The sequence below is a fragment of the Mixophyes fleayi genome, chromosome 4 (assembly GCF_038048845.1).
Source record: "Mixophyes fleayi isolate aMixFle1 chromosome 4, aMixFle1.hap1, whole genome shotgun sequence".
In the NCBI taxonomy this organism is placed as follows: Eukaryota; Metazoa; Chordata; class Amphibia; order Anura; family Limnodynastidae; genus Mixophyes; species Mixophyes fleayi.
This window is the reverse complement of record NC_134405.1, coordinates 84,996,261-85,068,349: the sequence shown is the minus strand read 5'-3', so window position 1 is coordinate 85,068,349 and position 72,089 is coordinate 84,996,261. Positions and strand designations below refer to the sequence as shown.

Below are 72,089 nucleotides of genomic sequence, written 5' to 3'. Positions count from 1 at the left end.
GCAGCACACTGTCCCTGCCTGTCACGGCTGGACGGACCTGCACATACTGTGCAGCAGTCGGCAGCCCAAGATGTTACAAAGGGGCAGGGCCTAAATCGCCCCCCCCCCCCTATTTCCGCCCCTGGTACTGTAGATTTCTAGATCCGCCCCTTATTGTAGCCCCGGTACCAAATTGTGTACCGGGCCCACTCCACTACGCAGTCCAGAAAGCTAACTCCGTGCAACGTTTTGGACTAAAAAGAATATTGTGAGGTGTGAGGTGTTCAGAATAGACTGAAAATTAGTGGAAATGATTGTTATTTAATGTTATTGAGGTTAATAATAGCGTAGGAGTGGAAAACAACCAAAAAACAGGATTTTAGTGCTTTTTATGCTTTTTAAAAAATAAATCAGAACCCAAAACCTGAAATCAGAACCAAAACCTTTCGTCAGGTGTTTTGGCAAAACAAAATCGGAACCCAAAACCTCAAGCTGATCAGAACCCAAAACCCAAAACCCTAAAAGTGCCCGGTGCACACCCCTAATATATGTATATGGATGTATATTTGCATATGGATGTATATATGTGGATGTATATATGTGTGTGTATGTATATATGTATGTGTATATGTGTGTGTGTGTATATATATATATATATATATATATATATATATGTATGTGTGTATGTATATATTAGTGTGTGTGTGTGTGTGTATGTGTATATGTGTGTGTATAAGTGTGTGTGTGTATATGTGTGTGTATAAGTGTGTGTGTATATATGTATGTATATGTGTATGTATACATGTGTGTATGTACGCATGTGTGTAAAATATATATACACACAAACACAAACAGCAATCAGCCACAACATTAAAACCACTAACAAGTAAAGTGAATCATATACTTTATCTCGTTACAATGGCACCTGTCAGGGGGGGGGGATATTTTAGGCAGAAAGTGAACAGTCAGTACTTGAAGTTGCTCTGCTGGAAGCAGGTAAAATGGGCACGCGTAAGGATCTGAGCGACTTTGACAAGGGACAATTTGTGGTAGCTAGATGAATGGGTCAAAGCAACCCCAAAATGACAGCTCTTGTGGGGTGTTCTCAGTATGCAGTGGTTAGTACCTACCAAAAGTGGTCCAAAGATGGACAACCGGTGAACTAGCGACAGGGTCATGAGTGTTCAAGGCTCATTGATATGGGGAGCGAAGGCTAGCCCATTGTTAGGAACTCCCAAGCCAGTACAGTGAAACTCGGGGACTACTCTGAAGGCTCGGTGTTCGCTGGAGCCCCTATTGGTGGGGACAGACTTGGCTGCGGGCCGACCGAGGGTCGAGTAACGTATACTGACTTAAAGGAGTACCAAGGAGTGGAGTGATTGGCGGGCTGTAGTGAAGAGGTATCCAAGGTCAAAGGTCACAAGCACAGATACAAAATCCAGGGACAAGCAAAGGGTCAGACACACAGGCAAAGAAGCAAAATCCGGAATCCAGGCAAAAAGGTCAAGGTCAGAAGAGAAGGTTCTCAGGTCCAGGAACAAGCAGGGGTCAAAACACGGGTAGTCAATCCAAGGTAGCAATAACCAAACAGATAGAACAAGCAGGCAACAGGACTGAGGGCAGAACGCTATAACCGGCAGTGAGGCTGCAGACCTCACTGCCCTAAATACCACAAGCCACCAATCAGAGGCTAGCTCTGAGCCTCACACAGCCCCCATATTAATTACATTAATCAGCCCACAGGCTGTGTTAAATTGCGCACATGCGCCCGGCCAGTATTACCGCCGGGACGCAGCGCCAGATTAGAAGCGTCGGACCGTTGCCTTGGCAACGGCCGACCAGGAACTGGAAATGACGTCCCGGTCGTCAAGGTGACGGCCGGGACGCTAGAGGACCCAGGAAGCGAGCCGCGGCGGCTCGTAACACCCATCTGGTCCAACCCCACATAAGTGCTACTGTATCACAAATTGTTGAAAAAGTTAATGCTGGCTATGAGAGAAAGGGGTCAGAACACATAGTGCATCACATGTTGTGCTGGGAAACCTTTGTTCCGGGCATTCATGTGTATGTTACTTAGACATTTATCACCTACCTAAACATTTTAGTTCCCCATCCTTCCCTTCAGTTCTGCAGCTAGAATATACAACAAAGTTACATAAAAAGGGCCAAAATTAAATAAATCTAAATAATACATTTACATAAATAAATTAAAACCCTACAAATTACGTAATTATGCAAAAAAAACAGTAGGAGTGTTTATATTCAGTGTAACATATTACAAGATGTTATACTGATTGAGCGCACACAAAATCTATTCTTTTATTTTTTTCCCTAGTTATATAAATAGCAGTTCCATACATAAGTGACCTCTCAGCATCACCGATACAGTGAAGGCCATTTTTCTACCCATGATGTCTCAACTTTCATATTTCGAGGACAATGTTTTATTTATGACAAGCTCGACAAACTCTGAAGACATTGGTTAGATTTACGTTCTCCTTTGGTTTAAAGCTCGTTATTCTCTATACCACAAACGACTCCTGCAGACTGAGGGAACTGCCGGGAGGTGTAATGGGACTCAGGCTCTTTATTTGTCATGTCTAAGTGTTTCACTGAATATTGCCCATCTATCTGCTGCAGTAATATGACCATCGGGTCTATTGTGTCCTCAGAAACATCTTCCTCGTATATTCAGTAACTTTATAGGGTTATTATTTTGTTTCAAGATTTAGTAGAGAAATAAGGATCATCAAAATGAACTGGAATAGACAAATGTGACACATCTCAATGAATCCTGTTTTGCAGGGTGCAATTCTGTAATTGAATGTAAGTGTGTGTGTGTGTGTGTGTGTGTGTGTGTGTGTGTGTGTGTGTGTCGTTGCGTGCTCTAAAGGCTGTAATTGTATCATACAGAAAATACTGGTCTCTTTACTTTGCCAGAGTTTAAGAAAGTTTTTTTAACTCAACACGTACTTATGTTCTACCAGACTGCCTAATTGGTTCAAATGATGTATTCTTGACAAAGCACTATTCAAATCTACATGTTGCCCTGAGGAATGAGATAAAATCTTCTAGCTAGCATACCTTCTATTGCATTATGCAAATGCTAGGCTGTGTAAACAACACTTTGTTTTTAACTCTTTATTTTCTATCATCTGAGCTTATAGAATAAATGTCTAAAAACATATGTTTCAAATATTATCATGAGGCGTCCCTGACTCATTAAAAGACTAATTCCATGTTTTAGAGATGTTTGCAAATATTGACATACCATGCCCTTACTATAACTGTGGGGTCACATATCTTTCTACGACTGTATATATGCATGTATGCTCCCCCAGAAAAAAAAAATCTTTATCTTATCTTACTGGTATTGTGATATACATTGCTCTAGAATGTTAGGAGCTGGGTGGCTCACTGCCCCTCTCATCAGAACATATCCTGGCTGTCATGGCAACAGCTGGGACGTCACTTCCGCTCTCTTAGTCCTGGCTGACAACAAGGCAATGGGCGGGCTGCTCACCTAATCAGAGCCGAGTCCTGGCAAGTATGGGCAGCCTGCCGTGTGTGTGTAATTATTGTAAATTAATTAAACATCCTCCTTTAGCTACTTACATCCCCTTGACTATCTCCTTCCTGATTGGGCAATACCAGTATATAGCCTCCTGCCTGTTATAGCGTCCAGTTTATTGTTGCTGACTTGCTCTGTCCTGTGGACACTCTGCTATCTTTGACCTGATTCCTGTTATGACCCTTGGTTTGCTTATGGACCTTGCTTGAACTCTCTCTGTCCCTGACATCTGCCTGTCTTTTGGATTACACATGTGTGACAGGATGGACCTCCTATGCCACCCTGTCCATGCTTGCTGGTGACCGGTTCGGCTTGCCTTGCCAGCATCCCCTTTCTATATCCCAAATTGCACCCCTCTACACACAGTAGGCTCGGGCTTCTGTTGCCACCTCTAAACTCTTTTTCGGCACCTAGAACCGCTTCCTTCTGGGTAATTCTCGCTGCTAGTGTATCTTTTTGCTGGGCACCTGGGCTGGTTCACCTCACCTCTTTTTCCTTTAGATGTAAGTTGCTATGGATGGTTCCCCTGGCCTATCACACTGACCAGAGCTGCAGGTAGCGGACAGAGCCTTAGTACTGGATGCAGTGTCCCAACCTCAGAACAGCCGGATAATGGATTTGATTGGTCTAATCTGTAGGTCAAAGGAATTACAGCAGGTAAGAAGGCTTCAATGCAGGATCCTTAATCAGTGATGTTTATTAGTTCAGGAAGTCCTAAAAAAGAAAGTTACACACCATTTTGTGGTATTAGCAATCCTTAAAAAAGTGTACAGATGGAATAATACATTACATGGTGTCAGGGATAAGCCCCTCTAGCTAGTCCCTGATTAGATATCTTATCATATACTCCAACATTCATACAATATATCACCTCTTTTTCTCTCAGGAAACCGCTCCTGCACCCCTTGCTTTCAATGCTTACAGAGAATAAAAAAAACAGTTAGATAATGATTTGACATGCAAGGAAAAAATTGCAAACAGTGATAAAAACAAATGGGATATTACTATAGTTTTTTCACAAATATTCCCAAAGTTTTGACCTTTGGGTAATTTCTTCACAGATATATCACAGAGACATAACTCCCCCTTCAACAAACCTGTCAATCTCCCGCACATTTAAATACCAAACATGATGGAATTATGACACTGTGACATACCTTTTCCAAAGATATGTGATTATAGCTGTTCCCGTATACCGCCAGTACCTGTCATTCACAATCCTGGTGTGATTTCTGCCTCTCAGTGGGGAGTGGCACGCAGATATCCCAAAATATGAACTATGAAGACCTTTTTCTTTGAAGTTCATATTTCTATATACCTGTATAGGCACCCTTCAAATGCTGCCTTTGTCTGCAAGGATGTCAAGCTGTGAACGGCCACACAAAGTCTATTCAGTTGTCCAAAAAACTAACTTGTGTCAGGATATATCTCACCGCAGGGGCCTTTGAAGCTGCTACAGGTGACACTGCTATCTTCTAACACTGGAATGTGCAGAGTCACCAAATACACACACAACAGACTTTCTGACTTCACATTTTACAGTTTAGTAGCTCGATTTATCAATGGATTAATTTGATATACCATATTTACACTGCAGTTATGATTTAGACTTCATTCCCCACAATTATGTGATGGGTTAACCCTTATAAAAAACTAAGTTCTCTATGTTCACGACAGTAACATTATATAATGTATACACATAAAAGATTCAAAAGTAAGCTTATCTGGACCAAACAAGGTTCTTGGACAAATAGATGGAGTCCTATTGTCCCATATAGCAGACAATATCCAAAGATAAACACAGAGGGCCTGACTCATGTTTGGACATACATGTGCTTGCGTAAACCTCCTAAGGTAAATATGCTTATTTAATTGCAAATGTACTGAGTCATTCAGAATGCATAATCCTCCATTTGTTTGCAAATGGAGAATTGCAAATGCTGAATCCAAAAACTCTCACATATAATGGAATAAATATAGAAAGAGGCATATAGTGCATTACCTATAAAAACAATATTTAATATGTATAAAAAACAACTAAACCCCCCCAAAAAATAACATCAACCTACATCTTATTCACATATAACAGTTTCTCTATAGAGCCAAAAAATAGCAAAGGTGATGCAGGATAGATCCTACGGAGATCCTTAAGATGATGAGGAGACGACTTATCCAACACGTTTCAACCTGTAGAGGTCTTTTTCAAGACATCAAGGTGTGACTGGTTCATGTTTCATGTCTTGTGGTAGCTGCACAGAATCTCTAATGGCGGCTTTATTTTCAATGGCTGATAAAGCTGCTGCATAACAATAACCAAGCGTACTTTCCCCACCACTAAAACAATTATTATCCTGCTACATTATGTATTATGTGTTCCCCACACCTCTTAGATTATAAGCTCATTTGGGCAAACTGCAGAACCTCTCCTAATCAATGGTTAAAAACCCTGTTAATAAATAGGCCACAAAGTCAAACATATCAATACATCTCATTCATGGTATGAGACTGGTTCACTGGATGAGATTGCAAAGACCAAATACACAACAGATCATTATTAATTATAAATATAATGTTTCATTTCTGCATGTTCCTTACATTATAATCCATATCCCAAGTTTTCAATTTGTGGTCCACATAGGCAAACCGAGGGGGGGTTTCCTAGAGCCTGTAAAATCCCCCTCAAGCCTGGGGCACTGTATAATGGAGGTGGCTGAACCCTGCCCTCGCTTCACATGGCTCTGCTTGAAAAGGGAGAGCTGCGTGCACCTAACAGTAGTCCACGCAGCATTGCCCATGTATATTATGGGGATAGGAAGAGTCGAAGAGCAGCCAAGCACTGTCTAAAAATATAGCCACTCCCCCCACGCATGCTGGTCATGCCAACTGGCGGCATGGTGCACAAATCCTGGTCCATGTACCCAAAGGTACATGAGATTCATTGGTACTTCTTCTGTTAAATATAATGCAAAAAAACATTACATTCATTAATAAATAATAAAACATATACAAATTAATGGGTATTTTATAAAACCTTTAAAAATACTTAATAGCTTATTTGTACACTGAAATTTAAAGTTGATATTTGTGTGCTATATGAAAAAACAGGCAGTATTTAACTTATGTGCAAAACAGAACACTAGTTTGCACCCCTTGGAATGTAACATGGTTTTGTCCAGGAGACTGAAATAAGATACTTCTTCATTTAAGATCCTTAATGAATCAGGCCCCAGGAGAGGACTGCGGATGAGGGTGGAGTTAACAAGGCCCTGAGCCCTGAGTCCAGAGATAGAGGAGAACTGGAGAGAGAAAGAGAGTTAGAACGGTGCTGAGAGTGTCCTGAGTGAGGGACACATTTTACAAGGGCCCTGTTCCAGTGAACCACAGGATGAGCCCAGTGAAGATCTATTACTGTGGATATTCAAAGCTAGTCCCTAAACAGAGAGGGAGTCTCTAGGCCTGGGTGAATTGTGGGTGAATAGAAAGGACAGCAAGCAAGGGCATTCTGGTCCCTACTTATTACTGCAGAATCCTGCCCAGCATCTTGCCTCCACTGTAAAAGTTGATACACACATATATATCTATACAACATATAGAATGAGACATAGACACAGATCCATTCTGTTTCTAAGTTGCGCAATTACTATATTGTATTTCTTTATCATGCAAGGACACAGTCAACTTCAGCCTGTCAGTGTTTTTGTGGTGGTCGAGTACTGATGGGAAAGCCTTCCCTTACCTTGTCTCCCAGACACGAGTCAGGTTCTTTTCTCTTTTGGATATCCGGTGGTCAGGAGATAAATACTTCAATGAAAGGGACAAAGATTGGTCAAACAACTTGATTTTTATTGAGAATGCGGTAAGGATAGTTTTGGTAAGCCACCACGCCACTGACCCCTTCAGCTCAATAGTAATGACAAAATAATGCGTCTGATCAGCATAGAGCACAATAGCATTTAACATATAATATACACCTGGTGAGTATAAGGCAGAATAACGATATCATCTTCAATACACATTGTCTAATAAGGCACACTGGTAATCACAGTTACTACTTTCACGTTAACAATATCTGACTGGTGATGATGCAATAACTAGAGATGAGCACACTCGGATTTCTGAAATCCGAGCCCACCCGAACGTTGCGGATCCGAGCCCGCCAATTGCCAAACTGAAACCGAAGCTCTGAGTCATAATCCCGCGATACTCGGATCCTATAAACTCCCAGCTAGTCGCCGCCATCTTCACTCGGGCATTGATCAGGGTAGAGAGAGGGTGTGTTAGGTGGTCCTCTGTCCTGCTATATCTCGTGCTGTTCAGTTCTGTGCTGTGCTGTGCTCTGTGTTCTGCTCAGTCCAGTGGTGCTGTGTCCTGTGCTCTGTCCTTCTGAGTTCAGTGGTGCTGCTGGGTCCTGTGCTGTGTCCTGTTCAGTCCAGTGGTGCTGTGTCCTGTGCTCTGTCCTTCTGAGTTCAGTGGTGCTGCTGGGTCCTGTGCTGTGTCCTGTTCAGTCCAGTGGTGCTGTGTCCTGTGCTCTGTCCTTCTGAGTTCAGTGGTGCTGCTGGGTCCTGTGCTGTGTCCTGTTCAGTCCAGTGGTGCTGTGTCCTGTGCTCTGTCCTTCTAAGGGCATTGTTATTTTCCCATTATTCCCAAATTATAAAAAATTTCAAAAAAAGTTATAAAAAAAACCCCAAAAAAAGTAATTATAAAAAAAATAAAAATATCCCAAAACAATCCTGCAGTATAAGTCCAGTGGTACTGCAATATTAAAGTTCACTCATTCTGCAGTATAAGTCCATTGTTGTTACTGCCATATTACAAATTTTACTGATTCTGCAGTATAAGTCCAGTGGTACTGCTCTATTACAAAGTTCACTCATTCTGCAGTATAAGTCCAGTGGTACTGCTATATTACAAAGTTCACTCATTCTGCAGTATAAGTCCAGTGGTACTGCTATATTACAAAGTTCACTCATTCTGCAGTATAAGTCCAGTGGTACTGCTATATTACAAAGTTCACTCATTCTGCAGTATAAGTCCATTGGTACTGCAATATTACAAAGTTCACTCATTCTGCAGTATAAGTCCATTGGTACTGCAATATTACAAAGTTCACTCATTCTGCAGTATAAGTCCAGTGGTACTGCAATATTACAAAGTTCACTCATTCTGCAGTATAAGTCCAGTGGTACTGCAATATTACAAAGTTCACTCATTCTGCAGTATAAGTCCATTGGTACTGCAATATTACAAAGTTCACTCATTCTGCAGTATAAGTCCAGTGGTACTGCAATATTACAAAGTTCACTCATTCTGCAGTATAAGTCCATTGGTACTGCAATATTACAAAGTTCACTCATTCTGCAGTATAAGTCCATTGTTGTTACTGCCATATTACAAAGTTCATGAGATTCTGCAGTATTAGTCCATTGGTACTGCAATATTACAAAGTTCACTCATTCTGCAGTATAAGTCCATTGTTGTTACTGCCATATTACAAATTTCACTGATTCTGCAGTATAAGTCCAGTGGTACTCTCCTGTGCCGCGTATAATTTTTAAAGGCTTTGCCGAGTGTGTGTGGCTTCCGGGTACACTCTCTTGTGCTACATATAATGCAGAACAAAAATTTGGAGGATAAAGTAGGGAAAGATCAAGACCCACTTCCTCCTAATGCTGAAGCTGCTGCCACTAGTCATGACATAGACGATGAAATGCCATCAACGTCGTCTGGCAAGGCCGATGCCCAATCTCCTAGTACAGGGCATGTAAAATCCAAAAAGCCCAAGTTCAGTAAAAGTAGCAAAAAGAGAAACTTAAAATCATCTGAGGAAAAATGTAAAGTTGCCAATATGTAATTTACGACACGCAGTGGCAAGGAACGGATTAGGCCCTGGCCCGTGTTCATGACTAGTGGTTCAGCTTCACCCAAGGAACTAAGCCCTCCTCCCCCCCCTACAAAAAATTTAAGAGAGTTATGCTGTCAGCAACAACACAGCAAACAACTCTGCCTTCTAAAGAGAAATTATCACAAATCCCCAAGGCGAGTCCAAGGGTGTTGGTGGTTGCGAAGCCTGACCTTCCCATCACTGTACGGGAAGAGGTGGCTCCTTCCACCATTTGCAGCACGCCCTCTGCATATGCTGGAAGGATCACCCACAGTCCAGTTACAGATTTGGCTAATAAAGGTGTGAATGTTGTACACCGGGAGGAGGATATTGATGTAGCTGGCGCTGAGGAGGATGTTGATGATTATGATGCAGACAGATACCAAATTGCCTTTCTCAATTTCTATTTATATTCTATTTTATATAACGGCTGAATAGTTTTCTATTTTACTCCTAGTGGAGAGGGGATCTGATGCAGACAGATACCAAACTGCCTTTGTCCATTTCTTTGTATATTTGAATTTCTAGTGTAGGGCGGGGGGGTGGGGGGGGGGGCAAAGATAGCCACCAAAGTAACGTGGTCCATTTAATTTCACTTTCTAGCTCCACAGTCTGTGCAGCCTGCTTTTTTTTATCTTCAAAGTATTTACAAGCCTTGCAATCTAAATTAACAAGAGGTAGTGACGTGCTAGAACTCCACCCTCTATATGCTGCAGAGGATGGAGGAGCATCAAAAGGCCATTCAAGCCTACACAGCCACCTATGACATAGGAAAAGGAGTGGGGATGCGCCTAAGTCACGCGCACTGGAGAATGATTTCCGTGTTGTGCAAGGTTCTGCAGCCATTTGAACTTGCCACACGAGAAGTCAGTTCCGACACTGCCAGCTTGAGTCAGGTGATTCCCCTGATTAGGCTTTTGCAGAAGCAGCTGGAGAAAGTAAGGGAGGAGCTGGTACACCATTGCGATTCCACCAAGCATGTAGCTCTTGTGGATGAAGCCCTTCGTACGCTTTGCCAGGATCTGAGGGTGGTCAGTCTTTTAAAGTCAGAGGAATACATTCTGGCCACCGTTCTCGATCCTCGGTTTAAAGCGTATGTTGTGTCTCTGTTTCCGGCGGACACAAGTCTACAGCGGTGCAAAGACCTGCTGGTCAGGAGATTGTCCTCTGAAGAGGACCGTGACATGCCACCAGCTCCACCTTCATTTTCATCACTGTTTGTGCAGTTCCAAAAAAGAGGAACTGCCATTTCTATTGCTACCTTCTTTCTTTCTGTATTTCCTGTGTCCTGTGGTCTGTTCTGCTAAGGGCATTGTTATTTCCAAGTTATCCAAAAGTTCAAAAAAAACAAATTTATTTTTATAAAAAAAAATTATAAAAAATTAATTTAAAAAAAAAATAATAAAAAAAATTTCAAAAAATAATTGGAAAAAAATATTACAAAATTGGAAAAAATCTAGCTTGTACTGCTATTTAAAAGTCTAACTACGATCATTCACTGTTGCTGTACCCAAAAATAATAGGTACTGCTATTAAAGTACAGTCCAGTGGTACTCTCCTGTGCCGCAGATAATTTGTAAAAGCTTTGCCGAGTGTGTGTAGTTATGTATCACAGGTTTTAAGAAGAGGCACAACACTGACAACCTGTTAGAGAAACTGAGGGAAATAATCTCTCTGTGGTTCACCCCACTTAGACTCTCCTGGGGATTCGAATAACTGCCATTTCTATTACTACTTTCTTTCTTTCTCTATTTAAAAGAAACTAAATAACTGCCATTTCTAGTACTACCTTCTTTCTTTCTATATTTAAAACAAAAAAAAAAACTGTCATATCTATTACTACGTTAATTGTTTGTGCAGTCACAAAAAAGAGGAACTGCGCCCTTAACTGCTATGTTGGTTTTAGACGTCCATCCAGTGTCCGCCATCTGTTCCCTGGAATTCAGACCAGTTGAGGGTTTTTTTATTATATTGTGGCCCCGGTATCAAATTGGGTACCGGGGCCACTCCACTACGCAGTCGAGATACTTTTTTGGTGGAATTCAGACCAGTTGAGGGTTTTTTTATTATATTGTGGGGACCACTCCACTACGCAGTCCAGATTCTTTTTTGGTGGAATTCAGACCAGTTGAGTTTTTTTTTATTATATTGTGGGGACCACTCCACTACGCAGTCCAGATACTTTTTTGGTGGAATTCAGACCAGTTGAGGGTTTTTTTATTATATTGTGGGGACCACTCCACTACGCAGTCCAGATACTTTTTTGGTGGAATTCAGACCAGTTGAGGGTTTTTTTATTATATTGTGGGGACCATTCCACTACGCAGTCCAGATACTTTTTTGGTGGAATTCAGACCAGTTGAGGGATTTTTTATTATATTGTGGGGACCACTGCACTACGCAGTCCAGATACTTTTTTGGTGGAATTGAGACCAGTTGAGGGTGATATATTGTGGCCCCGGTACCAAATTGGGTACCGGGACCACTCAACTATGCAGTCCAGAAAGCTACCTCGGTGAAACGTTTTGGACTAAAAACAATATTGTGAGGTGTGAGGGTGTTCAGAATAGACTGGAAATTAGTGGAAATGATTGTTATTGAATGTTATTGAGGTTAATAATAGCGTAGGAGTGAAAATAAGCCCAAAAACTTGATTTTGGAACTTTTTATGCTTTTTTGAAAATAAATCCGAATCCAAAACCTTAAATCCGAACCAAAACCTTTCGACAGGTGTTTTGCAAAACAAATCTGAACCCAAAACATCAAGCAAATCCGAACCCAAAACACGAGACACCAAAAGTGGCTGGTGCACATCCCTAGCAATAACCATCAATAATAACCCATCAAGACTCTTACGGTCACTACCGCGCCCACTAGAGGGCTGCTTCTTATTCAGGTGTTTGGGGTACCGTGCTATTCTCTATGGGTCAGGCGCCCCACTTTTAGCATCTACTGCTGAGTTAACTTGAATTGCAGGGGTACCACTAACACTGAATGTCACACCTTCAATATTAATAAATCAATTCTTAGGTAAATCACATAACATTAACATCATCTAAAACATTTGGTGCACCAATATTATCTCCGGTAACGTTACCATATTTTCCACTCAGTCCTGGGCTGACCTGTGCACAGGAATTTGGGTAGTGTTCCAATGTCCTGCAGAGGTTTCCATCAAGGGTTAAGTATTATAGTAGAAAGCAGAGCTGTTGCTCATTTCAGCCACAAGAAGGCGCTGTTCTCTCAACAGTCAATGAATCTCTATCAGCACATGTACTCTGCAGCAGGGTATAATGTCCAGATATCAGCACACACACACACACACACACACACAGGATATAGCTGAAACGACCGTCTTAATTATTCCCTGCAGCCTGTGTATAGGTATGATCTGGGGGAAAAGCTCTCACAATCCTTCCTTATACAAGAATGCAATGTCAGTTTTGGATAGATTCTCTCATCACTCTTGCCTCTGACACTGGGGTGTGTGCAGTACACTGCAGGCTGAGAGTTCTGTAGTTAGTGAATACTGTCTTTGGCGCCCCGCTGCGTGTCCCCAGCTGTGCTCCGTTCGCTTTGCTGGCAATGTCACAGTTCTGGCAGCAGCTTATCTTCTCTCTGCTCGGCTGCACATCCTCCCCCTTGTTCCTTCTACCATGCTCTCTCTCCCTCTCCCTTTATGCACAACCTCTTCCTGTTACTCTCCCAGCCAATCAGGGCCTTCATCCTCCTCCTGTCAATCACTCCTGGGCACAAGTTTTCAGGAGCACAATTAACCCCTTGTAGCCCTGCATTTTAAAAGCGTTTATGCACTCCTCTGTGCTGTTCAACAGGGCTTTGGGGTACCACATTTTCCCTTCTGGAGTACTGTTAAAGATATTCATTAAAGTTAGATATTGCCAAGTTCATGTAACCCTGGATATCAACCAAGTGCATCAGTGGCACCCAATGTTCTTTATTATTACTACATTGCTTGCATTAAATAGCCAGTGTGAATGGAATGAGTGTAAACGTGATGCAAACTGTAATTCCTTACTCTAATAACATCGTGGGCCTGATTCCTGTTCAGACGCAACCTGTACGCAACTTGCATTGAAAAAACTAGCATGGAACTTGAGCATAGTTCTGACAGTATTCAAATCAAAGTGGATTTCAAGATAAGTTTCAGTTTGATTCTGGGTGTAAGTAGGCTCTGCCTAACCGTTTACTTGTTGAATTTTAACTACAGAACAATGTAGAATAAGCACATGCATATGTGCAATATAAAGTCCCAAAAAAAATATAAAAGAAAACATTCTATAAAATAAATTAAAAACTTCTGCTACTATAATTATTAATAAAAATGTGTTTTAAAAAAATATTTTTTACATTAAATACAGAAAACAGAATGTTCTTAATGCGTACTGTACATACAATGCATTATTAGATAGAAAGATAGAAGATAGACAATACATGAAACATATTTAAATTTTATGATAATAATTATGTTGCTTATGAATCGCATCACAACTGATTGTAGTGTACAAAAGTTATTCATCACCACCTTCGTCCAATTATTAAACTTTAAAACAGTCGTAAATGTCATTTGTGTTCGCACATGAATTGCATGCAATTGTTGCAAGTTGCATTTCTGAGCATGCGCAGAGCTATTTAATGAAAGATACAACTCGTAAAGGGACTTGTATGCGAACATGAATCAGGCCCTGTATGTGTAGAGGAGTTTTACGTCCCAGCGTTTAATGACTGAGTAATCTCAGGGGTGTATTAATGAAATTCTATTTAATGCAATCTCACTCAATTCTATTACAGTCAAGTGTACTGTACTTTTTTGGCTGATTGATCTTTTATCTAACACTGTTCTACCACAATGAATTGTAATTATTGGCAGCTTAGTTTAGTTGGGTGGTCAGTTATGACTGACAGAGTGGTATTACTGTAGGGACATACAACCTGAATATTGACAGGTGTCCATAGTTAGCAAGGGTAACGTGATTGATACGTTGCTGGTTTGAGAGTTGCATTGCTATAGTAATTGATTGCTGTACTAGAGATTGTGATGGTCAATGAGGAGTGGAGCACTGTCTGTTTCATTTCTACGGTACCCTGCGATTTCTGATGGTAGCCCTGGCTGTTTAATATACAGTAAATGCAATACAATAGCAGTTTAATTATTGTCAATTTATTATTGCCAATTTGTATTTCTTTTAGTAGACCGGAGCTGTCATTTCGTGTAGGACCTTCCCTCAACCGACTGCATGCAGTGTAGATCTTTGTATGTTAAGCCCAATAATATGGCATTGCAACAAATCCCTCCTGCCTGGCCACTGCAGGTATGTCACAGTAAAGATATTTTAGCAGTGTATATAGTGTGGAAAGAAATGGGCAACAGATGTTTTTGAATTATTTTTAGTCTTCACTAATCACTTAATTGTGGTATGTGTAGGGACAGAGATACTGTATCTCCAGATTATGTCAGGTCTTGAAGGAATTTAAAGGAAAACAGAAATAACACACAATTCTCGTGCTACCGACTTCAGTATATAGGAAAACCTTGCTCTGATAGTTCTAAATAGTAGCAGTCTCAGTTATATACCACTCACGTCCTGCCAGCTAAACAAACCCCTATCATAACTCTACGTTGCAGGATTTGTCAGCAGGGAATACATTACAGCCTATTGGTTCAAATGACGTCAGTCAGCATGGCAAGACTCTTCCCTGTGGCTACATCACAGAACTTCAATCATACACGATCAGCCACAACATAAAAACCATCTGCTTAATATTGGGTAGGTACCCTTATGCCACCAAAACACCTCTGACCCTTCAAGGCATGACCTACACAAGTATAAATAATTTTGGATAACAAAAAATGACTGTATATGCTTCAACCTTATGGAACCTCTTTAAAATATTAAAACAAACAGTATATCTCCTAATTGTCGCAACACCTATAGAAGGTTGCCAATCTCTTCAATATGCAAATTCATCAAGTTAATAGGGTTCGCCAGAAGGAGTAATGATTAAATCATCATAATTATGGTGGTATATAAAATGTATCTATTAGGCTGGCAGATCGTATAAATATAACACATTTATTGATAAATAAAATACATATGATTCATACCATTCGTATATACAATACAGCTCTTATAGAGATGAGGTGTAGTGCACCTCTTAGATGTCTTATATGAAGTGTCTGGCCAGTACACAATAAAATTATAAAAATTAAAAATATAAAGTTGATGTAACACTTATGCTATAATGAAAGCTTGGAATCCAGTATAGGAGAGTTGAAAAATACTGAAATGGTCTCACCCGCTCAGTGTTTTTCCACATAGATGATTATGCTGTGGTGTGAAAATATCCCAGAAGAAGCAAAGTCTTTAACTCTACGTTACCCAAATATGGGATGATGTGTGTGGATCTTTCCAAAAGTTCCTCTGTATTAAATGCGGGTGTTTATTAATTAATTAAGAACCTTTATAATTATTATCTTTTATTTATAAAGGGCCAACACAGTACTCAGCACTGTACATTGAGGGGATTGTGATAAATCAAATATCATGAAACATAAGGTAAAGATTCTTGGCTTTAGGCACTGACGGAACCAGAGACAGAGAGAGTATCCTGCCCAAATTATTTTAAACACATCCACAGGTATACAGTGTGCGGCCGCAGGCTAGGTGTGAAAGAGGGCAGGGCACTTAATCGCCCACGTAAAAAGAAATCTACATCTGCCCCTGGCTCCAGAACAGTTGAAAACTACAAGCTCAGCACTTTCCAGTCCCTAGGTAGTTGTTATTACATTCATTATACTAACTCCTGGCTCCAGGCAGTTGATGATCATAGATAAAGTGTTACTTTTTGGCTCCAGGTAGTTGGTAATTGCAGGTACACCGTTTGTTCACAGTTCTGGGCAATTGGTGATTACAGGCAATGTTCTGACTCCAAGCAGTTGGTAATTGCTGGTACAGCACTAATTATTTTCTCTGGGTATTTGGAAATTATAGGCACTGTGCTTGTTTTTTGCTCCAAGCAAGGTAGAATGCTAATCCCTGGCCATGAGCAGTTAGTAATTACAGGTACAGTGCTAGTTTGTGGCTCAAGTATTTATTGTTTATTTATAGAACACTAAACAGTACATAATTTACACAAAGAGTTTGCAATCATGCATGTACACACAAGCCACTCCCAAACACACATGCGCACATCCTAAGTCAAAGGTAGACAAATTGATGTAGAATTCAGGAGCCAGCCACCACTCTTTATGGGGCAGGAAATCCCCGGAAGTATTGCAATATTCACAGTAACAGTGCCAGGGAACTCAGCAAACAATGGGACGTACTTGGCTGAAGAGGTGCTCCCAAGGCAGGATGTGAACAACATGTAATTAGCTCACATCCTACACTAGGTGGCGCTCTTCTATATGTGTAACCTACAGCTCTTGAGTCCCTCACCCCAGCACAGTAAATATCATGATTTGATTGGAGGCTTAGTACTTTTTATAAAGTGCTAGGGGAGAGGCATGAATTCACCATTGTAGAAATGATTCCCAAAGGTTAGGCACCAGCAGTCATCTTTTATTCTCTAGGCACATTGGCTAAATGACTCCTGTGTAGCCCTGCCCTAAGTCACTTGAACCCCCTACCCTTCATCCTTGTTATCAGATGTACACGCAAAGCCAAGCCCCTCTGCACTGCTTCTCTATTAAACCCACACAGCCTCCCTCAATGCACATGATGGTCCCCATTCTTCTCAATTGAACACTTAGATTGTAAGCACATTCCAGCTCGCTTGCCAAGTGGACCAGTAGTAGATTAATAGATGCATGAAGATCAAGAACCCATTCCTACGTCCAATGTGTACCAAAATATATACATTTATAAATTGCATAAATATCAGTGTGCTCTCTTGCTGAATGGGTTGATTGTCTTAAAGAATAAAGTCACTTTTGGTCAATCATTACCTAAATCTTCTTTTCTTACCAAGGGTCTGGCACTCTCAATGTGTGGCAAGACCGCCAGGTCTTTTGCCCACCTACCACTGTTCTATTGGCTCATGCATGCTCTGACATGCATCATGTTGTTGGTGCATAACACACTGCCCTTCTGAAAGAAAGCTAGGTTGGCAGGAATGAGCTGAGCATTGGTGGGTGCACACAGGGTGGTGGAAAACTTGTGTTATTCCACCCAAAATCAAATTTTCACTTTTAGGCAATATTATCGTTTAATACCTCCACAGAATGCAGAGACAGCTTTAAAATGAAATGCTGTAGAGGCAAAAATGTCTTGTGTGCTTTTCTCTCAGTGGATATTTCTATTAAGGCTCCTATTTTTCTGTTTCCCATGTAAAACAGGAGGATAATTGCAGAGCCATAATTGATGCGTGCAGTGACAGAATATGGAAAATTGTTCCATTAGGAAGGTCAGCTCATTAGCATACATTACATTCAACAAGATTGCTCTTTGACCTGCAATTTATTAACGGGTTAGCCCGGCCTCACTACTTGCCGGTTGAGCACATCACTACGCCAAGACTTCTGTGGAAAGATTACAACTTTTCATGAGTGCAGTGGGAGGCATGCCAGGGCCGCAGAAACCACTTGACCACATGTATTGGAAAGTAATTTGCTACCTTATTTATCTAATGGAAACAGACATTTGAAAAGAAAGCACCATTAATTGACATACTCATTCATGACTCCGCTCACTGAACTTATTTTAACCGTTTCTCTGTCTATTCAACAATTTTTTTTCTAAGTTAATACTAAATTGATGCTGTTAATGGCAAACTAAAAAAATAGAAAGAAAGACAATGCAATTGATGCGGTTACTATTTATTAATTATTTATTAATTTGTACTTTTGGGGCTGATACTGAATTGGACGCATCTGTGTCCAGAAAATAGCTCTAAACATATGCACAACAATAGCGTATGCTATCCAGCATTCATCCAGCACTGCACCAGCTGCATATGGTTTATGTCAGGTGCACACCAGATATACCTACTTTCCAACCGGGTCATAAGCACAAATATATATATATATATATATATATATATATATATATATATATGTATAGTATAATATGTTCAATTCCCAACCATGGCCTTATTTGTGGGGAGTTTGTATGTTCTCCTGTGTTTGCTTGGGTTTCCTCCGGGTGCTCTGGTTTCCTCCCATACTCCAAAAACTTGCTGGTAGGTTAATTGGCTGCTATCAAATAGACCTTAGTCTCTCTCTATGTGTCACAAACTTACTTGCTTTCGTGCTGCTCATTGTCCTGTCTCTGTGTACAGCAGCACTTCCTAGTTTGGGTGGTCACATGATCATGTCTGAGAGGCGGCTTTTACTATCTACAGACTATATTAAGCTCACCTGGACACTGCAGCTTAGTCAGAGCAACAAGTTACCACTTAGCATCTGGCTCTCCCTGTGTATCCTGTGCTGCATTCTGGTGTTTTCCTGTGTATCCGACCCGGCTTGTCTTTGACTACTCTGCTGCCTGTGAACCTGTGTATCTGACCCGGCTATCCTTACCGACTACGCTTCTGCCTGCTCACCTGTGTATCCGACCCGAAGTTCCACTGCATACGGCTAGGATTCTTCTACATGTGCTGTGTTCCTTCAGCTAACAGATGCTGCTCCTCTGTGCATTGCTACACTACCTCTACAGAGTCTACTCCCCTTTATTCTGCTGGACCTCTTACCAAACGTCTGTCTTCTATCACATCAGTGGGCTAACCTAGGGGCCGCGACCTGCAGACTTCCGGCAGCAGAGTCCATCCTGCCGCGGCGGTTCTTGGTGAAGACTGGGGGTATGTTAGACTCCGCGCCTTAGGAAAGCCAGCGCTAATACTGACTGATAGAAAACTCCTGTGAACCGTAACACTATGTCTGTCTGTGTGTTAGGAAATTTAGACTGTAAGCTCCAATGGGGCAGGGATTGATGTGAGTGAGTTCTCTGTACAGTGCTGCTGAATTAGTGGCGCTATATAAATAAATGGTGATGATGATGATGATATTTTATGTTTGTTTTTATAGTGAAAAACACATTCGCAAATAGGTTTGATTTACCTGAAAAAAACCTTGTGTAATACAGCAAGTAGAATTTTCCTTCTTTGAACAAATTATTCAATTATTTATTTATTCTAACATATGCACAAAAAATCATATAATATAGATATGAACAATGAAGAAAGCAGCTTCACAGATCAGAGATCAGACAGCTTCAGAGATCAATCCGCAATCAGCCAATCAAAAGCAGCTAGCTAGTACCGGCAACCGTTATCATGAGTGTGTATTTGCACCAGTCCTCGGGCTCAGTGATACAGCTACTGACGAGTGTATATGCGTTTCTGGTTGGCATCAGTCCCAATAATACGAAAAACCTCTTACTGCACTCGGGCTGCGTTTCATTGCCACTTCCTTCTCCCGTTCCACCTCTTCAAGTGTAAGTAAGTGCAAGTTTTAGATCTTCACACGAACAAAGGTGCCCTTATTTGCTGGCATGTGAAATACAAATTTGTGTATTTTATACTAAACAAACGGGCGTACGCCTTAGCATCAGCCCCTATGTCTCCATAATGACTATGGGCCTGTACATCATTGGTAACTATGCAACAAAATAAATCCATATTATTTTGAAACACAAAGTGCTCCAAATATACAAAACCAATCTTCTGTAATTATAAAATAGATTTGTTTTCTGTAACAAAATACATTTCTTATACGTCTTTAATAATTTTATAAAGCAGACAAAATAACTGTTTTGCTGTATTTGAGGCTTTGCACCAGTAATAAATATACCCTAATATACCCCTATATATCAAATCACATTTGAAACGAGGTGAGTAACCAGGGCTTACTACACCTGCAGTCAGTGGAGGACACTTCATTTACTGACTTGCGTCTACTTCAGTGAACTTGAGTAAATTGAGCATTCAGTGTCTGAAAAACGCCGCTGTCTCACTGCTGCTCCCATCAACAGATGCAAGTGGAAGTGAGTATGGGGTCATTGGCACCAATAGGTTAAATCTCCATACCCATTAGCATGCTTTTACTTGTGTTGAAAAATGCCAGTGAGCATGCATTTTGACACCAGTCGGTAACAGGCCTAAGTGACTTTTATCAAATATCTAATGCACTTATAATGATCACTCTGCTTGTTCTAGCTAAATAATATAAGGAGGGTGTCACAATGTTTTGCAATGCAGACAATAATCTTTGCACAGTATCTTAATAATAATATGATGTGTACAGTCCACAGAACATCTGATGATGTGTACAGTCCACAGAACATCTGGAGACTGTACACATCACCAGATGTTCTGTGCACTGTACACATAATAAGATGTTCTGTGGAATGTACACATCACCAGATGTTCTATGGACTGTACACATCACCAGATGTTCTGTGGACTGTACACATCAGATGTTCTGTGGACTGTACACATCTCCAGATGTTCTGTGGACTGTACACATCAGATGTTCTGTGGACTGTACACATCTCCAGATGTTCTGTGGACTGTACACATCATCAGATGTTCTGTGGGCTGTACACATCTCCAGATGTTCTGTGGACTGTACACATCATCAGATGTTCTGTGGGCTGTACACATCTCCAGATGTTCTATGGACTGTATACATCACCAGATGTTCTGTGGACTGTACACATTACCAGATGTTCTGTGGACTGTACACATCATCAGATGTTCTGTGGACTGTACACATCACCAGATGTTCTGTGGACTGTACACATCACCAGATGTTCTGTGGACTGTACACATCACCAGATGTTCTGTGGACTGTACACATCATCAGATGTTCTGCTCTCTGTACACATCACCAGATGTTCTAGGCCGGCGATACCATTAGCTAAGCCGAGGATGACAACCAGGGGCAGGGAGGCATCTGACCCCCGGGCCGGTCCCATAGTGGGCTACCTTGGGCTGGGTTACTGGGCCACCTGCATTTTTCTTTTAAAATGTTCCTAATAGGTTGCTGAGTCAAGCCCTGCCCTCTGGATAGAATTTCCCAGCCCTCCCCTGATGTCGACTATAAAGCCAACTGTTCTGAGGACACCTAAAAAACTGAATGAGTGACATCACATCACTTCTTTAGTGTTTTTTCTTTTTCACAAAGCCCCCCCGAGCGTTGGCTGCACCCAGGATTTAAATTAAACACACAACTCTTTCTCAATTGCTGTCAACGAGGAAGAGGGGGTAATCTTCATCATTTATATTGTCTTCAATATCTCTACATGCTTCTCACCTTCCTAATGGTGCTGCCAGTTGCTATTCCTTTGTGTTAGTGATAAGCTGGCAGCATAGGCAAACTAAGGGGGGTCCTAGTGCCTGGAAACGTCCCCTCTCAGCCTGGGGCACTGTATAATTGAGGTGGCTGGACCGTGCCCCCGCTTGACACGGCTCTGCTTGAAAAGGGAGAGCTGTGTGCACCTAACAGTAGTGCACGCAGCATTGCCCATGTATATTATGGAGATAGGAAGAGTTGGAGAGCAGCCAAGCACTGTCTAAAATTATAGCCACGCCCCCATGCATGCTGGTCACGCCCCCCTGGCAGCAGTGTGCTGCTGGACTGTGATGTCACTCTCAGCCTGTGACTGACATAGAGTGGAACAGCAGCTAGCATCAGCACTGAGACATACTGCCCATCCTCCGCCTGCCTCCTCACTTGTAAAGAGCGGAGGGTGGGGGACCCAGTGCCTGACAGGGGGTGGGCACTCTGAAAAAGGGGGTGTCTGAGTGGGAGAGGCTGCCTACTACCTTTTCAATGTCCCTGGCTGTCTTCAGTGTGTGTAGGTCACTGTTGCCATTAAAGTGTGCTTAAGTTTAGTTAAGTATCTGTTTAATATTAATGACCATATATCGCTTGAGAAGAACTTTAAAATGCACAGGTAGACATAAAAGAACATCTGGCAGAGACACCTTCTGTAAGTGCTGTGAGTTTAATACGGTATAATTTCTCCCTTCACCAGTGCACAGTGAAATGGCCCTCGCAAACATCATTAATATGCATACAGATCTGCATAATTAGTTGCCACAGGTAACCCCTCTCTGACTGCATGAACTGAGTTAATGCACAAATACTGGATTGGAAACGCTGCAAGCGTATATATCTCCAGTTCGTAAAAGGAAATATTTGAATAATATGCAAATAAGCTGAAAGTTATTAACAGAGTGTCACGGTTTGACAGTCTCTGTTATTGTGGAAATAAATGAGTTTTGACACAAATAATTTAAGTATGCATTGATTCTTAAGCAAACGTTCTAATGAGATGTTATGTGGAAGAACTAAAAAGGGTTTGATGACTATTAGTAAAAAAAACACAAAAAAAACACTGAATAAATTATTAATTTATTCATTAATGTGGTTTGAGGTGTAAAAAAAACTGTGTGTGTTTTTCTTTTTATTTAAGAGCAGTCATGATGATACTCCTACACAGCTCATATTGCCCACTGAGTGAAAATATAGCACAAATTAACATCTTCATTAGCCAAGTATGTCTGAGGGGTGCTTTATTCAAAAGGCTCTATTTGTTCATTTCAAAGCTTATCAACCCACAGGTAGTGTTTACTTTTTTTTTCTTATGGCTTAATGAATACTCCAGTATTACAATGAAATTGAGCATTTGAGCACCTATCACATGTTTCATTGATTGGGATGTTCACGTCAGGAGTGGGGGTGGGATTAGTTCAGCACAATCTGTCTTGCCCTCCGTGCTTTGGGGGTCAGAGGATTACACTGAAGACCAAACTAAATGTACTACATCTGTATGTTGGAACTTTAAAAATAAAATCTTATTATAATCAATAATTTTATTTGGTCACCCGGTAAACTTTTCCGAGGGAGTATATGCCTTATAATTAAAGTAGACCTCTTCCGTATATAGTGTGGAAACCATTGGTTCCTAGTTAACAGATCTGCTGTGTTATCACTAATGTCATTGAGTCTTTGTTAATTGACTATGCATTCTGCTGTATATTAGTTCAGGTCAGAAAACATATGTGCAGGATACAGACACATTATAATGCATTGCTCAACTTCAGAAAAATAAACTACATTTATTGCTTTAAATTTCTGGCTTACTTTGGTCATGTGTTGTTTATCAGGGCAGGAAGGCATTTAGCAGCAGGCCAGTATCATTTTGGCATTTTAGAGTCCCATTTGGAAGATAAGATGCAGATAAAATTTTACAGATAAACTCTGGGACAGATAGTGAAAAGGATGGTAGAAATCAACGAGAAGAAGGCCAAAGCTTAAGAAAACAGGGCTAGCGAAGCAGGCCAAGAAGTACAGAGGGTGAAGAAACAGTAGAAGGAGCACACAAGGAAAGAGGGCCCTGCTCATGAGAGCTTACATCCTAAAGGGAAAGGGGAGACACAAATAGGGTGGTACTAACTAGGGGAGAGAGCCAGGACAAGGAAGTTAGGAGGAGGACTGATAGACTTGAATAAAGAAATGAGTCTTAAGAGCACGCTTGAAGCCTTTGAGAGTAGATGCTAATCTGATGGAACTTGGAAGATCGTTCCACAGCAGGGGAGCAGCCCGGGAAAGTCCTGAAGACAAGAGTGAGAGGAGGATATCAGTGAAGTAGTGAGGCGGCGGTCACAGGCAGAGCGAAGGGGGCGGGTAGGAGTGTAGGTAGAGATGAGATTGGAGATGTAGGGAGGGGAAGCTTGACTAAGAGCTTTAAAGGTGACGGTGAGGAGTTTAAATTTAATTCTTTAGGGTATGGGGAGCCAATGTAGTGACTGTTGGAGGGAGACTGCAGATACAGAGCGGCGGGAGAGAAAAATGAGGCGGGCAGCAGCATTGATGATAGACTTAAGAGGGTCAAGGCGAAAATCAGGTAGGCCAGAGAGAAGGAGGTTGCAGTAGTCAAGGCGAGAGATAACAAGCGAGTGAACAAGAGTTTTCGTGGCTTCCGTGGTGAGAAAGGGACGTATCTTAGATATATTCCGAAGGTGGAAGTAGCAGGATTTTGAGAGGGAGAGAATGTGAGGCTTGAATGAGAGAGAGGAATCAAGGATGACCCATAATGCAACGGACTTGGGGGACAGAAACGATGGTAGTGTTATTAACAGAAATAGAGAGGGGGGAGGTGGGAGAGTCCTGGTAAGGGGGAAGACTATAAGCTCTGTCTTGGAAATATTGAGTTTAAGGAAGCGTTGGAACATCCAAGATGAGTTGGCCAAGAGACAGGAGGAGACACAAGACAGAAGGGAAGGGGAGAGGTCAGGGGATGAAAGATAAATTTGGGTATCATCAGCATAGAGGTGGTACTAGAGGACAAAGAAGTGGATGAGGATGCCAAGGGAGGAGGTGTAGAGGGAGAAAAGCAGGGGGCGAAGAACGAAGCCTTGAGGAACGCCAACAGTTAGGGGAAGAGGGGGTGATGTAGAATCATGAGTAGAGACTGAGAAGGAGCGGTTGGTAAGGTAAGAGGAAACATATTGCCAGGCAACATTGTTTATTTTTTTCCTGTAATAAAGGACAGATTTTTGTGCCCCTACTGTCAGGTCACCTTAGGTTGTACCCTTTCTCCACTCGGAGGAGGTGCCCCACCTACTCTTCTTGTTTCTTACCGTGCTGCTCCTCAGATTGGGAGTGTGGAACTGGGCTATGACATCCTAGTACATCAAACTCCCAGAGCATCAGTGACATTGAGGAGCAACAGCCGACAGGTTCACAGGCAAAAAAGTGGCAGCAACTTCTTCACCATGTCAACAGCCAGTGCTCCGTGTAAAGGCACCGTGGGGGCATGAAAACTACTGGATGGGTGTCCGTTTAGATTCACCTAATGTAAGCACCAGCCCTGTCTACAGTGGATACAATAGTCTACAGCTTTGTATCATATCCAAATACAATGAAAATCTACCATCTTTCCTGGTGATATAATGACATTGCTGAAACTCCGGAACAAAAAAAAGCAATATATTTAATAAAAGTTGCAGTAGGGCGTGTCATCATTTCAGGGTAGAACATCACTTTAAATTTTAACCTGGCAAAGCCATCAGTATGGTAAGTAACACTCATATTTAGAAGAAAGAAATTAAAGGGAGAAGGGATATTATCTGTACAGAATAACATACACCATATGTTTTCCATAATATTTGTAAAAAAAAAATATACACTTAATGAGGTATATTTTCCTTTTATGCAAAACATCTCTAATCTTGCGTGCCATAAATATACAAGAATAGCCAAAAGCTACATTTAAATACTGAAATTGTTATCGTGCCCTGAAGGAATCCATTTGCAGCATGCTGTACTGGGACACCGGCTTAATTTACTTTCCGACCATGTGAAGCGCTAGTTTGCATTGGTCCAAAGGCTTTTTTTCTTTTACCAAGCAAGGATGGGAATATTTGTTTCTTTTCACAGCTACAGGACCAAGGATGTGCTTTTCTTCTTATTTTATGGACATGGTGTTGTTGTTTTTTTGGGGGGGAGAGGGGGGGTTTCAAGCTACAAGATCCCAGGGTATCGTTTTATTTTATTTTATTTTATGGACATGGGGCCTGATTCATTAAGGATCTTAACTCAAGAAACTTCTTATTTCAGTCTCCTGGACAAATCCATGTTACAATGCAAGGGGTGCAAATTAGCATTCTGTTTTGCACATAAGTGCTACATGAAAAAACAGTCAGTATTTAACTTACGTGCAAAACTGAATACTAATTTGCACCCCTTGCATTGCAACATGGTTTTGTCCAGGAGACTGAAATAAGTCGTTTCTTGAGTTAAGATCCTTAATGAATCAGGCCCCTGGTGTTTTTTTTAGGGTCCAAGCTGCAAAATATCTTTTAAGTTTACATTTATGGACAAGCATGGATTACAGATGAAGAACCTGGATGTGGTGAGTACTACAGGGTACCAGGGAATGCTGGCTGTGAAGATAATGGGTTTTCTGGCCCAATTCTACCCACTTCACTCTGGCTGGCCACCCACGGGTGCCTTCCTAAGCCAACAAAGCCTAACCAGTACCTTCTAAGGTTCTTATTAGTCACTCAGGCAAATGCAGTTAGAAAAGAACAACAGTACATTTATTGTAATAAAAACAGCACTAGATTATTATATACACACAGTAAATAAATGCCAGGCAGGTTTACCACATTATCTGTCCTTAGCCCACTAGCTAAAGCAGTCAACTGGATGTTCGGGCTTGACTACCCATGGATCTGCCGATGTATTTCACTGGTAGAGAAGGGCAACTCTAAAACCAGTCACCCTGCAGCTTCCAGTCCCAGAATGAATATTCTCAGAATGAATATCCTCTCCCCTGGAGTGGCTCCTTATATCTAGGGTCTAATTTCCACAGTGTTTTCCCCACCCTAGGCAAACCCCTGAGTCTATCTTTCTTAACCATTGGTGGGTTAAGGGGGCTGGATGGGGAGTGGAGATGAGCTATACTTCCACAGAAGATCCCCTGCAGGGCTCTAGACAAAATGTCTGAACTAGTCATGTTGAGAACAATGGATACTAATTGGCCTTCCCCCTCACCTGTATCCTGCAATCTGATCCTTACCCATAACCTACCTGGCTTCACTTTAAGGACAATGACTAACAGCTTCCATGCAATATCAACAAGATACAGTAAACAATATACATATTTACAATGAGCTACAATGTCCCCTTATCCACATGTAATTAGACACTGCAGTAGTATTCTGTTGAGCTGGAGAACAAAAGCAAGGGCTATAAAAAGTACATGCTATAATCCACATTTTGTGAGAAATGAGGAACAGGCTGGTTACTGTGTTATCAAACTCGTCTTGTCACATATACCTCCCCCACTTTTTTAGCCCTTGTTCTTGTTCCCCAGTGGCTCCCTTGCCCCAAGTAAACCTTTCTTCCCCAAATCCAAAGTCTGTGGTCTGCTGTGATTTCACCTGGGTCTGATGGTAAGGTAAACAGCAGTACACAGTTCCTCAATCTCCTACCAGGGTCCCATGGGTCCGTACATATCATCCCACCCAGCTGGAGTGGGGCTTTATGCTGCCCTGTGTCATAAGATGAGACAACATTAAAACTTGGCCACTCCTGTGCACACATCAGTGGTAGTAGAGTTGTAGTCCAACATCCCTTGGGTGCCTTGTCCACCCTTAAATGCCCAACTGCAATTAGTCCCTTGATCTGTCCTCTGTTTCTGGAGACCATGCTTCCATCCCCCACATATTCGAGTGAAAACTGCCCAGGGGCAGGAAAACGTTGGGGTTCCTGTTCCAGTTCTTTCTGGCAAAGATCCAATTCCCCCTCCCCAAACACTCAAGAAACAACTGACCAGTGGCAGGCAAACATGGGGGCTGCAATAATTCCTTGCTGCTGAGGAATCCTCTGACCCCCTCCCAAACCACTTGTGGATGCCCCTGTATGTAAGTTGGAGTGCATCTCTCCTCCCCTGCTACCACATCCACGTGTTGCACTACTTCCCTCGCTTCTGGCACATCGGGGTAGTGTGAATCCTCATTGGACCCAGATGTGTCCTCCTGGCAGCAAACCGGAGTGGATGGTCCAGTGCAGGCCTCTGTTATGGGGTCCTGGGTCCTCAGATTTGGAGCTGGAGTGCAATGCTTCAAAGCTTGTGGGGCTGGTGAATCTTGCTGTCCTGGTGCCCTCTCAGACACCCACTCAGTCAACATCTCCTCATCTCCCAATTCTGCATAGGGAAAGGTGTAGGAGTAGTTTTCCTAGGGCCCCATTGTAGTGGCCCCTGATATGACAATTCCTTTATCCTCTCCCATTAATTCTGTCATACAGTCTGTAATCATGATTTCTGCTGAGATCATATGTTGAGCAAGTTTATGTTTCTCTTCTGTCACAATTGGGTACAGCTGTACATAATTTGCACTGGAGAGCACACATGCGGTATCCTGCGTTACTTTATTATATAAAACATTTTCAGATACAACAGGGGTGGATAACTGCCCCTTTCTGCAATTCTGTTCTAACTCAGACACAGTCTCAGGTGCCAATAACACTGGCAAATTATCAGAAGATGCTACTACATGGTATTTACATGTTAGCTGTTTTCATCCAAGTCACCAAATGGGAGGATTTCTCCTAATCCTTTCTGAGTAGTCAGAAGTACAACATCCTCACCAAGCAGTTTTTCTCCAGCCTTCCCCAAGATAATAGCTTGGGCAACTGCGTATAATCCACTGGGATGGACCTCCCCCTGATTAATAGACTGATCAGCCCTTTTTTAGAATGTGACAAAAGATATTGTAATTGACATGTTTCAGTATTCATTCGATAACACTGATCCGGGCACATTCCAGTGTCAGTAAGTCCTTGTTGGCATACTTCGTCCTCTGCTTCTTGAAAACTCTGTTGCAGACATTGCATTTGTTCCCAGAGAGGTATGTGGGGACCTAAAGTGAGCATCCATTTCCTATAGACACTAAAGGCATTGATGGGATTCTTCTGATCTTTTAAAAGACGTTTGAGGAGATCCCTGTGCATGCAGTACAGGTAAGGTACACCCCGGATCTGGCATTCCACTATCAGCTCCTCCATACTCATTGTCTCTAGTGGATCTATAGAATCTGCTAATGGGACAGATTCTATTAGTACATTTGCAGGGAATTCAGGCATGTCCATGTGCTGTAACAGTCCTTTTTCGTCTTGTTTGTACTGCTGATTATTGTTGTAACTGGATTTTCCCTTGGTCAGATTCTGCATAGTACAAGTTACTTTCAAATTCCAGGCACTTGCTTCCTCTTTCAACATTAGGAACACATCCAACAGGTTCTCCAATTTCTCCTATAGACTAGCTCAGTGGTTCCCAAACTTTTGCAGTTCGCGGCACCCTTAGAGTCTCCAAATTTTTTCAAGGCACCCCTCCAAAATAATTACTGAGCAGTCCTGTTTTAGAAGTAGTTGGGTCAAAAAATTGTAATAAGTATTTAGGTCACAACAGAAATATTTACCGGTAGTTGTATGCAAAAATGCCCCTCTGCATCCAGACACTCTGCCCCCTCTGCATCCAGGCACACTGCTCCCCCTGCAACCAGGCACACTGCCTCCTCTGCATCCAGTCACACTGTCCCCCTCCTCTGCCCTCTGTCACGCTGTCCCCCTCCTCTGCCCTCTGTCCCCCTCCTCTGCTCTCTGTCACGCTGTCCCCCTCCTCTGCCCTCTCTCCCCCTCCTCTGCCCTCTGTCCCTCTCCTCTGCCCTCTGTCACGATGTCCCCCTCCTCTGCCCTCTGTCCCCCTCCTCTACCCTCTGTCCTCCTCCTCTGCCCTCTGTCCTCCTCCTCTGCCCTCTGTCCCCCTCCTCTGCCCTCTGTCCCCCTCCTCTGCCCTCTGTCCCCCTCCTCTGCCCTCTGTCCCCCTCCTCTGCTCTCTGTCACGCTGTCCCCCTCCTCTGCCCTCTGTCCCCCTCCTCTGCTCTCTGTCATGCTGTCCCCCTCCTCTGCCCTCTGTCCCCTCCTCTGCCCCCCTCCTATGCACTCTGTCCCCCTCCTATGTGCTCTGTCCCCCTCCTATGCGCTCTGTCCCCCTCCTCTGCCCTCGTCCTCTGCTCTCTGTCCCCCTCCTCTGCCATGATCCCTCTCACTCTGCCCCGCGCCAGGCGCTAGCCATAGAAAAAAGAAAATGACCCTTGCTGTAATGACTGGATGTCATTACGGCAAGGGGACCCCACGCTGGCAAAGCCTAGGCCTAGTACTGGTAATAGTAAAATCAGCGGATCCCCATGCTAGGCTGGCAGCACTAGGGGTAAGCTGTTTGGGGGGTATGCTTTCTTTTTTTATTTATGTATTACGTGTTATTAATTTATTTTTATTTTTTACTGTATTTACTGTATTGTACCCGTGGGTCTGGCGGCTGTATTGTGCCATTGGGTCCATCGGCTGTATTGCCAGCAAGTCCACTGGCTGGCACGGGCATTGCCATTTGAAATTTGACATTGTAACTGTCAACTTTACTACTTGTCGACAGTCACAATGTCCCCATTTTAACCACGTAGACACACTGAACCTGACAACATTTCTGACTGTTAACAGGTTCAGCGTTGACAAATTGTAACCAATCCTGTCAAAAAGCATGAGACTTTTTTACAGGATTGGTTTTGTCAGATGATCCCAAGATAGAGCATGTCAAAGCAACATGTGTGGTACAAGTCTAACATTATTTACAGGTCAAAAAAACATACACACAGTGAATTGAGGTGATGACAGCATTACACTGCTGCTTTCATCAGCAGGGACCAGGCTTCTGTTAAATAAAAGAAAGAATGGAATGTGCAAAATATAGAGAAATACTGCAAGAGAACCTGCTTCAGTTTGCGAAAAAATTGAAAGTTGAGCGAAAGTTCATCTGCAGAACAAAGTAGCATTGTAATGGCTCAAGAACAAATAGGTGAATATCCTGCAATGACCCAGTCAAACCACTGATAGCAATCCAGTAGAGAATTTCTGGCATTACTTGGAAATTGAGGTGCACAAGCATCCAAATACCTGAAACAACGTGCAACAAATCTACCTGGAAGGATGGGTCAAAATCACTCCTGGGGGTAAATGTACGAAGCTCCGATTTTTGCAAGTCGACGGAAATTGACGACTTTGCAGGGAACATTTAAAGCGGCAATGGCTTGTAAAGGTAAACTTGCCTTTTACAAGCCATCGCCGCTTTAAATTTTCCCTACAAAGTCGCAGATTTCCGGCGACTTGCAGAAATCGGAGCTTCATACATTTACCCCCAGCTAACAGTCTGCAAAAGCTTGTACAGGTGGCTCTACAAAATATTAAAGTGTGGGGATTCAATACACACACATATGTATTTGTTACCCAAACAGTCACATTTTCATGTCTATGAAATAAAAATGTTACAATAAACAACATTTCAGTGTAGGATTCGTGGAGCATCTGTTTAATCAGAAATAATTATTTAATTATTTCTAATTATTATTTAAAATAAACATTTTTTTAGGTACGATGTACAAGACAGAATAAGCAAATCAGGAGAAAACTTCAAGATTTAGTTTCTTGTAACTTTTGCAGTTAGTGCAAGTTCATTTTGTTACCTAAATATGTGATCACCTAGATCTCCTGAGTATCACAATGTGAGGTAAGTCGCAGATTTCAAGAATAAACCCGTAGAACCAGGCTATTAGTGGTCTTTGCCTATAGCAACCCCCTTCTCCATAGTGCAGAAAATGCTCACTTACTTGCCCCCATATCTTATGCACATAGTAGTAGCAGTTTATTGTGGGATAGGCGCAAGAAACAAAAAATATTTGAGACACTGATAAAATAGTACTGACATTCATAGAACGCTAGTACTCACTCAGACCTGGATGGTGATCAGTGTCCAAGCAGAATTCTGGGCTGACGCCAATACTGCAGAAACCAATATCCAAATAACAAGGTCAGGGCATGTGCACTCAGGTAATGGTCAAGTCCTGGCAATAGGTCAGGGCAGGAGGCAATCAGTGTATGGTCAAGTCCTGGCAATAGGTCAGGGCAGGAGGCAATCAGTGTATGGTCAAGTCCTGGCAATAGGTCAGGGCAGGCAGCAATTAGTGTGTGGTCAAGTCTAGGCAAAATGTCTGGGGAGATGGCATTTAAAGAATAATAATGTCCAGGCAATGTTCAAAACCAGTCAGTATGATACAGCAAATTAACCTACACTGTGGAAGGACAACAGCAAACATGGGTGACTAATTTAAAACGGTGCTTGTAACCAATAAGCAGGTTTCCGTACAGCTGATCGACTGCAGTGCATTCATGTGACCACAAATCATATACCATACTGTAGTGCCCCCAAATAACATTATGCCATACAGTAGTGCCCCCAAATAACATTATGCCATACAGTAGTGCCCCCAAATAACATTATGCCATACAGTAGTGCCCAGACAAAAAACGCATTCACAAATAAAAATTGGTACAGCATATCAGATACTGAGAGTGTGAGTCCCAGGAGCAGCTTAATACTACATTTACAATGCAAACAAAAATAGATATATTGACACAATCACAGATAAAATTTATGACAAGCAGTGTTTTTTCCTCTTAATTAAAAGTCTCTGTACAGATAAATATGCAAGAAACATTACAGCGCAATAATGAGCAATGCAGTGTTTTAAACACCATTGGATACACAGTAGTTCTCCCAGTTCAACAAAGGATGGTTAAAAACACATTGCACACGAGAAAATATATGAACTTACCTGATTATGGCATCCTGTGTTCTGTTCTCCTACTGGGAGTGCTGGGCGATGAGGGATCAGCAGCTGTCAGCTCACACAGCCAGTCGGGAGCAGGGACCGAGGGCAGTGGTCAAAGTGGAAATTTAGAAGTGGGGGTATGGAAAATATAAGTGAATGGAGTATGAAGGCTTGATTTTTTATTTTATTTTAACACTTGTCCCCTCTGTGCATTCCCATTCTTCATTACTACTTGTGTTTTATGATGGCCTCTTCCCTGACATTCCCATTCTTAAGATGTCTCTCCCTTTACACTTTCTTTACCTACGCCCCTGCACCATCTTCTCCTTTGTCCCTCTCACTTAACCCCCTGCACTCCCCTGGCTCTTTCACCCCTCTTCCAGCACCCCCTTCCCCCTTGGTTCTCACCCCTCTTCCTGCACCCCCTTCCCCCCAGGCTCTCCCACACTCGTGACAACCCTGCACCCCCCCCCCACACAAAAATCATGGGGGGGGGCAAGGAGCTGTGACACGAGACAGGAATAGGAATATATAAACCTTATAGTCTCTAGATTTCTGGACAACCCTGAGTGTTTCTGTGTTATATCTGACTTACTATAAAAAGGCTATATGGTTTCATGAACAATTATATTCTTCCTCCTATTCTTCCCAGTCATCTCAGGAAAAAAGTCTTAACAGCGCAAGATCAATTGTGTACACACAAATACTTAATAACTGTAAATGTTTATTTAGATATAACAACAGTATGTCCACATATAACAATATATTGGTGTGCACATTGATAGGTAATGACTACCAAGAGACCGGTCTCAGTGATAAATATCAAATAGTATTAGAGTATAGGTACATAAATATTGGATACCAAAATTAGCAAAATATTTTTTATTTTTCTATTTTTGGTATCCAATATTTATGTACCTATACTCTAATACTATTTGATATTTATCACTGAGACCGGTCTCTTGGTAGTCATTACCTATCAATGTGCACACCAATATATTGTTATATGTGGACATACTGTTGTTATATTTAAATAAACATTTACAGTTATTAAGTATCTGTGTGTACACAATTGATCTTGCGCTGCTAAGACTTTTTTCCTTATTATATCCCTTTCTAAAGGTTTTTTGCCACTTACCCTTTTCCCTATACAGCTGCTTTTACAATTATATGCCTTCTTAAGCGCAGCACAAGTTATCTCTTTTTTGGTGTTCCCAGTCATCTAGCCTCATGTTGGTAACAGGGAGGAGGACTGGAAGTAAGAAATGATAGTGTACCGAGTAAGGTCACCGTCATCTACTCTTTCTACCCCCATCTCATCTACCCCCCCTTTTGAAAATGGCGGCACCTCCCCCCCGCGCGAAAATCACAGGTACCCCCCTTTGCGAAAATCGCGGTACCCACATTTGCAAAAATCACGGTACCCCCCTTTGCGAAAATCGCGGCACCCCCCCCCTTCCCCGCGATCCCCTCCCCATTCATAAAAAAAAAAAAAAGAAACTGTGTCCACAATGCAGGGCACAGTGCAGAGAGTAAGGGGGAGGGAGCAGAGGAGCAGTGCAGCAGTCCTCCGTCACGCAACATAGGTGGCTGGTTCCTGGGGAGGAGCCAGCCACCAGGAATCCAAGAAGTCTCGGGCCGGCCCATCTAACCATCGGCCCTTCTGGCATTTGCCAGAAGTGCCAGATGGCCAGTCCGTCCCTGTCATCATTTATTTATAAAACGCCACTGATTCCGCAGCGCTGTACAGAGAACTCGTTTACATCACCTTCCAGTCCTATATTGTTATTGGTTCCAGAAGGAAAGCTACAGAGAAAACTGCTTTGCCATTTTCCCTAATATATCTTCCAATATTTGAAACGGACAAAGAAGGACACTCGGGGGTAAATGTATGAAAGTCCAATTTGTTCAAGTCGCCGGAAATCGGCAACTTTGCAGCTAAACTTTAAAGCGGCGCTGGCTTGTAAAGGCAAACTTGGATATTGGTTTAGTTGCAGTTTACAAGCCAGCGCAGCTTTAAATTTTAGCTGCAAAGTCGCCGATTTCCGGCGACTTGAACAAATGGGACTTTCATACATTTACCCCCTGATCTTTTACAGTAGCGCACACCTATCTCAACAGATGTTTTGATGTTTGGGAGTTGGACGTACAGCTATTTTTGATCTGACACAGCAGATGGACATTTGCAGCACATGCACAATGTAGGTGAATTGTAGGATAGTAATAGACTTTAGAAGCCTGATTTATTAAGAAAAGTAAGGAAAAAAGGAGTAAATGTTCTCCTGGACAAACCATGTTACAAACCAAGGGGTGCATATTAGTTTATTATTTTGCACATGTTATATACTGGCTGCTTTTTCATGTAGCACACAAATATTTGATAGCTTTATTTTTACACTGAAATTTAAAGTTGATTTTCATCATGCGGTACCCCATCTATATATCTGTCACCACATTTTAAATTTACCTCCCCCTCCAATGCAACATGATTTTGCCAAGGTGCAAAGTTACTCCTTTTTTTGCTTTACTTTCCTTAATGACTCAGGCCCTCCATGTTCAATTACAATACACACAACTCAATCCCTTTGGTTGATTGATTGACTTGGATACCAAAATTTATGGTTTTGGATAGATTGTCACCCACACTAATGCTGATTCTTAAATAATCCATAAAAAAGAAACATATTGAATAATTGCATTGTAACAGGTTCTTAAGTCTCACTTAGTCTTATACTGTCCACTATTCAATCAAATAGAATGACAAGCTATGTAAATATAGGTGTGTGAATCCTAGTTCACGATTTGTCTCATAGTGAATGGCTTCTGTCAGGTTTAACTAACCTGATCCTGACTCAATTCTATGTTGGCTTTTGTTGAGTAGACTGTAAATAGTTCCATGCTGACTTCATGGAGAAGGAGCTCCAGAATATAAATACTCTCCACCGCCACAAAATGCAATTCATTTTAATAAAACACAAACCATATGGTTGAAAAATGGTACACCACTTTATTGTTTAACATAAGATATACTAGACATATGATAAATAATAATAATAACAATATTAATCAGTGACCAGATAATCATAAATCAACATATGCCTGCCACTGACACACATATATGTGACATGTAATTACCCAGCTTTACATCACTTGATTGGCAAGCATGTTACCTCCAGATGGAATTCTTGTAGACCTCCAGAGGTGAGAGAAGAGGATGCCAAGGACAGGATCCTGGGAATGGTGACATGATGCCTGGAGAGAGGTAAGTGCATCAAGGGACACAATCAAAGGACCAAAATTGGAGGCAAAATCTTGAGGAGCGGCCTACGCACCATTCAATGACACTGCTGGGTCTATATTTGTCAATATACTCTCGCTGCACGGTGGCTAAGTGGTTAGCACTTCTGCCTCACAGCGCTGGGGTCATGAGTTCAGTTCCCGACCATGGCCTTATCTGTGAGGAGTTTGTATGTTCTCCCCGTGTTTGCGTGGGTTTCCTCCAGGTTCTCCGGTTTCCTCCCACACTCCAAAAACATACTAGTAGGTTAATTGGCTGCTAACAAATTGACCCTAGTCTGTGTGTCTTTCTGTGTGTGTGTAGGGAATTTAGACTGTAAGCCCCAATGGGGCAGGGATTGATGTGAGTGAGTTCTCTATACAGCGCTGTGGATTTAGTGGCGCTATATAAATAAATGGTAATAATAACAATAATAAACCTAATGGGAGTGCAGTGTGGTAGGACAACTGAGCAGTCTTTTTTGGAACTAAGGAAAATAAATAAAGCAAAACATCCCTTAAAGGTAATCAATCTCACAAAAACCTGGGAACAATATCTGCAGTTAATAGGAGGCTGTTTGCTACTAGAATACAAATACAAATGGGAAGACCAACTATGCTAGTTATTGTCCTATGTTTTGAGACATACTCAAATCAATGACAACATAAACTTAATCACATGATTAATTAATTTAAATGATCTTGCTAGCAAAAGCATACAAATGTATTAAAATTCAACAATCAAAACTGATTTCATAAATCCACTACAATACACCAACATTTTAAACAGAATATATGATCTCTAAAGAGCACATATCATTCAATCTATAATAATCTTATGACCAATAGTTCAACCAGCAGTTAAAGACAGGAATTACATTTCACTATGGATCCATGCAACAGTTCCACATAACCAAAGTGGTACAGATACCTCAGCTTAAACAGTTCTTCACGGCCTTTCTTATAGGAACTTTGCTCAGTCCCAATTTTTATTTGAGTAGTGTAAAATTATTTCCACCATTGGACTAAATGGGCATTTCATATTCCTTCACACTTCACTGTAATGTATTAAATCACAATATATTGAACCTTGTTATAGTATACAATAAAACTTATGTTTTTCAAATACTTTGTATGGAATAGTCCATATATTGGGCAGACATCTAAAGAACAATGTACAATGTGATACTGGTTGTCATCTCTCCACCCCTGATTATTTCCTCCATAAAGAGTTTTTATCACTCCTCTGAGGGATGGAAAGGAATATTGAGTAATTCTTACATTCAATGTGTAACATCAGTTCAATTTTTAATGTGTTTCAACACAACAATAGTAACTTCTTCAGAGGTGTATAATATATAACAGTTATATACAGTATATGTATATACACATGAAAAGTTGTGGGTGATGTATAGCAAGTTTAATATCTAATAAGGGTGATAAGATGAAGTTTAATGTAACTGCAAGATGAGAAAAATGCAAATAACAATGGTAGAGTATATTGGTAGACAAGGAATAACTGAACAATAATATGCAGCATTGACATATGAAAAGACAGTAACAAAATCTGAAGACAATTAGAATAATCAATACTCAATGACAGATCAATATCAGACTTGCCAACTCTCCCGAAATATCCGGGAGACTCCCGCATTTTGCGAGAGTCTCCCGGGCTCCCGGGCGAGTGTGGCAATCCCCCGCATCTGGATAATTCTGCCCACTTCCTAGTGAAGTGGGCAGAATTAAGTCCCAAACGCCGCGATTCCCGGTGAATCGCGGCGTTTGGCCCCGCCCCCCGCTGTCAAATGACGCATTTTGCGTCATCACGTCATGGGGGCAGGTCCAAAATGACGTCACTTGGAGCCCCCCCCCCCCCCCCCCGTCACGCCCACCTCCTCTGCAGGCTCCCGGATTTCACCAACAGAAAGTTGGTAAGTATGATCAATATATAAGCAATAGTAATAAATGTGAATGCACATGTTCACACTTTTAAACAACTCTTAGTCAGGGTTGTCACTCAGTTATAACAATCTAGAATTAAGGTGGTACCATATTTCACCGCGCAATCGTCACCACCGCATAATCATTGCATCGTTTTTTCAGTTCAAAAATTGGTTTACATGCTCTCATCGCGTAATAGTCACATGGTATTTCTGTTCATCACACCGCTTAAAAGGTAAACAGAGAGGCAATGTATTCCCCAGTGGCATGTGGATACGCATTTATGTCTTGCGCTTTGCAAACCACGTACCTAGAATTCTTAGTGCACCCGCATTGTGACTATATTCCAGAAAGCCAACTTGCGTGTTTTTTTTAGAGCTCTGTAGTACTAACGGCATTGTCACTCAACCCAATGAACAGCCGTAGGTGCAAGGGGAACGGGCGAGCAGACGAAGCTGCCATGAGTAAGTCACGTGATATGGTAAGACTTACATCTTTCCACACTAGCTAAACTGTACAGTTCATCTGCCAGCGATACATTAAAGTGCAAAGCATTTCTTTCTGATTATGAGTAAATATAAAAACTATTCTTAATGGCCACACCCAACTTTTTTGCTAAAGAAATTGGCATAAAATCTGCGACGAGACGATTATGCAGTGAAATATGGTATATTAATGCAATGTTAAAAGTTCATCATCACAGATACATACAGACGTGACATACAATAAGCAAACATAACATATATAAGGTTACTATCAAGCATAATTGCACATACACGACTACACTCACACATGATTTAAACATCCTGTCACACCACTCTTGACTGGCCTGTTGCTGATATGTTGTGTATGCACTCTTCAGCACAGTACCTCCACCTAAGCCTTCTAAGCTGCTCTTTGTGCGGATATAGGTACCTTGCGCTACCAAGGGACGATTTGGGAGACCCGCTTGAATTCATATATACCCCTCAGGGATAATACAACCAGTGTATATGTAAAAACTACCTTGGTACATTTATCAAAGGGAAGGTTGCTTGGAAAAAGGAATTTAAATATAGCCGGTGGTATAGTATAAACAGGTTTAACATATAGAATGCAATTGACAGTATAATCTCCAACCCTACGCTTAATCACGATTAGACAGCACTTCCTTTAATAGACACGTGATAAATATATAAAATCGCTCAAATAGCACAGGGGTAACTGGCAGTAACAGATAATATGGCTGCAGTGATTTTGCACAAATGAGGTAGCAGTTAATAAACTTGCTTGTGTCTTTATTTAATGTAGTTAAATGAGTCTATACCAACTCAACTCAGAAACAATGGGGAATTACACCCTCAGGGGGGGATTCAATTGCCCGCGTTACTGCTCAAAGTAACGTGGCCTACACTCTAGGAGGACATAGATGGAGTCTCCTAGAGGAGACTCCATCTATGGCCAGGGACTATCTTTGTATGTCCACAATAGTAGGCTTATTAAGTCTCTCAAACTTTCCTCACTGGCTGGACTCCGACTTTCCTGTCTGCACTTCTCCTACACCTCTGCCACACTCTTTCCCTCCTGCAGCTGCTCCACACACTCCCAAGGTGACTACTCTGATTCCTCCTTTGCTTCCTTTTCCCAACAGCTACTATTTATGTCCTCCCCTCTCCTGATTGGCACCAGTGGGCTCCTCTGGGTTCTCCTCCCCCCCTGTATCCTAGACCACTAGGAGAGCCATATATAGCACTGTAAACAGTGCCATTTTGTTGTAATCCATGGGACAGACATTTTCTCATAGCCCCGCTGCTACGGGGGTCACATAAGAATGAGTCATATGCAAGCAATAACCACTAGCACTGATAAAGATACCAATACCGTGCATGTGACTAAATAAACAACATAAAATTAACATAAGACATGTCAAGGACATACAAGTAAGATGGAGAGTGGAACAACATGAGAGAGTTGAGAGCTTACATTTTAGAGGGAAGGGATAATAAGAGACGGTAGGAGCAAATGGGGCACAAATAGAGGTGGTGGACGAATGCAGTAGAAGGAGTGGACATAAGGGTCTAGGAGACAGTAGAGTAGGCAAGGATGAAGAGGTGGGTTTGGAGAGAGTATTTGAAAGAGTGGAGGTTGGGGAGAGTCTTGTAGTGCAAGGCATGGAGTTCCATAGATGAGGAACAGTGTGGGAAAAGTCTTGGAGGCAGTAGTGGTAGGATTTTAGGTAGGAAGGTCTGAGGAAGTGCAGAGTGGTCGGGTTGAGGAGTATCTTGTGATGAGGTCATAGATGTAAGGAATGAAAGAGTTATTGAGGACATTGTAAGTGAGATGAGCAGCTTGAACTAAATTATGTAGGCAATGGGAAGTCAAACATGTATACTCTTTTCCAAGATCAAAAGCTAATGTGGCTTCGAAATTACTCCTATTTAACCCACAGGAGCACACCCTTATGCAATAAATCAAATACAGTAGACAAGGATTAAATAGAAAAATTACTCTGAGAAGTGCACAATCCGGACTACAACTATGGACCTGAATTTGAAAAAAATAAGGTATAAAACGATGCTATGGACAACCTTTATATCAATGTAGTAACTTTGAAGAATAATATTGTGGAAAAAGATAAACTAGAATTATTAAGAAAACAATGTTGATACAAGCTGTACTCACAATAGTAAATGTGAAGAAGATAATGAGGTGTGCAGTAAACTAATTTCAGGTAGCAACTGGAAATTCTCACACCAAGAAATTCTGTCCCCTGGATGGGCACAAATATGTGCAAATAACAAGGGGCAGAGTGGTCCTTTGGGCACTAAGCACTATTAAATGTTAAGGCTGAGAGGACAAGTAGTCCTGGCATTGCAGAGCAGCACAAAGCTATGCCCCTGCTCAAAATGTCTGAAAGATCGCCAGTGACTCTTTTCTCCAATATGGTACTAAGGCCGGCGTGGCAAGGAAACAGGAATAAGCAGACAATTGGAACTGTGCAGTTTCCATGGACTTCTGGGCTGCACCCAGACTCTCCCCAGACTACCTCTGTTCCTCTGTGATGTACTTGGGGTGCCTCTGTTCCTCTAATCTAGACCTGGACTCCCTCTGTTCCTATGGCAGCTTGTATAGGTCCTCTGGTTGCTTACTATCTGGCAGTGACAAACTTCCCTCTGGGAATGGCAGTGACCTCTGTTAGCCTGGCAAGCAGTTCTATATATTTTAAAAATACTTTTGTCATTACATTGTCACTTTAAACACAACAACAACAGTATATGGAGCTTATCTGGATTAAAAATGTGCTTTATATCTTTGTTTCTTTAATACTGTGGGGTTTTTTTTCTATTACATGCTTAGGAATGGCTATCAGTCCACTCTTTTTTATGTGTAAGAGAAAGTGGTACTATCATCTCTATATTGTTTTAAATTAAACACATGGTAATCACACCAATGCACTTAGTAATAACACACATGTACCTGGTACAGATGAAGTAAACTTTATTGCAGCAGATGGTAGACAATAGAATGTAACATTTTTGGGAATTAACTGAAACATCTTGAGCTATTAACAGATAAAATATTCATAAATCTGTATCAATATAGCACAGATTCTACAAATAGCCATGGTGCAGCTGTGACTGGATGCTAATTGAAAAAAGCAAGTTGAGATTGTACGTATTGACTCCAAATCTGTAAATTTAAATAATTTGTTAATAAAGATTCTTTTGGGAAGGTATCATATAAGTTACAATGTCTAGATGACCAAGTGTTAAACGTACAAGTTTATGAAGTATCCCAAATGAAGCGTAACCACTTCAGAGGGGCACAGTTGAGACAATCACAAAATGAACTCAAGATAGTACTGGAGAGCCTCCACTGCTCATTTTATGGTGCAGAGTACCTAGTCTTATTAAGGTCGAGCTTTCAGCTCAAGTGCGATACTGGATGTTCACTCCCTCAAAGTCCTGACACGGGACTGTCCCAATCCCAACATCCAATGTACTGATTTGAGGGTAGCTAAAGTCTGTGGGCTCTTACAGAGTACCTGTTTGACCCTCAGGAGTCCACTGAACATTGTTTACCAAAAATGTCAGTGGGGCTGCCAGGGTAGAACAATGAGGTTACACCTCCTAAAATGTAGTTTTAGTATCAATGCCATACTTGCCGACTTACTTCAGCTCCCTTCCGGGAGTCAGGCAGTGGATGGGGGCGTGACGGCCAAAATCGCGTCATTTTGGCCCCGCCCCCTGTGACATCATGCCGCATCCGCTTCATTTGACAGCGGGGGGTGGGGCCAAATGCCGCGATTCACCGGGAATCGTGACGTTTGGGATCTAATTCTGCCCACTTCACTAGGAAGTGGGGCACTTCCTAGTGGAATGGGCAGAATTCGGGCGATTGCCACACTCGCCCGGGAGTCCGTGAGACTCTCGCAAAATGCGGGAGTCTCCCGGACATTCCGGGAGAGTTGGCAAGTATGATTAATGCTTGGACTGTTACTGGGAATTACCTTTCTTCACCGTCACTGATTTGGACAGAAAGAGAAATATAGATGCTCTGTGTTGGATTTTTAATCACAATAGCTCATTTACAAATTGCAAAAGTGCGAAACCACAAATGTGTTTTTATGATGTACTGCATCTACTTTTGCACAATTCAGCCCAAGGATCTGCACGTCAACATGTCGGTATCTCTAGGGGTTCAAAAGTTTGATTGGTTTGAGTCATTAAGAAGAGCAAAGCATGAAAAAGGAGTAACTTTGCACTTGGGCAAAACCGTGTTACATTGGAAGGGGAAGCAAATTTAAAATGTGGGGAAAGATTTATAGTTGGTGTAGAGCATGTCCTAGATCAATTTTACATTTCAGTGTAAAAATAAAGCTATCAAGTATTTGTCTGCTAGATGAAAAAGCAGTCAGTATTTAAAATATTTGCAAAATAATAAATTAATTTGCACTCCTTGCATTGTAACATGGTTTGTCCCAGAGAACATTTACCTTTTTTTCCCTTACTTTCCTTAATGACTAAGGCCCAGGGTGTTAAATGGTAAGTACACGTATTTAAAATAAGATAATTTTAAAGGGTTGTATTACTGAAATAAAAGGCAGCTCCGTTTCGGCAGCACCGTACTATACAGCAGCCGCGGCGCTGTCAAAGAAGCATCCGCGCCGGTACTGTATACGGCGCCGCGGCCGCTATATAGTACAGTGCCGCTATGTAGGGGCACTTCTTTTTAGAGGAGGAGAGGGGTTTCAGGAGACCCAGAAACCCCCCCTGCGTGCACCCCTGTTCCCTTCCCATAAAGTGACTTGAATTCTAACCACCTCTGTAGTCCCAGAGATCATCTGTTATCTTGTTCTTATAATGGGATACAAGTTGCACCTTACAGTTGCAGTTCTGTAGACTATCCCATTTCAAGCTGCAGTTCAACCAATGTAAAACATTTTATACACAAAAAAGTGACAGTTGTAATAAAGACAGTTCTGTTGTTCCTTTACTCTCATGATTAACTTAAGACATAAATAAAATTAAACTGAGCAGTGTTTTAGGAGAAAAAAAATAAATGTACTATTTGCACCATGCGCATTTTCCAGAGCTGTCCGCCAACCCGCAACACTAGGTGCAGATTGATACATGCACCTTGAAATGTGCTTGGCTGACAAACAGATCCACTTGTGAGTGTAAAGAAGATTTCAGGTACACAGATTTTGCGGTTCATAAATAATCGTTCCTTATCCAGAAATGATCTGCCTTTAAGATGCAATTTCCACAAATGCAATACATTTTTTTTAGGCAAAAATCCTTAAGGATTCTGATATAATACAGTAAGCACTGAAAATTATGATTAAGTTTAAAAAAAAAAAAACCATGAAGGTCACCAATGGTCTGGTCTCTGAAGTACAATATTACAAGGAGAAAAACAAAGGACCCCCCTCCTTATGAAAGACTTGTAAAAATACACCTATTATTTCTGACTGGCTTCCCAGGGGGTTCCAGGATGTGCAGAATTGATTTTTTTTTTATGTTTTCTTTTAAATAATTTTGCCCAAATGAGCACTTTTATTCCCCGTTAGTGTCTGTCCTGATTAGCATCTTTCTGGGAGTTAAAGCAACACCTCGTGAGCTTAGCAGACAGAATAACACAATTAGCTGGTCTCTGGGACAGTTTAACAGAATTTATTTTGCTACAGTTAATTTTCCTTAAGAATTCTGAATACTTATTATATGCAACAGAGATTAGGTATTAAGAAGTGAGTTGTATTTTTATATGTCACAGAATAAAAAATAAAAAAAAAAGCTACTGGTCAAGGACTCAAAAGAACTGTATGTAGATTCTATTCCTTATTTATCCAAATATAAGCTGACAATATAGAAGGAACATTGCCTTTCCTGATTAGTATACTCATGAGGTCACAGGATGGAGGATAACTCACTAAACGCTATCCCCTTCCACTATACCTGAATGTTAACCATGCCTCAATAACCTTAACTCACAACATTCCCAATAAAATTGGGGCACATTAAGCTATACCCTCAATCTGACCAATCCACCCATATATTTTTCAATTGTAACATATCTCAGATGCATATTATTTGTGTTTACAAGGTGGTTTCTATCTTTCCCATCGGTCAAGCATAGGTACAAGCCTGATTAGGATTAATGTATTTTTAATGCAATTTATTTTTTGTGCTATGTAGAACATGAAAATCACATTACAAATTGCCTGGTGTGAATGTGCCTGAAAGTGTTTAAATAGGTCTGTGTCTAGGCAACAGTGTTTGCAATTAATAAAGTTAAGTGAAGCAACATAGGTTCCACCTGGCAACTGGTGGGCTCCCACTGTACAAAACATACTGGTAATAACTGGCCGGCGAAATAATGGATGTGTATGTGTATGTCCACGTGGTAAAAAAAAAATTTAAGCTGCAAGCTCTAATGGGGCAAGGACTGATGTCAATGGTCAATAATTCTCTGTACAGTGCTGCAGAATAATGTGGTGCTATATAAATAAATGGTGTTGATCATACAATTTTAAAATTGATGCAATCAATAGAGTACATTTAAGTAATATGCAACATAGATGGGGGGGTTAGGTTTATAAAATACAGTATAATACACCTACTTTCACATGATTCCTGTGCAATGTACAGTATTATTTGTAAAGCGTTACAATTATTACAGGTTTTTAAAATTACTAGAATAATTGTATTTTTAGAAGACCACTGTAACTCACAAATTCGAGAAGCTTCAATTTTAATACAACACTCCATTTAATTTGTCCCTTACTACCGTAGTGACAAGCTGCGAGAGAGGAGGATGCTGGATCCCGGCGCCGCGCAGATTGGTAAGTTTATGTTTTGTTTTTTTTCTGGCTGGCCACGGCAGAGGGGACAGAGTGAGACGGAGCGTGACAAGAGGCCAGAGGAGGAGGGACAGCGTGACAAGAGGCCAGAGGAGGAGACAGCGTGACAAGAGGCCAGAGGAGGAGACAGCGTGACAAGAGGCCAGAGGAGGAGACAGCGTGACAAGAGGCCAGAGGAGGAGACAGCGTGACAAGAGGCCAGAGGAGGAGACAGCGTGACAAGAGGCCAGAGGAGGAGACAGCGTGACAAGAGGCCAGAGGAGGAGACAGCGTGACAAGAGGCCAGAGGAGGAGACAGCGTGACAAGAGGCCAGAGGAGGAGACAGCGTGACAAGAGGCCAGAGGAGGAGACAGCGTGACAAGAGGCCAGAGGAGGAGACAGCGTGACAAGAGGCCAGAGGAGGAGACAGCGTGACAAGAGGCCAGAGGAGGAGACAGCGTGACAGAGGCCAGAGGAGGGGGACAGAGGGCAGAGGAGGGTGCAGCGTGACAGAGGCCAGAGGAGGGGGCAGCGTGACAGAGGCCAGAGGAGGGGGCAGCGTGACAGAGGGCAGAAGAGGGGGACAGAGGAGGGGGACAGCGTGACAGAGGCCAGAGGAGGAGACAGCGTGACAGAGGCCAGAGGAGGAGACAGCGTGACAGAGGCCAGAGGAGGGGGACAGAGGGCAGAGGAGGGTGCAGCGTGACAGAGGCCAGAGGAGGGGGCAGCGTGACAGAGGCCAGAGGAGGGGGCAGCGTGACAGAGGCCAGAGGAGGGGGCAGCGTGACAGAGGCCAGAGGAGGGGGACAGAGGAGGGGGACAGCGTGACGGAGGGCAGAGGAGGGGGACAGCGTGACAGAGGCCAGAGGAGGGGGCAGCGTGACAGAGGCCAGAGGAGGGGGCAGCGTGACAGAGGGCAGAAGAGGGGGACAGAGGAGGGGGACAGCGTGACAGAGGCCAGAGGAGGAGACAGCGTGACAGAGGCCAGAGGAGGGGGACAGAGGGCAGAGGAGGGTGCAGCGTGACAGAGGCCAGAGGAGGGGGCAGCGTGACAGAGGCCAGAGGAGGGGGCAGCGTGACAGAGGGCAAAGGAGGGGGACAGAGGAGGAGACAGCGTGACAGAGGCCAGAGGAGGGGGACAGAGGGCAGAGGAGGGTGCAGCGTGACAGAGGCCAGAGGAGGGGGCAGCGTGACAGAGGCCAGAGGAGGGGGCAGCGTGACAGAGGGCAAAGGAGGGGGACAGAGGAGGGGGACAGCGTGACGGAGGGCAGAGGAGGGGGACAGCGTGACGGAGGGCAGAGGAGGGGGACAGCGTGACGGAGGCCAGAGGAGGAGGACAGCGTGACAAGAGGCCAGAGGAGGAGACAGCGTGACAAGAGGCCAGAGGAGGAGACAGCGTGACAAGAGGCCAGAGGAGGAGACAGCGTGACAAGAGGCCAGAGGAGGAGACAGCGTGACAAGAGGCCAGAGGAGGAGACAGCGTGACAAGAGGCCAGAGGAGGAGACAGCGTGACAAGAGGCCAGAGGAGGAGACAGCGTGACAAGAGGCCAGAGGAGGAGACAGCGTGACAAGAGGCCAGAGGAGGAGACAGCGTGACAAGAGGCCAGAGGAGGAGACAGCGTGACAAGAGGCCAGAGGAGGAGACAGCGTGACAAGAGGCCAGAGGAGGAGACAGCGTGACAAGAGGCCAGAGGAGGAGACAGCGTGACAAGAGGCCAGAGGAGGAGACAGCGTGACAAGAGGCCAGAGGAGGAGACAGCGTGACAAGAGGCCAGAGGAGGAGACAGCGTGACAAGAGGCCAGAGGAGGAGACAGCGTGACAAGAGGCCAGAGGAGGAGACAGCGTGACAAGAGGCCAGAGGAGGAGACAGCGTGACAAGAGGCCAGAGGAGGAGACAGCGTGACAAGAGGCCAGAGGAGGAGACAGCGTGACAAGAGGCCAGAGGAGGAGACAGCGTGACAGAGGCCAGAGGAGGAGACAGCGTGACAGAGGCCAGAGGAGGGGGACAGAGGGCAGAGGAGGGTGCAGCGTGACAGAGGCCAGAGGAGGGGGCAGCGTGACAGAGGCCAGAGGAGGGGGCAGCGTGACAGAGGCCAGAGGAGGGGGCAGCGTGACAGAGGGCAGAAGAGGGGGACAGAGGAGGGGGACAGCGTGACAGAGGCCAGAGGAGGAGACAGCGTGACAGAGGCCAGAGGAGGAGACAGCGTGACAGAGGCCAGAGGAGGGGGACAGAGGGCAGAGGAGGGTGCAGCGTGACAGAGGCCAGAGGAGGGTGCAGCGTGACAGAGGCCAGAGGAGGGGGCAGCGTGACAGAGGCCAGAGGAGGGGGCAGCGTGACAGAGGGCAAAGGAGGGGGACAGAGGAGGGGGACAGCGTGACGGAGGGCAGAGGAGGGGGACAGCGTGACGGAGGGCAGAGGAGGGGGACAGCGTGACAGAGGCCAGAGGAGGAGACAGCGTGACAGAGGCCAGAGGAGGGGGACAGAGGGCAGAGGAGGGTGCAGCGTGACAGAGGCCAGAGGAGACAGCGTGACAGAGGCCAGAGGAGGAGACAGCGTGACAGAGGCCAGAGGAGGAGACAGCGTGACAGAGGCCAGAGGAGGAGACAGCGTGACAGAGGCCAGAGGAGGAGACAGCGTGAAAGAGGGCAGAAGAGGGGGACAGAGGCCAGAGGAGGGGGCAGCGTGACAGAGGGCAAAGGAGGGGGACAGAGGAGGGGGACAGCGTGACGGAGGGCAGAGGAGGGGGACAGCGTGACGGAGGGCAGAGGAGGGGGACAGCGTGACGGAGGGCAGAGGAGGGGGACAGCGTGACGGAGGGCAGAGGAGGGGGACAGCGTGACGTAAGGCAGAGGAGGGGGACAGCGTGACGGAGGGCAGAGGAGGGGGGGACAGCGTGACGGAGGGCAGAGGAGGGGGGGACAGCGTGACGGAGGGCAGAGGAGGGGGACAGCGTGACGGAGGGCAGAGGGGGCAGTGTGTCTGGATGCAGAGGGGGCATTTTTGCATACAACTAAATAAGTATTTCTGTCCTGACCTAAATACTTATTACATTTTTTTGACCCAACTACTTCTAAAACAGGACTGCTCAGTAATTATTTTGGAGGGGTGCCTTGAAAAAATTATGGAGACTCTAAGGGTGCCGCGAACTGCAAAAGTTTGGGAACCACTGGCCTATATTACGAACAGGAGACAGTAACGGATTTTTTCCTGTGCGTTTTTATACAAATTTATAAATGACATAGGTATTGGACGAGTATTGCAAGGTCAGGGCCTATATAAATATGTTGTATATATATTATCTAGTCCATGGTAAGAGCTCTATGTCTTTAACACTTCCATTTTATTATGTGTTGGTAAACAAGGCTTCTGAATGTCACAGTTCATTGGCTGACAAAAGTTTGAAATGCCTGTGTATGTATCTTAATTCACATGCTTGAGCTTAACCCAATCTTCTACGGCTTTATGTTAAACAGAATATACAGTTCCGTGATCTGTTAGGTGCCGCTGGTCAACAGCAAGAGCCAAAGGCTCCGGATAGGAGTTCAAAAGTGAAGGAAACAGGAGAAAAGATACATATAGAGACATTCTTCTCCACCACCCATTGCACTACAAGAGCATTCATCAAATTAATTACCAGAAGAGGACTAATGTCTTGGCTTGGGAGACAGTAAATGAGGGACTAGGGCAGCCTGACAGGACCTGACGCAGTCTGAGCTGTTTGCTTGTGTAATTAATTGGAATCTCGCCAGCTTGACAAATTGGGATGATGAATCTATCTAGGGTGAAGAGATAGGGGGAAAAAAATGCATAATCAGTCAAAGATTTAGTCCAGACAGTTTTCTACCTGACTCCACACGACAGAAAATCCATTACGGCAGGGAAGCATCACTTACTTAACACACAGTGTCCCTTCAGTTTAACCCTTTCTCTTTCCCACACCTGAAGACAGGAACAAGGTGAAACTTCTGTAGGTGCTGTATATTATTCTTTAAAACATAAAACAACCTGGACCATAACCGGAATGAGGCAAAATAGGTGTAATCTCTTCTATTAACACTTACATAGCAGATTTGCATGACAGATTTTTAATCTCTTACAAACTTGAACTGGTTAATAACAGGTCCAATAAGCAATTTAACAAATGTGTTGATGAACTCTCTGTTACTCTCACAGAGTGGGTTAATCATATGAAAATTATAAAACAAATAGACAAGACAGATTGTAAACTTCTGGTAGAGTGTCTTTTGCCTTTGAGCTTTTTTGCAAAGTGAGTTTAGAGAAAGCCACCTGTGGTTCAGGGAGTTTGGAAAGCAAAGTGTTCTGTAGACATTGAAACAAAGCAAAACAGAATAAAGGAACTTGAGGCGGGGGAACCTCTTGGCAAGGTTATTAGTTCTGTCTTTGATACATAGTTCAGTATCTGATTCATCCGGTAGAAAGCAGTGTTATTATACTGTATGTCGTGTCTACATTTGGAGACATTCCACGTCCATGCCTTACTCTCAACTCATCCCCAAGAACTATCGCTGTATATTTAGAGTAATGTCTAGTGCTTTAGCTACAGAGCAGAAGCATGTAACTACCTAGGAGAACCTTGGTGTATTACAATACTTATTAGGACACGTTTCCTGAACCCAATAATAATGTATTTTAAGAACTCTTCTTTCAAGTACAGAATATTATTTTACAAAGCCCAGAAAATGAGAGCATACTGTAAAATCATGTATGCAAAATAACTGTACTGTTAGTATTTAAAACTTGGGAATGGAAACTTGGGATGCATGACCCAGCTAGATGTTTCACACATGCGCAGTGGAACTTAAAAGCCAGACTTACAGTTCTATTAAGTGGACGGGGAAGAAAAATTGTTAAAAATAGTTTCAAATTGAAAAAAAAAAAAAAAAGTGGGTGCCTGAAGCAACGATTAATTAAGGCACAGAGCTCCAAACACAAGTGACAGATAAAGAGTGCAAGCCTCCCCTCCCAATGCCTTTATATTACAGCTGTCTCTCACAGGGTGTGTGTAAACTAGGACAGCTCCAGACTATTAGGCACTTTGGTTGGACACAAACAAAAGTATACCCATCTTTGCATGCAGGTGTCAGGAAGGTGCTGTAAGGAGAAAGTGAGGCACAGGAAAAGGACTGTTTATTGCTGCAAGTACCCGCTTAGTCAGATATCCCATTAAGTGCAGGATTCAGAGAAGTGCCAGGGATGAGACTAAGTGACCCCTTTCTGTAGGTCCCCCCAGAGGGAGAGTGAAATAAAGGGGGGTGGGTTGGTTAAGAAGAAGAGAGGGATTTTGGGAGAAAGATACTGATGGGCCTGCACAGCCCAATTAAGACTGTGCCTCCATATTACAAGATACAAATGGCAGAGATAGGATTCAAAGACAGTCTTAAAATGGGACTAAACAAGCAGGCACAGAACAGCTCACCCATGTAAGAATAGGTGCTGTCCCAAAAAGGCCAACAGCTATAATCGAAAGAACCAAGAACACACAAATTGGGGTCATGTACTAGCATGACCCCAGTCAGCAGCAGCTGATTGAGGGGGCTGCAACACTGCATCAAGGGTTAACCTACAATTAGCATTGATTTACATACTCTGGCCCAATACTCCCATATTGCCTAGTAGAAGATGGCCCATGTGATGCCAACAGGATAGTGCCAAGGAAGTAGTCCCATGGTAATGTTGGGTAACTAGCACCAGTGATGGCCAAGGATATAGAAATTGAGCTCTAGCTTTATTCTAGAACACATACAGATAATCCTGTCAAAACTTTCCAAGCACAAACTAGGGAGGCACAGGGTCCAGATCTCTAGAGAAGACTGTATGCCACTTGATACCACATTAAACCAGAACAGTGCCTCAAGCAGCATATGTAACTTGGTCCATTCTTGTCTCCAGCTCAATTGCGTCTGGACGATCCTGTGGATTAGCAGCCAGCATGTCCTTAAGTAGTTGCCGGATGCCCTCGGACATGGAAGTCCTGCGTTTCTGTGGGATGTGAAGTTCCATCTTTGGGTTCTCTAGCAGCGCTTCCCCAACAGGCACAATCTCACTGCCCTGCTTAATGTAGGTCCCCAGAAGCTCCTTCTTGGTCTCTGCATCCACAAAAGTGATCCGCTCTATCATGGCCCAGATGATTATACCCAGAGCAAATATGTCAGCTTTTGCTGTGTAGTGTCCTTCCCACACCTCAGGAGCCATGTAAAAGTCTGAGCCACAAGCCGATGACAGCCAGTACTTATTGACATTCACAGTCTTGTTCTCATTGCTACCACCCCCAGAACTCTCCTTCCCCCGGGGAGCCAGTCCAGCACAGACTTTGCTGAGGCCAAAGTCACCCACTTTTAGCACTGGGCAGCCTGAGAGCTCTGTGATCAGAATGTTGTCAGGTTTTAGATCCCGGTGAACAATCTGGTTTTTGTGCAGGAAGGCAATGGCACTGGTCAGCTGTAGCATGAAGCTTTTGTTGGTAGCCGGGTCTGGGGGTCTGGACAAGACATACTGATTAAGATCCCCCCCTTCACAGAACTCCATGACAAACCACAGATAACAAGCTTCTTGTGTGTAGCCCGGAATACGTTCTCCTTTGAGCGAGGTCTCCACCAGGCGCAGGTACAGCTGGCTGCTCTTGTTGCCGTGGCTCATCTTCTGGGCCAGGCCGTTCCTCTGCAGGACGCACTCCTCGAAGCGCACGATGTTGGGGTGGTGGCGGCGGAGGCTGGTCAGTGCCCAGAACTCGGACAGAGCCATCTCCACGTTCTCCGGGGCGTCACAGAGGATCTTCTTCACCGCTACCCGGGCACCACTCTTCTGGGCGACGGCCTCGTACACCACTCCGTAACTGCCGCGTCCAATCTCCGATAACAAGCTGTAGCGGGGCCGAGAGTCACTGGCCGCCAGCCAGGGCCTGCTCACCTGCTCCTCCTCCGAGGGCTCTAGTTGGCTGCTCCCGTTTGAGGGCTGCTCGCTGAGGGGAGCGGGGAGCCGTTCTCTCAGGAGCCGCACTCCAGGGCTGCGCCGGCGCTTTCTCTCAGGGCTCTGGGCGGTTTCCATGACGGCTCCGCAGTCCTCCTCCCTCCTCCGCTATGACAGGTTGTTGTGCGCACGATGGACTAGAGCGCGGTGAGCAGCAGCAGACACTGTCTCCTCATGTCCTGCCCAGGGGTGACCGTCCAGAAGGTCCTTACCAACTTGTTATAACTACAATCCACCAATCTCCTCACTGAACTCCAGCAGCCATGTCTTATTTCTCCCTCACTGCACATGGACTGTGCTGCAGACTGCTCACCTCTCAGTAGTGCATTGGGAGTGTAGAGTGGTTTCTAATGGGAAAATCTAACTTTAATGAGCTCCAGGTTAACAACATATGAGCAGGGTCCTATCTTATTGGGGATGGTGTGGGTTTCTGTTGTAGTAAAAACCCATGTCAGTGACCCTAACTTATATCACCACAAAAAAGCACAGGTAATCTGTGTTTTAACAATGGCCTTGTCTAACCTAGCTGTATTCATCAAGTACATAACTTTCCCTTGTACATAATGATGGAGTATCTGTGCTGGGGTCTCTTGGCAGTTCCTATTTTGTTACAAAGTTACTCCCATTTTGTGCCATAGATGTTATTCTGGGCAATATAGGCCCAGTGAGTTGCACTGTGCAGTGTTGCTCATATGTGTTTGCTGTCAGTGTTATTGCTCAGGTAGAAGCTCTGCCATCTGGTGGGATGTGGTGTTAAATATGGTTGTTTGTTTTGAGTGTTTGCCTCACTTGGAGTGTAACATTGAGATCCACCCATTTGTTGAAAACAGTAGGGGTCAGATGCCAGGTATCCCTGCCTTGCTGGAGATTTGTGTTTGACATATTGACACTTTTTTTTTGCAAGTTTTGCTCTCGAGCAATATGAATTTTGCATTATTTTTATCCTTTCTGTGACAGAGGTGCTCTGCTCTTAAGCAACATGAATTTCAGATTACTTATATGAAATAACCTTTCAATTTTTATCCTTTTTTTTATCCTTTGGAAGAGGTGCTCTCAAGCAACATCTAAATGTATTTACAGTAGTTGGTTGTTTCAGAAGTCCCTAGATGGTGTATGAATACAGTGCTACAAAAATTGCTTACCTTGATATTTTCTTTAATGCTTCCCAAATAAAGGGTTAAGCACTGATTTGTCAATGTTCTGGATATATGAGAAACCCTGTGTTGCAATCGCTGACTTTAAAAAAATGTTGCATTCTGCAGCAGGAACCTACTTGTGGATAGGGGGTTTACTTCTAACACAATAGGAATGGGAGGATATAGCCTCTTAAGGGCAGTTGGTAGCTCATTATGGTGTAGAAACTGTATACAGGGTCGACTGGCCCACCGGGGAGCGGGGTATCCCCCAATGGGCCTCAACGCCTGATGGCTCCCCTCTTCGTTGGTGGGGGGGAGCGGGTAAATAAATAATATGTGAATGCGGCACCAGCGCCCCTCTTCTCTTCTCCCTGCTCCGTTCACACTGAATGTTGGTGTGACGTCATCACGTCACGCCCGACATTCACTGAGCAGTGGTGCAGAGAGGAGCAAGCAAGAAAGACAGAATACAAGAAGAGAAAAGAAGAAAGAAGCCAATAAGAAGGTAACAAAAGGAATGGAGGCATGGGGAGGAAAGCAGGATGGTGCATAGTGATGAAGGGAGGCGGGAAGCAGGATGGCACATAGTGATGAATGGAGGGGGGGAGCAGCATGGCACAGAGTGATGAAGGGGGGGGGGAGCACCATGGCACAGACTGATGAAAGGGGGGGTCATGATGGCACATTGTGATGAATGGGGGGGCATGATGGCACAGGGTGATGAAGGGGGGAGCAAAAGCAGCATGGCACAGGGTGATGAAGGGGGAAGCAAAAGCAGCATGGCACAAGGTGATAAAGGGGGTGCAGGATAAGTGGGAGCAAAAGCAGCATGGCACAGGGTGATGAAGGGGGGAGCAAAAGCAGCATGGAGGGCGCAGTGTGATCATAAGGGGGCACAGCAATGTGTTATGGCACAGGGGGCTTGTGGCAATGTAGTGTGTGTGTGAGGTAGGTGGTGGCTAATTAATGGGTGCTATTTTGTTTGTGGGGTGATGGTGGGGCAATTTAATTTAATAGTGGGGACTAATAATTTAAGATTGGGTGGTTTGGGGGCTATTAATTGAATGTGGGGCTGAGTTTGAGGAGCATAAGGTCTATTTATTTAATATGAATTATTTAATGGCAGTGACCGTTGCAGGAAATAGGTATATTTATTATACGTAAATGCTATTTATTGCTGGGGCTGTTTGGCGGGAGGGAAATAGGTTTATTTATTAAATGGGAATACTATTACTTTAATGTTGGGGTTGGTTGGAGGGATATAGATCTATTTATTAAATGGGAATACTATTATTTTAATGTTGGGGCTGAAGGAAGGCCTAAGTATTAACCGTGGGTCCTATTGATTTAACGCCGGGGCTGGTTGGAATTTTCTAAATGTACCCATTTTTTCCAAATATGGCCCCCAACATTCCAGGATCCAGACAAGCCGCAACTTAAGGAACCAACAGCCACAGGTGGTGAAAGTGACAAGAACAGGTAGGAGAGAGCAGAATGGTCTGTCAAATGTTCTAAATCTAGAGGGACAATCCCGATTTTTGGTGACTGTTCTGCCCAATCTAAGGGGCAAGTCAAGACTGTGTATTCTTTATATACTACACTATAGCTATCCTTCATGGGCTTGCCACACCCCAGTTTGGTTACGCCTCTGACTGGCCACACCCCCTCTGGTGGGCCCCTACCATTCTATTCCCCTTATGGGCCCTTCATACCCCAGTCCGACACTGACTGTATATATTGGTTTCATTTATCCCGACAGCTGCAACCTGTCTTCATGGATTGAAATGGGGGGTAAATGACATGTTAGCCCATTCCTCCAGGTCTGAATTAAAACTCCACATCATCACCCTGCCCTCTTTGGATTGGTGATGTGATGTGATCATTCCTTGCTGGTGCTGTCTTCTGCTAGAACACAAAGCTCCACACTATTGTGTATCCTCTGGAAGTGCTCCTCCTGCTCGGCAGATCTCTTCTACCCAATGTGTTGCACATATGCTTGTGACAGGACCTTTTTAGAGATTTAGTTTTTTTCTACTTGTTTGCGAGTTTACAATAATGTATTTATGTTCCTTGTACACTATAATTCTCCTTGATGTGTGATTGGCAGTTGATAGGATGTAAAATATATTTTCTTTGTGAATATTAATAAAGGGAGTACAAATATAAAAACAAACAAAAATATTTCAAAACCACTGAAGACTGAAAAAATGTCTTATGCAGAGAATAAAGTATTTTTTCAGTGATTTTCAAGTTGAAAACTTGCTTTGGATGGAGAAGTTTATTTCTGGCAAAACCCAGCAAATTTTACTGTTTACTCCATGATGTATAGGGAGTAGCTGTATCCTCGCCGAAGACACCCATTGATAAATACATCCCTTAACTCTTTTGTACAATATGTGCTGCTTTTAATTGTTAAGTATTCTGATTGGTAGCACACTGAAGCTAAAAAGTGACACAATATAAATAGCATTGAGTACAGAGTACTCCATCCATTTAAAACTGCTGGGTGTTAGTGTTTACAACACAATACATGTAAAATGAAAAATAAACACAACACACAAGATACATTTATTTTGTTATGCGACAATATAGAGAATCTGCAGCTTTGTAATTCAGGTCTCTGCTTAAGCCTAAAACAGAACCATCACACACTGGTCTAAAATGTAATTAAAAGTGATTTACTATATCTATGTTTTGGGACATGGTGGCCCTCTTTCTCATGACAACACACCAATACAATAGTAAAGCCACAAACCCAGATTAAACGTCAGCCTATGATATGTATCAGGATAATAGTACATGTGGGAACTGCAAAGATGTTCAACCAAAACTAAATTTCATGCTACAAACTCCAATGTGTATTATTATACATTACCATAGAGTACTCCTTCATAAATAGAAAGCTATCAATTAGGAATATCTTATGAATAGGGAGCACAAATATCAAATCATACAACAAGCAATAACAAGATTACATGATACATGTTATCTGATATTAAGGAGACGGGAGAGAAAAGAATTCACTTTCAAACACTCAGAGGTATACTGGATCAGGATGCTAAACCCCAAAATAAATCTCTGTGGGATTATATGGGATGTGGTCCCACATCGGGGGCAGGGGGGCATCTGCCCCCCGGGACGGTCCCATATTGGGCTACCTTGGGCTGGGCCACCTGCATTGTTTTCCTTTAAAATAGGCTGCTGAGTCGAGTCTTGCCCCCCTGGGCTGCAATTTGCCAGCCCTCCCCGTCCCACATAATGTAGTTGATTTCTGTAATTATTTTTGATTTGTATTTTCTGTTTCCTCATCTCTAGGTTTCGTTTTTTACTCACCATCATGACAATGTATTATTGTGTACCCTTAGTCTTACCTGCCTGCAGTTCTGTAGCTGCATTTCTGTAGCCTCATGTGTGTCTCAGGGGACTCTTAATTTCAACATGTTTATATGATAAGATTTTCTCCTTCTAAATTGCTTCCCTCTTTAAAACACTTGGTGCTCTGTGTATGCACAGATTTTCGGGTCCCTTTAACATCTCACAGACATCATCAAACAGTGCCTGAGCAGCACTATAAAAGGGACCCCTTTTCACTTCAATAGTTGCTAGGTAATTGAGTTTCCAGTTGCTTGCACGTTCATTGAGAAAAAAAATACACACACACACTCTCTCTCTCTCTCTCTCTCTCTCTCTCTCCCTCCCTCTCTCCCTCTCTCCCTCTCTCCTCTTGGACCATGCTTCTACATCAACCCTTGGTGGGTGGTTTGCAATCCAGGCCAAAACTCTGTTTCCAGCCATTGGGATCCAGCTACTGGAGTGCAGGTAACTAATATTACCTTCTTATAATTGTGAGAGGTACATTATATTGTGTATATAAGTATAAATTAACCAGGAACATAGAAGTTGCAGCAAATAAGCACCCTAGTCTTTGTTAAGAGGAAGTTCAGACATAAATATGCCGTGGTCAAGCAGAGGATTTTGGAGGGGAATTGAAATTTTACAAATGACCCATTAATGGTTGGAGAAGGAGCGCTCTCCGGTAATCTTATATAGAATGAACAATTCCTGCTGCTGCTCTTTCCACTGGGAATAATTCCTCCCCTTCCAAAGTAGTCTTCAGCATTAATGTAGGTAAAGACACAGTGGTGGAGAAAGGATAAATAACTAATAGATGAAGCGCATTCCATAACACTGGTTTTATTAAGATAAAAGGATTACACTTACAATATTAGTGTAAAGTACAGGCATGAATGGACACCCTGGTGTTCTCTGCTACGCGTTTTTGGAAACCTTTCTTCCTGTGGAAAATTTGAGAACACACCATATTGCCTTCATACTACAGGTGTAATCATTAGTGTGATAAAGCCCTAGTTGCTATTTAAAGCGACACATCCTATTTTAATTCTCAAACATATACTACATATATATCATATTGCACATATAATCCATACCATTCATCATTGCAAAATAAATGAACCCTTTAACAGAATTACATACTTAACAAGGACAGTGTCATTGAACATATTTTATCCCTCATAATTAATTTTCCAAAAATACATTAAAATCAAAGTTGTCATTAAAGCCTTCAGGTATTAACGTATTTAACATACATGGGGCGGGGATTTCTCTGGGAATCTGCTCAATCCCACAAAATCTTAAATGCAAAGGGAGCTGCATGTCTATATATTGCATGAGTTGTACACACAACATATGTGGAGCGGTAGCTCAAATCACCCCTAATACAAGAAGATTGTCTTGTATTGTAAGAATGACATCTTTTACTTTGTGCACACTTTGCATCTACCACAAGCTTTGCAATTACTGGGAGCATGTCTCTCCTATTCTCACCTGGAAACAAAGATGCTAATTTAGACTATAAGCTGGGCCCCTTTGTGTAAATACACATTGAATATTGAATTATTACCTATTCTAAAGCTGAGTCAAATTGTAAAAATGGTAGAATGTAAACTATCACAAACGATGGAATTTCATAGACGGAATCACCCTTACGTTTTGTCAAATGGCACATCACATCTTGTAAATATGCACAGCATACATATAATATATGACATACAGCTATGGCTTATGTAAACTCTGTCCTAGTAAAGTCTTCAAAGAATGTTGTATAATAAATATATGATTTGCAAGGATGGGCTCTGTGTCTCCACTTGGTAGTCAAAGGAGATACTGCAGTGATTGTGTGTGTTTTTTTAACTTTACTTTCTTAACTTGTTTGTACAATATTTTTTTTTATCTTATGCAGTAGGAGATTCATGGCACCTGTACTACCCTGTTACATGTATTTTTCAATTATAAATAAAGATTTACAGCTATGATTTACTGTGGCCTTTTCCTCAGGATGCAGTGCCAATGTGTATGTGAATGTCAGCTATCTATCATCATCTATGTTTGGCTGCAAGAATCTCCTTTATAAGTGTAATCATTCTTGGTGCTATAGTAGATATAAAAATGGGGATAGTCAGGGGTAGGCTAGGCTGGAGGGTAGGGGGGCATATGGCCCCCAGTCCGGTCCCATACTGGACTGCCTTGGGCTGGGCCGCCTGCATTTTTTCCTAATAGGCCGCTGAGTCAAGTCTTGTTCCCCAAGCTAAAATATGCAAGCCCTTCCCATGGGGATAGCCTTGTTATGCAAACAGAATGGAAACACTACAGGGCACCTAGTTACGTTTATTTTTTAATTTTATTTAGTAGTTTAACATCCACCATCTTCAGCAGCTATTTCAGCAGTAAAATTCTGATTGGTACACTATTGGACAGTTCTGTGAAAATTGCAATTATTGTGAAACTAACCCTTTACTGTACCAATAGGATTTTTATTGCTTACATAAGATCCTCTTTGATGGCCAATGACATCATGGATCAAGGCTTTAATACAGATCTTAAGGGACCAGTCCTGATAATATCTACTTTCCGCCTTCTATGAGGGAATCCTGAGAAATACAAGATTTAGATAAACTTTTCTATTAATACACTCGGCACATGGCTAATCTTTTCCTTTCATAGTGCACCTATAATGTATCTAATGAATGTACCACACCATTGGGCAACCCTTATGTTTGTTTTTTCCCTTTATTTCTTAATATTTATTTTGCTATTTTTTTATGTTTACAATTTAGTTTCTTGTTCATTTTGTGTGTGTTTTACAATTTATTGTCTTTCTGCCTACAAGTCCTCTTCACCTGCCACACATACTGATTTCTGGGGAAGGGATGAGAGCCGATTGTGGCCCAACCCCAGTAATGCTCAGTGTCCCAAGTCACTTGGAATGATTTGGGAAGTTTGCCCTGGCTTCTAATTGGCCACTGGAAGTGACTGAATTATGTCAAGCCAGGTGGGGCACTAAGCTTCTCTAGACCAGCTCCACAACTGGTGCTTCAGCTGTGCAACATATTACTGAATGCTATATTACCAAGTGTCACCGCTAGAATTTTACTGGAAATTACTGATACTTGTGTGAAATTACTGGCTATTACTACAATTGCAGGCATATTCTTGGGTATCACTGCTACTCCTAGCATATTACTGGGTATTATTACTACTGCAGAGCATACTATTAGATATACTACTACTTTTGGCATATTACTACTGATAGGAAAATTGCTTCTGTTAGTTACTATGAGAGCCGCTCTTGCAAAATACAATTTAGGTAATGGGGGCCTTGGGTATTAAATTGGATAGTATAGCCTGTGCCCTTGGTCTCTTGGGAACTTACCAACATATTTTCATCACTGGTTATGATATTATAATGACAGGTGCCACATTGAGAAAATATAACTTGAGCGCTATGATCACAATGTACTTCCTGCTGAACTCCAGTCAATTAGTTTTCATTACATTGCTTAGCATGTGCCCAGAAATGTGATTCTCTGCCAAAGTACAACATGGATGTACAAAATAGGTTCTATTAAATGTAAAGAAAGAGCACCAGCTCTGGAATATTAAAGTCTCTGGTGTTGAGTGGAGATTATCATTATCCTTTATTTATAGGGTGCCACAAAGAGTCTGCAGGGTTCCATCCCTCCCTCTTCGCCATACATGCCCCCCTCCCTTATCACAGTAAATGCCTCCCTTCCTCTGCACGGGTTGGGTACGCTTGATCAATGCTGGAAAATCCGACATCGATAAGCCCTCCAAGTAAATATCCGACTTTCTGGGAAACTGATGTGAAAACAAACAGGCTTACCTTGAAGCCGACGCTGGAGATCTCCAATTGGCTCACCATGCTGAGTGCAACTTATACCGATTGGACAAATATTCGCCACTGCAGCTTGACGTCATTGCGACGTCTGTCAATAGAAATTTAAAGCGGCAATGCGTGTTTAAAGCCCAGTGAAAAGGTACAAAACATAGTTGGCATGCAGAAGGCGTAGATAATGAGAGGAGGAGGGGCATACAAATGGGCGACACGTGGGTGGGTCAGTGTAAGGGTCTCTAGAAATGGGTGAGATGAAGAGTGAGAATGAGGTATACTTTGTATTAGTGAAAGGCACACGAAAAGGGGAGAAAAAGAGGGCAGGGGAGTGGTTAAGCGGAGGAATGGTGGAGATGGCCATGTGCCTCTTTGCACAGCAAGAAGTACTGTGACTGGATCACTTACGAGTATCTTATGGTATAAATGTATTTAAAGGAAATAGCGCAGGGTGCTTATTTATACAATTGCAAATGCACTTATTTTTGATATTGTGTATATTTTGGTAAGGGAAATCTTTAATTTCTGAGACCAGGGGAAGAAAATTCGTTCTTTCTGTTTTAACCTTGCTAGAGGAAATTCCTTATTTCTGTTGTATATATCTGATACAATAAGGCTTTGTTTAGAAAGCCTTTTGTATATATCTTGGTGTAAGGAAATGTCTTGTTTGGGGTTTACAACTTTTCTTGAAGAATTCTTTTTTGGAGGAAATGTGTATTCTGCAACTGTTGGAAGAAATGACTCATGCTAATTAGACCTTTTGATGTGTGAGGGTCATAGGAAGATGTAATTAGACTTACTGTCAGATGTCCACTGTGTCCAAATTAAGATGCAGGATATCACAACAAGGTTTTAAGATATCACAGATAAACGTAAATATTGTTAGTTTTGCATTGCATGTAAATCTATGTTTTGGTAAACAGGTTACATCCTGATTCTAAAAATAGCCTGTAAGGCTGTGTCAATAACAGTATAAAAAGGGAGACCTTGTAAACTGTAATGTGTCATTCTGATGTTCCATCTGACCTGACCACTGATACCTTTAATCAGTGGAACTGTCATTGTCAGGACACTTGAGCAATAAACATCACTCTGCTTTAAGACCCTGCTTGACAACTTCTTCAATATTGCTGTAATCCTGTAATTTATAGATTAGACCCTAAATCTAATCCGTCCTCCGGCTGTTTCTGAGGTTTGGACCCTGCTCTCCAGTACCACTGCTCTGCCGCTACCCAGCAGTTTTGGCCAGTGTGATAGGCCAGGGGGGATCCATCCACAGCACCCTGATCCATAGTAAGCAGTCAGGGATACCACCCCAAGTGTACCAGCACGGGAGTACACTAGCAACGACAGTTACCCAGAAGGAATGTGGTTCTGGGTGCCATAAAGGAGTCCAGTGGTGGCATCAGGCTCCTCCTAATAAGGAAAGGGGACAGTGGCAAAGTAAGCACAGCCGGTTCCCAGCAACAACAGACAGGTTGGCATACGCAGTCCATCCTGTCATAGATTTCCTTTAAAAAATTCTCCTTTTACCCGTTTATTGCATTTCAATAATCTTGCTGCACAAAAGGGAATCTTGTTTCTGCACTACTCTGCTCTGCACAATAAGGTGCACTGGAGCACCTAATCCATTTGCTAGGAACACCCTAACACCTGCTTTGACACAAATTACTCTACCTTGTTCCATAAACTCATGCGGCTCGGTGGAAGTATTTATCTACATTTTTTTACTTTAATGTAAATGCTGGGAACATGTGATATCATTGACTTTTAAAAAAACTTGAGTGCATATCTGCTGCTGATGTCTGTATCTGTCGGTACAGGTCAGGCCTTTCACATGTTGTTTACATGCACTGCAGTACTATATTGTGTTGTGAGGAACAGTAGTCTCTGGAATTCAGATTCAGCTTCAGAGTTCAGAGTTTATTTTTATCATTTCTCTGCAGACTTTATGGAAGTGGATTTTGACATCACTGTGAAAAACAATTTATGAGCCAAAGGAGAAGTTTATCCATACAGATCTATATGCTAGTTCTAAAATGTTGACAAATTGGTTGTGCCAAAAGGGGGACAAATCATTTGACAACTATTAAGCCTAATCTTAGGCCTATTTAAGTAGTCTGTGAGTTAAACCATGGAGAACTTGGAGGTGGTCTTGGGCAGAGGCATGGGGGGCGCAACACAGGTCCAGTTATTTAGCTTCTCTGCTACTTAGCGGACCAGTAGTAGACTTATCTGTATTGGGGCAGGATATGATTAGTACAATTAACACTACAGTCAGGGGAGGGCTGGCAAGTTTTATCCTAGGGGACAAGACTCCATTCAGCAGCCTATTAGGAACATTTTAAAGGAAAAAAAATGCAGGTGGCCCAGTGACCCAGCCTAAGGTAGCCGACTATGGGACCAACCCAGGGGGCAGATGCCTCTCGGACCCCCAGTCCAGCCTGACCCTGACTACAGTTGCTCAGTAAACATGATATAATTCTTAAAAGTTACAGTAGCTGAACCTGCCTCCTTAGTATCTTGTGTATATGGTTAAAGCCCTGGAGAAGGAGAAGACTGACAGAGTAAACATTTATAAAATCAATGCTATATAGCAAGTTTTCAATATTTAAAATTTGCTGAAATTTTTGGGAACTGGACACTTTAGGGCACATCGCAGATCCCCCAATCACTCACACATTTTCACCTAAAGACCTAACCCCTTTTCTGCCTTTGAACTAGGGACTGTTCCACAAAACAGAGAGTATTGGGTACAACTGAAGTAACTCATGGGTGCGATTCAATTAGCCGTGCAAACTTTGCAAATTTTTTCTTGAACATCTATGAGCAAAGATCATTACCAAAACATCACATGGAAACACAACACGTGAAGCTACAAAGCCATCACAGCTAACTGAACTGGCCCCATAGATTGTGGCTCCTTATATTATGCTACAGATAACAGACTTCCTGGCAGTAATACCAATGAAAGTGGCTGATAGGAGTGAACAATAGCTGGTATACAACTACATAGCAAATAGAAATAGAAATACAATAACAAGTTCTGTCAAGTTATGGGAACATTTATTTATACACTGTATAAATATAAAGGAAGCTTTATAAATATATAGCTTCCTACAGGTCCATTGTCATTTCCTATTGAAATAAATGCATTCCCCCCCCCCAATGGGAGGGGCGTGGTTTAACGTACCCATGGGTTCCTGGAAATGACAGTTAATTCAGGTGAGACAGTCTTGATTTGAGGGGTCTGTCCCATCATCCCAATTGGGACAATTTTGTACCGATCAGGAATTTAGGGAGGTATTGCCTGTTCACTGCTGCTCTGCATGGCAAAGCAGCAACGAACGGGTGCCATCCGCACGAGTGCACACGCAATGAAGACTTTGCAGGGGAGAACAGGCAGCCTAGCACTTCAAAGCGCTAGTCACACCCCTGATGGTGGTCATGCCCACATTGCAATGTGATCACACCCCTACTGTGTCATAACCAGGACCCCAGTCTATATATATACATATATATGATCCTTATGTGATGAAAAGAGAGGGTAGAAAGCTAAAATTACAACATATTGGACTGGACAGTCTTTTATCACCTGATATTAAATCATACATTTCTTCCCTGTATGTACAATGTTGTGTCTATGCCTGGCAGACTCAGGGTTAATCACAGTGTTATTTCTGTATACAACTAAATAAAAATATATTTCATGAAAAAGGATAGTGTGATGCTGCAATGAGTCCTAATTGGATCTGATGAAAAACCATGTACGGGGAAAAAACTATCTGACAAAAAAATAAAAAATAATATAAAACAGAAGAGATTCATTATATGAAGGACACTGTATCCTTCTGCTCTGCTATGATTCAGCATGGTAAGTACTCATTCCTAATAGGTTCTGAGCAGAGCATGAAATATTCGTATGCCACATCATCTAATGAGTGCCTGTACTCCTGTGGGAGGATGCTGGGGGGATCGAAGGAGGATAAAGTAACAAGAACAGCTCCATATATACCGACACCTGAAAACTCAATCTGTTCATTCCAACCGATACGGACAACCCTGAACTTGCGAAAGTCAAAACTGTTTAGAGAAGTGTCTTTAAAACAAAGGAATCCATGAAGTTGTTGCTTTAATGGGTTGGAGACTAAGCAAGTATGGTGCTTGGCATATTGGCGGTAATCACAAATTTAAAGGGATGGGGTTCCAATATAATTTATTATATGGAGCTACTTTTATCCCTAATGTTTTATGGATTCCGTGTCACATTATATTTAACTCATCAATATGCCTTGTTGGATAAAGGAAAAACAGGACGCTAATATAACTGCAACTATCACAAATTCTAAGCATAAAACTTATTAAAACATTGGCTGTTGTCAGGGTAATTTCTGTGAAATTGGAGGCCCTGCACATATAAACAACCCTCAGTAAAAATATAGCACCACACAAAACCCTGACATATGCAAGGCATTTAACATTCAGGAATTCATATTTAGGAATAGAGCATCCTCCGAACATTTTAACATTTCAGAGGGACACGTAAGTTATTTTTGGTAGAGGATGTCTTCTGTCATTTGCTTTGGCACACATCCCAAAACAGCTGATTTTTTTTTTTTTAAACAGTCTGATTTTCAGAGTTCAAAAGGTGCACAGTCTAGTAAAATCAGGGTGAACCAACTCTTTTTGTCACCCTGATCTTGCTAGTACCAGCCGAGGCTAGCAGCAGTAGGATTCATAAGATGTTTGATGGGCGAGGGGGGGAAGGGCCTTTTTATTGTTTACATTTATTCATTTATGTCAACGTTTTGAATGTCAATATTACAATCCTGTACACATATTACATGTGTTACGACAACCAGTGCGGCATAAACTTATAGAACAGGTATAGGAGGTCTTCACCTTTAGCAGCCGCCTTTCCCGTAGAGACTGGTTACACTCACAGGTACTCAGATGTCCCCAGGTCTTAAACTCAAAGTAGTATAAGTTTATACTCACACAGCTGCGTACGAGTACAGGTGATGGCACACGGAACAGCGGCGGACCAGCGATCTGCAGACTGGATGGAGCACTGGAGGAGGTGTCAGGTAACAGAACGGTCAGGGTCACAGGCAATGGTTCGCAATCCAGGGACAGGCAATGGATCAGGATCACAGGCAAAGGTTCAGAATCGGGAAACAGGCAAAAGGTCAAGGGTCACAGGCAAAGGCTCAAATTCCAAGGACAGGCAAGGAGTCATACACAGGAAGACAAAATCCAAGGTTCTTCACCAACAAAAAGCACAGGAGCAGGCTAAGGACTGGCAGACAGAACTATAACCGGCAGGGAGGCTAAGCCCTCCCTGCCTTATAAATAGGCACTGGCCAATGGGGTGAAAGTAATCAGCCCTAGAGGCTATCATAAGGGGATCCACCTGTTGCTAAGCACGCGCGCCCAGCTGCCCCTAATGCCGGGACGCGGCGAAATCAGACTGCAGCTTCCCGACCGTTGCCTAGGCAACAGCCGAGACGAGACCCGGAAGTGACTTCCCGGGGGTCATATCGACGGCCGGGACGCAGGTGAAAGGTCGCGGCGGTGCTTGTAACAACATGTTGACATTTTAACTGTGTAGACATTATGAACATATAGACATTTTGAATGTCGACATTTCATATACAACCCCTTGGGGAAATTGGCATTTTATGGTTGGACCAGGAACTGACATGACCTAATTTCTTTCAATTCTACATTCAAGGGATATTTTAAGACGTAGCATCATGACTATGAGATAAAAACACTATGACCTAGTGCTTAAAAAGCTCTCCGTGACTGTGTCTGCTTAAAATATAATGGATTTCAATTAGTGAGTGTATTTATTGAGTGCTTGGACACTTGGTAAAAACCACTCATGCAATGTGGCCATCCTATAATGGTAATAACAGAACAAAAAAAGTGTTGATTCCTTAAAGCGCAGGTAAAGTCCTAACTGACATTAACATGTATATCTAGCTATCTAGCTGTGTCTTACCAAGATGATTAATACACATTAATTAACTGGAGTGTTTATACTTAACTAAAAATATGTCCACTGGGCTCTCTTTTACTCCCCTGCAGTAGGTTGAAATGATAGGTGGAGAAGTACCCCTTTCATATCTTCTTTTTTGGCTATTCTGACCCTGTTTGAAGCTAGTTTGGTCGCCCTTTGATACCAGTAGCTAATTTGGGCGGCAATGACCTGATTAATTGAAGGTTTTTCTACATCATTGAACACATAGATTCTGATTTTGAGGTTTTTCTGTCCCGCTGGCCTGGAATCTGCTTAGTCTAGTCAGATATTATCCCTAGGATGACTTGTAGAGGCGCTGTTAATCCGGTTCACCTCAATAAGGCCCATTATAAATTAACCTCAGTGTTTTCAAGTATCCGACTATTAAGAATACTCTTTCACACTTGCACAGGTCGTCAGGGGGACAATTGTCTGAGAAGGATCCAGCTTGTTTCGTGGAGCATGTTTTTGTTTTTTTAGGGTTCTTGCTTGGCTTTGAAAGGTCATTATGGGTGGGGACTTCAGTTCCTTTGGGTGGAACCTAGCTGTGGCGGAGTAGCATGCTAATCAACAGCCATAATGACACATTCTGGTGGTGGTTGGTCACCCTCCCTTAACAGAAGGAATGGGGGTAGTGTGAAGGGAGTTATCTGACAATCCTAAACTAGCCAATCAATTCATACGATTTCTTTTGGGATCTATTTTTCTATTGCTCTCCAGCATTGGAGCACATACATGGCATATTTTTCAGGGCCAAAGTAACACTCATCACTGCAAACATTTTCATGCACAATTTAGAGCATATTTGTTTTTTTCAGCTTGTGGATAATATTTTCTAATTATTGACATTTTGACAATGATCCAACTAAGATTTGTTTGTTGATGTTCCATGAAGTATAACAGGTTTTCATACAGATATGTTTTTGAAAGAAAGTAAATCACAACAATTTATTACATCAGTATTTTAATCACCCACATAAATTGTATCATTATAGACAAGTTACGGGTCGAGATGGTTTATTATCCTGTTTTTACCCATAGTCGTCTGCCTTGGGCTGAGTCACTGGGTTACCTGCATTTTTTCCTTTAAAATGTTCCTAATAGGCTGCTGAGCCGAGTCTCGACCTCCAGGCTACAATTGGCAAATTCAGTGTATCCTCGAAGTGCAGGTAAATTAATTTGCACATTTTTATTTATTTTAACTTAATTCCAGCAAAGCTGCTATTTTTATTTTTTGGTGGATTTAGTCTTTAAGCAGGCAAAATATGATAGATCTGATTTTCAATAGAACTATATTAGCCATTTATTAAGCCGTATGTAGACTCATACGTTAGCATCATTATGCAATGTGAGAAAGGGCCAAAGTAAATCTATATATTCTAAGGATTTACTTGGGTTGAAAGTGTTAACCGCAGCTGCTGTGTGTAATACTGTGCCCAAATGGCTGCTCTTCTTGTCTTTAATATGATACAGCGTTTTACTGGCATTCTGTCATTGATGACAAAATAGCAACCCTTGCATAGCCAGAATGACCTGCAAACAACTCTTTCCCTTTTGCATTTGTTTAAACACAACAAAAAAAAGCAAACAGCATGAAATTCAGTGTTTCATGCATTAGTAATAATTGCCAAGTGCATTGCTTGACCCTTTAAACTCTGTGAAATTAATATAAGTAGACAACTCAAATGCACTTGGCCCCTGAAGACGTCGGGAAGTTCACTTAAGCTTCCAAATCCCTTTAAAGTTTTATAAGGCGGCTTTTAAAGCAAGTTCTTTGTACTTATTAATGGTGACAGCCAGCATTGCTGCAACTATCGAACCTTTGCTGGCCTTCGACCTCAGAACAGTAAAGTACAGTCATCCAGGGAAATATCACATTCACAACTTGAATATTACACTGAGGTCCTGACTCTTGAAAAAGGCCCCTGAAGGTTTCTTGAAGGATGTTAGCGAAACACGGAGCAGATACCATGAAGCAATCCCCTGGGAAACTTGCTCCCTTCCCACGATTCAGCTAAATTCTCCCTAAATTCAAGGCACACAACATGTACTTTCAGAAGCTCTGTGCACTACAACTTATTAGGGGCTTATGCTTATTCCAGAGTCATCTCAAAGGGTTCACTTTGGAAGAAATACGTTACTTACATAGTGTCTCATGTGTAAGTACACAAATGTGACAGTCCTGATGTTCCCTTAGTCTCATGAGTTATTTAAGAAATAAATATGGCTTGAAAGAGCAGTAGCAAAAAAGGAAAATTAATAAGGTGGGTGATTCTAAAAAGATAGACCGAACTTTCATGTGATCTTTTTACTCTTACCACCATGAATATTTCCATCTGGACTGACAGTATCACAAGAGGTTATGCAGAGCACTTTTATGGAGGCTGTTCCTAAAACCAGTGTTGGGGTATACTTGATGTGGGGTATTGCTTGATGTTGACAAATGGGTGTATTTGCACAAAATGAATGCGGTGGGGAAAAGTGCTAGCCTTGGTGCAGTAATCACAACAAGTATACTTAATTAAGTGGCTCTTGGATTGTTTGCATCTTTAATATCCATGCACTGACCAAGAATCAATTCCTATTGTGTTGGTAACATTCTGATGTGTGTTCAAATTCTTCCACTGGATACAAAGATGGTAAGTTACAAACAGACAGTAGAGTGCAAGAGTGACACTATTATTACATCCTAAAACTACTTTAGCACTTTCTGCCTCACACCTGCACATGGAGAAACTTATTTTATAATGTGCCACACACACATCATACTACTCACGCAAATCAGAAAGATAAAATATACCACTACCTATGCTAGATACTGGTACATGTCACCAGACTATAGAAAGGGAAGAAAGTTTCACGGAACCTATATGACAATTATAGAGGGAGTGATTGACATCACCAACATGTATATATTACATAAATAAATATTTTTAAAAATCTTGAATACAATTTTGAAAACTATGTGATGATTACTGTAAACCTGTTACCAAGAATTATATTTTTTAAATTCTGTACTATATTCTAAAAACTGAACCTGTCATCAAAGAACTGGAACTACAGTCCCGACAAATGCCCATAAGGCAGCTGTTCTTTCAGGAGTAGCTTTGCTATTGCAAGCTCTCATCAGGGAGGATGATGAGCACATGGCCAAGGGTTTAGGTCACAAGCACAGGTTCATACCAAGACCAAGATCAGAGGACCAAAACAAGGTACCGTATATACTCGAGTATAAGTCGACCCGAATATAAGCCGAGGCACCTAATTTTAGCACATAAAACTGGGAAAAGTTATTGACTCGAGTATAAGCCTAGGGTGGAACACAGCGCTAATTTAACAACAAAAACCTAAATAAAAATGAAGTAAATACTGCAACATTTAAATAGTTTGCTTTTACATGGGATACAATCCTAAAAACAAGGGCTGTGTATTAATGAAGGACCTGGAGTTAGGCAGCTAGGCATACTGTTGAACATACACACAACTGCCCTGTATTCACAGGCTGGGATATATTTCTAACCTAAGCCATTTGATTGCTTCAGCCAGCCGTCCTTTCTGATTATAAGCTCAGCCAAACCGAGTAATATGCAGTGGACAAAGGAGGTATAGAGCCAATCAGGAAATAGATTGAGAGATGCTAGGCAATCAGAAGCTTAAGCAAACACATTGTGGGCGGTGTTCTGCAGGTATCGGGTTAGGCTGTGCATTAGTTCGTACGAGAGAGATTTTTTACTTACCCCCGCAGTGGAACGCATATGCGTTCCAACAACAGGAAGTTCGGCATTTGGAACGCAAGTTTGCGTTCCAAATGCCGAACTTCCTGTGTTGGAACGCATATGCAGAAGTTGAAGCCGAGGGACCGGACACCAGGTAAGTTCACCCGTGTATAAGCCGAGTGCCCTTTTTCAGCATACAAACGTATGCTGAAAAACTCGGCTTATACACGAGTATATACGGTAGGTAACTTGGGCTGGACATGGGTAACAGTATGTGACTGGCCATTGCAGGTCAGAATGCTCTCACATAAGGAAAAGAAGACACAAGTGCCAACTGGCTAGGGATCTCTGTCCTTAAATGTCTAGGTGGTTTATATTAGGGGTGTGCACCGGCCACTTTTTGTGTTTTGGGTTCTGATTAGCTTGAGGTTTTGGGTTCGGATTGGTTTTGCCAAAACACCCCACTAAAGGTTTTGGTTCTGATTTTGGGTTCTGATTTTTTTTTAAAAAAAGCATAAAAAGTGCTAAAATCCATATTTTTTGTTTTTTTTCACTCCTACACTATTATTAACCTCAATAACATTCATTTCCACTAATTTCCAGTCTATTCTGAACACTTCACACCTCACAATATTGTTTTTAGGCCAAAAGGTTGCACCGAGGTAGCTGGATGTCTAAGCTAAGCGACACAAGTGGGCGGCACAAACACGTGGCCCATCTAGGAGTGGCACTGCAGTGGCAGACAGGATGGCAGTTTGAAAAACTAGGCCCCAAAGAGCACATAATGGCAAAAAAAGAGGTGCAAGATGGAATTGTCCTTGGGCCCTCCCACCCACCCTGATGTTGTTGTAATAGGACATGCGCACTTTAACAAACCAATCATTTCAGCGACAGGGCCTTCAAAACTGTGGCTGAAATGATTGGTTTGTTTGGACCCCCACAAAACGAGCTGGCAAAGAAAAAAAAGAGGTGCAAGATTGCTAATTTTAGTGAACTTTGGCTTTTTGGATTTTACATGCCCTCTACTAGGAGATTGGGCATCGGCCTTGGCAGACGACGTTGATGGCATTTCATCGTCTATATCATGACTAGTTGCAGCAGCTTCAGCATTAGGAGGAAGTGGTTCTTGATCTTTCCCTACTTTATCCTCCAAATTTTTGTACTCCATTATATGCAGCACACATTGTATTGCAGTACTAATTTTTTTATACTGCAGGAACAGTGAACGTAGTTAAATATTGCAGTACAAATTCCTTTTTACTGCAGGAACAGTGAACGTAGTTAGATATTGCAGTAGAAATTCCTTTTTACTGCAGGAACAGTGAACGTAGTTAGATATTGCAGTAGAAATTCATTTTTACTGCAGGAACAGTGAACGTAGTTAGACATTACAGTAGTATTTTTTTTTATACTGCAGGAACAGTGAACGTAGTTATATATTGCAGTAGAAATTTCTTTTTACTGCAGGAACATTGAACGTAGTTAGATATTGCAGTAGTATTTTTTTTATACTGCAGGAACAGTGAACGTAGTTAGATATTGCAGTAGAAATTCCTTTTTACTGCAGGAACAGTGAACGTAGTTAGATATTGCAGTACTAATTTTTTTATACTTTTTTTATAAATTTTTTAATAAAATTTTTTTATAATTTTTTTATACCAATGGACTCAGCAGGACGGAGCACTGGACAAAGCACCACTGGACTCAGCAGGACAGAGCACAGGACAAAGCACCACTGGGCTCAGCAGAACAGAGCACATGACAAAGCACCACTGGGCTCAGCAGGACAGAGCACACGACACAGCACCACTAACAAGTCCCAACCTCCCGCTTCCCTGATCATTGCCCG

At 42.5% G+C, this 72,089-nt stretch overlaps 1 pseudogene; it reads right to left on the bottom strand.

Moving 5' to 3' along the window:
- Positions 1 to 49,188: 49,188 nt before the first annotated feature.
- Positions 49,189 to 52,488, bottom strand: LOC142151741 (serine/threonine-protein kinase 35 pseudogene; annotated as a pseudogene).
- Between the last annotated feature and the right edge of the window lie 19,601 nt (positions 52,489 to 72,089).